At 35.0% G+C, this 69,841-nt stretch overlaps 11 protein-coding genes, 1 non-coding gene and 1 pseudogene across 15 annotated transcripts in view; 5 read left to right on the top strand and 8 right to left on the bottom strand.

Annotated features, from left to right (window-relative positions):
- Window positions 1–2,200: 2,200 nt before the first annotated feature.
- On the top strand, window positions 2,201–3,334 carry LOC127795747 (F-box/kelch-repeat protein SKIP11-like). Its single transcript, XM_052327617.1, has one exon. The coding sequence runs from the start codon at window positions 2,201–2,203 to the stop codon at window positions 3,332–3,334; it is 1,134 nt and encodes a 377-aa protein (XP_052183577.1).
- Window positions 3,335–15,318: 11,984 nt separating this feature from the next.
- Window positions 15,319–16,547, top strand: LOC127795569 (18.1 kDa class I heat shock protein-like). The gene is made up of 2 exons (XM_052327338.1): window positions 15,319–15,511; window positions 15,861–16,547. Exons 1-2 carry the CDS (start codon window positions 15,379–15,381, stop codon window positions 16,406–16,408), a joined length of 681 nt encoding a protein of 226 aa, XP_052183298.1. The 5' UTR covers window positions 15,319–15,378; the 3' UTR covers window positions 16,409–16,547.
- An 882-nt stretch (window positions 16,548–17,429) lies between these two features.
- On the top strand, window positions 17,430–17,738 carry LOC127794244 (nucleolar protein 58). The gene has a single exon (XM_052325189.1). The coding sequence runs from the start codon at window positions 17,430–17,432 to the stop codon at window positions 17,736–17,738; it is 309 nt and encodes a 102-aa protein (XP_052181149.1).
- A 532-nt stretch (window positions 17,739–18,270) lies between these two features.
- Window positions 18,271–19,883, top strand: LOC127795497 (mitochondrial outer membrane protein porin of 36 kDa-like). The gene is made up of 5 exons (XM_052327217.1): window positions 18,271–18,368; window positions 18,610–18,696; window positions 18,915–18,976; window positions 19,125–19,333; window positions 19,419–19,883. The coding sequence occupies exons 1-5, from the start codon at window positions 18,320–18,322 to the stop codon at window positions 19,741–19,743; spliced, it is 732 nt and encodes a 243-aa protein (XP_052183177.1). The 5' UTR covers window positions 18,271–18,319; the 3' UTR covers window positions 19,744–19,883.
- Window positions 19,884–21,900: 2,017 nt separating this feature from the next.
- Window positions 21,901–25,553, bottom strand: LOC127795496 (hypersensitive-induced response protein-like protein 1). The gene is made up of 6 exons (XM_052327216.1): window positions 25,385–25,553; window positions 23,772–23,963; window positions 23,317–23,437; window positions 23,088–23,179; window positions 22,897–22,993; window positions 21,901–22,525 (listed from the first exon to the last, which is right to left on the bottom strand). Exons 2-6 carry the CDS (start codon window positions 23,958–23,960, stop codon window positions 22,170–22,172), a joined length of 855 nt encoding a protein of 284 aa, XP_052183176.1. The 5' UTR covers window positions 23,961–23,963; window positions 25,385–25,553; the 3' UTR covers window positions 21,901–22,169.
- Window positions 25,554–29,903: 4,350 nt separating this feature from the next.
- TRNAA-AGC (transfer RNA alanine (anticodon AGC)) lies at window positions 29,904–29,976 on the bottom strand. Its single transcript has one exon. It is a non-coding gene; the product is annotated as a tRNA-Ala (tRNA).
- A 3,196-nt stretch (window positions 29,977–33,172) lies between these two features.
- LOC127794151 (protein NRT1/ PTR FAMILY 4.6-like) lies at window positions 33,173–36,034 on the bottom strand. Of its 4 annotated transcripts, none has more exons than XM_052325067.1 (5): window positions 35,943–36,034; window positions 35,718–35,823; window positions 35,382–35,599; window positions 34,297–34,737; window positions 33,173–34,211 (listed from the first exon to the last, which is right to left on the bottom strand). In XM_052325067.1, exons 1-5 carry the CDS (start codon window positions 35,943–35,945, stop codon window positions 33,222–33,224), a joined length of 1,758 nt encoding a protein of 585 aa, XP_052181027.1. In that variant the 5' UTR covers window positions 35,946–36,034; the 3' UTR covers window positions 33,173–33,221. The 4 variants fall into 4 exon arrangements, with proteins under 4 accessions (XP_052181027.1, XP_052181028.1, XP_052181030.1 ...); XM_052325068.1 differs by having other exon boundaries at window positions 35,718–35,830; window positions 35,943–35,975; XM_052325070.1 differs by lacking the exon at window positions 35,382–35,599.
- A 7,420-nt stretch (window positions 36,035–43,454) lies between these two features.
- LOC127795448 (homeobox-leucine zipper protein HAT5-like) lies at window positions 43,455–46,239 on the top strand. The gene is made up of 3 exons (XM_052327119.1): window positions 43,455–44,007; window positions 44,964–45,358; window positions 45,554–46,239. Exons 1-3 carry the CDS (start codon window positions 43,863–43,865, stop codon window positions 45,905–45,907), a joined length of 894 nt encoding a protein of 297 aa, XP_052183079.1. The 5' UTR covers window positions 43,455–43,862; the 3' UTR covers window positions 45,908–46,239.
- Window positions 46,240–49,994: 3,755 nt separating this feature from the next.
- LOC127793967 ((+)-cis,cis-nepetalactol synthase NEPS3-like) lies at window positions 49,995–53,131 on the bottom strand. The gene has a single exon (XM_052324802.1). The coding sequence runs from the start codon at window positions 50,917–50,919 to the stop codon at window positions 50,128–50,130; it is 792 nt and encodes a 263-aa protein (XP_052180762.1). The 5' UTR covers window positions 50,920–53,131; the 3' UTR covers window positions 49,995–50,127.
- Window positions 53,132–55,578: 2,447 nt separating this feature from the next.
- LOC127793966 ((-)-isopiperitenol/(-)-carveol dehydrogenase, mitochondrial-like) lies at window positions 55,579–56,845 on the bottom strand (annotated as a pseudogene).
- A 6,021-nt stretch (window positions 56,846–62,866) lies between these two features.
- LOC127795414 ((-)-isopiperitenol/(-)-carveol dehydrogenase, mitochondrial-like) lies at window positions 62,867–64,092 on the bottom strand. The gene has a single exon (XM_052327075.1). It carries the CDS (start codon window positions 63,755–63,757, stop codon window positions 62,963–62,965), a length of 795 nt encoding a protein of 264 aa, XP_052183035.1. The 5' UTR covers window positions 63,758–64,092; the 3' UTR covers window positions 62,867–62,962.
- Window positions 64,093–64,242: 150 nt separating this feature from the next.
- Window positions 64,243–65,228, bottom strand: LOC127795415 ((-)-isopiperitenol/(-)-carveol dehydrogenase, mitochondrial-like). Its single transcript, XM_052327076.1, has one exon. It carries the CDS (start codon window positions 65,150–65,152, stop codon window positions 64,358–64,360), a length of 795 nt encoding a protein of 264 aa, XP_052183036.1. The 5' UTR covers window positions 65,153–65,228; the 3' UTR covers window positions 64,243–64,357.
- Window positions 65,229–65,909: 681 nt separating this feature from the next.
- Window positions 65,910–69,841, bottom strand: part of LOC127795413 (LRR receptor-like serine/threonine-protein kinase FEI 1) — a 5,502-nt gene continuing 1,570 nt past the window's right edge. The window contains exons 8-13 of the mRNA XM_052327073.1: window positions 68,368–68,474; window positions 68,093–68,266; window positions 67,680–68,012; window positions 66,998–67,249; window positions 66,551–66,684; window positions 65,910–66,453 (exon numbers count right to left, since the gene is read on the bottom strand). Coding sequence (XP_052183033.1) covers window positions 66,229–66,453; window positions 66,551–66,684; window positions 66,998–67,249; window positions 67,680–68,012; window positions 68,093–68,266; window positions 68,368–68,474 — 1,225 coding nt within the window. The 3' untranslated portion in view covers window positions 65,910–66,228. The remainder of the gene's footprint in view (window positions 66,454–66,550; window positions 66,685–66,997; window positions 67,250–67,679; window positions 68,013–68,092; window positions 68,267–68,367; window positions 68,475–69,841) is intronic.

Below are 69,841 nucleotides of genomic sequence, written 5' to 3' on the forward strand. Positions count from 1 at the left end.
CAAGATCCACACTTCTCTTACGATTGATGTAGGGTGAGAGAGAGAGAGAGGGCGAGAGAGAACGGCGGCATTCAGAGGCGAAATCGCTTGTAGCGACTGTAACCTCTCTAGTCGTCGTAGAAATCGCTCACAGTGAGCGTAATCTTATTGCTCTAGTCGGAGAAGAGAGAGAGCCACCGAATATATAGTATACAGAAGCGAGGGAGCCGACGATCGAGTGTAATCGCTCGCTTGCTTCCTTATCAATTCAGAGGCGACGAGGGGAGAAGAGATCGGCAATTTTTTCTTCCGACTGATACTGATAAAGAGAGGAAACTACTTGCACTTCTGTAAGACAACTAAGACCCGCAAGAACAAGGGGGTTCTTCTCCACACTCCGGATCTGACATCGGTATTTGCTTGGTTTTTCTACTACTGTGTTCCGACTTGTGTTTTGTTTTGATTTAGGGATTTCTGATGATACTTTGCTAAAATGTTAATTTTAAGTTCTGGTACATTCTGAACTGGTTTCGTTTTGGTTATACTAATATGTGCTCCTGCTTTTAGGTTATGCCTGTTGAATTCAATCTGTGATCAATTCACCTTTCCTTTAATCCCAACTTTGTTTTGAAGGTTCTTGATTTTGTTGGTTTGCTGTCAGTGGTAGTTCGAATCTCGGGTGAAGAAGAGAGGGTAAGACCTGCTGTTACTTGTATCTGCCTATTTGATTGCAACAGGAATTCCATCCTTCATGTTCCGTTTTGCCTGTTTAGTTGAACACCAAAGCCTGCTATTGATTGAATTGTTGAGTTTGAGATGTAGAATCGCTACTGCCTGATAAATGATTACAATTAAATTCTAGTGTTCTCTTTTTGGTTTGGAATTAGAGATGTGATTTTGTGATTTTAGGGGTTTTAACAACTTTTTTATTGGTTTATGTGTCACAGTGCACAGACACGTGTGCACCCGTGCATATTTGCGTCTACTTACAGATTATTTTGATTTATGTACTGTGCTATTCTCTGTATTAATGAATTTGATTATTGAGTATTGGTTTATGGTCTCTTGTAAGATTAAGTGCCACATTATTGTCCTTTTTGGTTGCTTAAGTTCTTTCTTTTAATTGCTTACTTCAGATATTGATATAATACTCCCTAAATGCATTTTTCATTAAAAATAATAGACGCGCTTGTCAACGACGTTTATTATTTTATAAAAAATACGCACTTGTCAAAAGCGTTCTTAGATGGAAAAAATAAATACACTTAATAAGTGCGTTTGTTTGCCACACTTAAACGAAATTTTTAAGTACTTTGGTGATCAATATTAGATTAGTAAATATTTTTAACCCGATATTGTTTTAATAATTTTCTTAAAATAATATTGTTTTAAAAAACTCAGGCATGTGCCTTTGCATTAATGCTACTTTATCTGGTTCTGCTTTTTCTTGTGTTTTTTCTTTGAATAGTTACTTTATAGATAGAGATCAGTGCATTGGCCGCTAAAGTCACAAGATGTATAGCTCTCCAAAAATGCTTATCTCAGCCGATTCTTTAGGTTACCAGCCTTTTTTATACTTAAAATGGCTTTTCTGTAGACTGAATATAGGTTTTTCTGTCGGCTGAATATATGTTTTGGTGCTCAAGTAATGGAAATAAATGTTCTTTCCTGACAGATTTTTTGTAGGTTTGATTTTGAATGGAAGAGGTATGTATCTTTACATTCATTTGCATGGTATCTTTTTCATATAGACTGTTTGTTCTTTGAATTGTTACTTATGCATAGTGAGATAAGTGCATTTGGTAGGAAAACCGCTAGATTTATAGTTACATTATAGCTGGTTTTTAAGATTGGATATATTTTGTATGTTGGTAAAAATTTCATTAGTTGAATAGATGATTTTGGGTCCATAGTAAGGGACAAACACTATTCTTTGCTAAGGGAATTTTTCTCGTTTTAATTTTGTTCAGGACGAGGCTCACGCCTTTGCATTAATTGGTTTCTGCCCCTGCTCTTGCACAAATTTGGTGCAATGCCGAAGGATCAGATAGACCTTGCGTCCGGGGAACAGCCCAGTTCCTGTGAGCATAAGGGTAACTCGAGTGGCAACACATTCGATGTGATTGAACTTTCAAATTGTAAGCGCTGTTTGGAAGATGGGGAACTGATCAATCTGATGAAGTCGTCCAAATCAGGGAATGCCACTGAGACAGGGGAAATAATGCAGACTGCGAACGAATTTGCACTCTCTCCAGCTGATGCTTCAAATAGTAAGCAAGTGCACGGTGATTGCTCAAATTCAAGTTCTTCTCTCAACCCAGCACTTGACCAAGACGTCTCTAATAACTGTCTCCTCCACTGCTCAAGAGCAGATTATGGTTCAATTGCTTCCCTGAACAAAAGCTTTCGATCTTTGCTTCGGAGCGGTGAGCTATATAGGCTAAGGCGGGAAAGGGGCATTATTGAACACTGGGTTTACTTCTCCTGTGGCCCTGTTGAATGGCAGGCATTTGATCCTGTTCGCCGGCGATTCATGCATTTGCCAAAAATTCCAGAAATTGATTCAAATGTGTGCTTTGTGTGTTCGGACAAGGAATCGTTGGCTGTAGGTACTGAACTCCTCCTTTTTGGGAAGGATATTATGTCCTTTGTGATCTACAAATACAGCCTATTGACAAATTTGTGGTCGATCAGTCCCAATATGAATCAAGGTAGATGCTTGATTGGGTCTGCAAGTCTCGGGGAAACTGCAATTGTTGCAGGAGGCTGTGACCTAAAAGGAAATATCTTGCAATCGGCAGAGCTGTATGACTCGAATACTGGTAGCTGGACAACTCTTCCGGACATAAACACGCCGAGAAAAATGTGTTCAGGGTTTTTCATGGATGGCAAGTTTTATGTCATTGGTGGAATTGGGCGAGAGAATCGCACGCTGATATCAGGAGAGATGTATGATATGGAGACGAGAACGTGGACTGAGATTCCTAGTATGTTCCCTTCACACAATCCTGAAGCTGAGCCACCTGGCACAACCAAGGCGCCTCCTCTGGTTGCAGTTGTAAAGAACGAGCTCTATGCAGCTGATCCTGAAGAATCAGTATTGAGGAAATATGACAAGGAGAAGAATGTGTGGGATACAATTGGGCCATTGCCTGAAAGTTCACATTCCATGCAAGGTTGGGGGATAGCATTCAGGGCTTGCGGAGACCAACTTCTTGTCATTGGCGGAACCAGATATGGACAGGTCGTGGAGATTAATGGTTGGGTTCCGGATGCAGGTCCTCTTCGGTGGAACTTACTGGGTAGGAAGTATTTAGGAAACTTTGTCTATAATTGCACCGTCATGGGTTGCTGAAGTTGTTCATGAAAGGACGTAGGGTTCTGGCTGGTTGATATCGCTGCCTTTCTTTTGCGGGAAAATTCAAATTTTACTCAACTTCATGAACATTTCGTTGGAGGAGGTATTGAGGCTTATCTATCTTATGTCTGCTATGTGTCCTCTTCAGCTGCATCTGGCACCCTTTTTAGTCTGGACGGTTGCTTTTGCCCAATGTTGGTATCATAGATTATGGTTCTAGATTAATAATTATAAGTTACTAATAAGTTTTTTTTGGGTTTTATCAGTATCTGCAGAAGGTCTTCTGAGTAACCAGAAACTTTTATTGGTTTATGTTCTTGTTTTCTTTTTCCGTGGAACTTTGAAGAATGAAATTGCCTAGTTTCCTTACCTTTGTTTGTCCAAATGCTTATATATCTTTTACAGAATATTGTTGAATGCAGGCTCTTTTTATTCACTATACAGGGGTATACTATTGACATGAATGATGCTTAACATTGTCTATGATTAATTGCAAAATTGTGCATATCTATGTGTTATGAATTCATATGACAGTAACAATCTTGAGCTGCCACGGTTTTTTGTTGCATGCTATAGATTGTTTATACTATTTCTATACATCTACATTTTTCCGGGTCACTGATTAGTTTCTGTTTGCTATGTTATGCTTCTTGAACTATGATATCTTAGGCTGATTTGCCCCCAAAAAATGGCAACTCATCATGTGCTTGCAATGTTCTGTATGCAGCACCTGATACTTTTTAACCGACCACAATTTGCAATATCTGTGGACAACAATCTTTACCATGGTAAAAATAAAACCCAATCAGAAATTGGGTGTTCTAATCCATTGCTTGCTCCAGTGGAGTCCAAGCAACCGGAAGAAATGTCTTCCGTCCCATTGCTTCACAGAAGAAAGGAGAGGTCACTCTCTTCTTTGGTTAGCCCCACCCTAAGGATCAGACTAGATTGCTATGACAGGAAGAAGGAAATCAACAACAATAAAAGTCCCTGCTTCACACCACGCTCTCATCTCTAGATCATACATCTCTCCCTATGTATCACCATTGGTCACAACCTCCCAAGATTTTGCTTTATTGGTCACAACCTCCTGCCACAAATGCAATTTCCCAAGACTTGCATAGCCGAACAAACACCTACATTCCTTCATCTCTGTTCCCATCAGCCACAATTTTGTCAATAAGCTATATTTGAAGATCACAAGGGACATTCTTCTTCGCAAAAATGAGGAGTTCAATAGGAACAGCTGCTGAGTGTCTCGAAACACATGCATGCAACATTCATTTGAAACCATTTTTGACAAGTGCATGAATCCATGGCGAACGCTGCAGAATAGTTTGCTTTTACATTAGCACAACCTTGTGCTTATCATTCTAATGCTGCAGAATTTCTCTGCTGGTAACCACTTGTCTCATAAGCTAGCAGAGGACTCTGTCAAACCATTGGAAGTGATGACTGATTGTGGAAGCCGCAGCCGTGACAATGCCTAGCAAGTCTCCATTGCAGGGATCTGTGGGTGAATGATCAGCATCCCATTTCCTGAAGACGAAGCACAAGTGAACAAAACAAATCTAAAGAACAAGCTAACAAGTCGAAAATCCATGGCTACGAGGAACCATCTTGTTTAGCCAATAGAAATTACCTGGCGAGCAGATGTCAGTTTTAGAGGGTGAACTATCATCCAGATCTGCACCAAGCACAGGCAACAAGTTTACGCTTCAGAGACTCAGAGTTTGCCCATTTTCCCCTATTAAGTAAAGTCAAGAATCTTCTGTTAGCAAGAAGCTATTGGCAGAACAGCAGAAACAGTTGAGGACCAACTGAGGAGTTCACTGGAATGAGATTTCTTGCCTTGCGCCAATATTGCATACATATAGACACGCACAAATGTTGGACCAAAGAAGGAAGGAGACTGCGTCAGGCTGAAAAAACGTGTCTAGATTTTAGTTTTGAGTTTTAAATTTATTTTTAATTTTATATGTTGCGTACAGTTTTAAGATTTTTGAAAATGTATTTTTTTGTCATTTTAAAAAATTATTTCTTAAAATAGAAAACTAAAAAATGTGTTTATTTTAAAATTTTGAATTTTTTTATAATATTTTATTTAATAAAATTAACTTTTTAATATAATATTTTATATTAAATATTATTATACATAATATATATAATACACTTAATAATATATTATATGTTATTCTATATTTTTAATTATAATATAAATATACTAAATTTTTAAAATTTTAAATAAATATATAATTTTCTTTTCAAAATTTAAGAATAATTTTTTCTTTTTTTCCTTTTTTTATTTTTTTCTTTTTTTTTTCTTCTTTTATTTTCTTCAGCGCCTACATCTTCTTCGTTGTCGATGACCATCACTAGCTGGACATTCACATGATCAGAACCTACCATTAGAAACGTTAAGCCTCTCGAGTGCCTCCGCCATGTTCGACCGACCATGGCCTTATACATCACCATAGCCGTCGGTCTTTATTGCTTTACCATGGCTGTCGTTTCTTGCCCTCATCATGGAAATAGATGTTGCTTGGCCATCGACATCATCAAGCCATCATCGTCAATTTTATATGGCCATCAACGATAGAGGATGAAAAAGAAAATAGAAGTCGTCGATGACAGTGATGGGCGCGGTTGATGACAGCTTGAAAAAGAAGAGAAAGAAAAGAATATATGAGAGAGAGGGGGGGGGGGGATGAGAGATCTGTCGAGATTGGGGGTGGGGGAAAAGGGTGTTTTTCGCGTTTTGGTGTTTTCAGTATATTTTGACTGAAAACACCCACTGTTTTGAGACTATTTTACAAAAAAAATTCTTATTTTAAAAATAATAAAGTAAATGCATATTTAATATTTAAAAAAAAAGTAAAGAGAATGCAAATATGTTTCGAGGTAGAAGAAAGATAATTGGTTACGGAATTTATAGGAATAGCAATATAACAAGTACTAGACTACTTATTGCAATCATATTAGATTAGAAATGATGATGACTAGAGTAAGGTAAGATTTTTTGGTTACGGTAATTATAGGAATTTTATACATATTTTGTATATAATAAGTACTATAGTAAATTATACCAATCATTCCTACATTTGTTCTAATGATATAAGAATTTTTCCATATTTTAGAAACGATATTACTATTTCTCTCATCTCTCTTTCTTTATCCTTTTCTTTTGTCATTTTTTCTCCCTCCAAATTATATAAAAATAAAATATAAAAATTTTAATTCTAAAATATAATATAAAAATAAAATATATAATATATAATACCTACATGTAAACTAAAATTAAAAATAAGAAATTAACAAAATATCATCCATGATATGGCCATTGTCCCCAACTTCCATAATGATTGTTGAAAGTAGATGCATCATGAGAAAAAGTTTTTTCACGGATAAAAAAAATCATTAATAAAAGGTAAAGAAATTATTAAAAAAGATAACTCTTATTTTATTTAATTTTTTAAATTTATTATTGTTGTTGCACAGTTACAACAATAAATTTGTGAAATGGAAACGTTGTCTTCAAGTCGCCTGAACCTGCAAAAATAATAAAACAATCAGAGGGCGCAGAAAAGTCCCCACGCAAACATTTAGACACTTAAATTAGATACTGAATATATATGATAAAAGAAACTTATTGAAATTAATATCAAAGACCTTCCTTATTTTTCAAAAATAAATGTCTCTTTATTTATAGAGAAATAAAGAGTGATTCAAAATATAACAGAATTATGATTCTTGTAAATAACGCTTATTTTGATGGATAACGTTTATTTTTCCCTTTTTAGGGATAGAATTTCTTAGAAGTGATACTTATCCAAATATTTCATAACTATTTTAGAATTTAGAATTCACTATAAATAATTATCTATCTTTTTCTTAGAATATTCAAAAAGAATTTTTAAATATCGGACTTATCGTGTTTGCGCGCTTCGTGCGAGACCCTCACATGAAAAATTTATACCTTTTAGTCCAAAAAGATATTTTTAGCTTTTACCTATCACACAACAACTATAATTTAATAAATGTTATTCGATGCAAAAACTGCAAAGTTTTTGGCTCAAAACAAAAAATGACAACTCTTAAAATGAAGAAATAGTGTAATACAAAATATAAGACCTTTCAAATATAATTCTAAAATATAAAAAAATATATGCATATACGGTCAAACAACACGAGTATATAATGCGATTACCCTAAGAATTTAAGATAATTGCCAGCGTTAAAATATCAACTAATTTCGAGAAAACGAATCGTTTTGTTTCTATCGTATCCCTTGCGCTGCTCGCATCCGAACCCCCAAATTGTCTCCCGCGCGCCCTAGCTCTCTCGTCCCTCTCCTGCGCTCTGTTGCTTTCTCCAATTGCGGTATGTTTATGGCTTTATGTTCATACCTCTTATGTTTATTAATTGCATTTTCCGTTCACCTGATTGTGGTAACGATTTTTGGTAACTATGAGAAACACTGGAGCCAGCTATTTTGGCTGATTACAATCTGATTCGTTGACTGAATCTGTGACTGGTTGCAACTTTTTGTTATTTCATAAGCTCGGATCAAAAGGTTAAAATCAGGTTGATCGGCGTTGATGCTTGGAGTTGTTGATTGTGATTTACTGTTGAATGTGTTGAGAATGATGCTTACATGATTTTGCTTTGATGAATTTGTCATGACATCTGCTTGATTTAATGCCTAGAAACTGTCAAATGCAAGCTTATTTGTTGATTAAATCTTCAGGTTCAGTTCAACAGAATTGTAATGCTTTGTTCTAACTAAGCTCCCAAAACCTACAATTCTGTTTGATTCTTTGAAGTTTTTGATTCGTAGCTTTCATCTAAGCTCGTTGCGGAAGTATATATACATTATTTTAATTATAATTTTCAAACATGGTAGATATATACAAGCTATAATTTGGTAAAACTATGGAGTGCGAGGTGAGGTTTATTTAGTCTTTATCATATCATTATTTTTATTGTTTTTGTTAGAATTTTGAATCAATAACAAACACAATCAAACTATTAAAAACACAAACGAACACTTCATTTTAATGTGAAAAATTCAAATTGAAAAAAATCATAAAGAAAAATAACAAAATATTACTATTATAATATTAATATTACAAAAGTGATATTATTACAATAATTTCAAAATATTAGGCACTTATTTATAAACCTAACACTTATCTATATATGTAAACAAAAAATTATGTTTTGATCAGAAGATAAGTAAAAAAAATAAATTTTTAATTTAAAATAACATCCCAATCATAATCAAATTTAAAATCTTAATTATGATTAAATTAAGAATTTCAATGTCAGATGAATTTAACTTTTAAGTCATCATTATTATAGTTTTTAGGATTATTGTCACATGATCATATAATGTAACAAGGAGCTAAAGCTACCCAAGAAAAATATAAAAACATCTTTGTTCTCTATGTTTATGGTAATATCATATAACTAGTATTCTTGGTTTTGCTAGAAAAAGAGCGAAAATTCTTGCAAAATTAATAATACAATTTGCCATCAAACTATCATAGCATTCATATTTCTTTTTACGTTTACGTGGATATTGTTTAATCAAGAAAATATCAAATAAACATAATTTATAAATATTTCAAAATCATAATACGATCAAAATTTATACACATAAAATATTATTAGATAGTTGATATCATATAGCGACATAGCGGACATAAATGACTTGTTTTTAGCCACTGAATAATACAGTCATTATGATAAATATGAGAACACGGTAGTTTAGTTACTTCTACGCCATCTTCCAACTCTTCCAAACATATCGTACATTTTTCTTGTGTCACAGCGCCATCAACCACTGCCTTCTCCAAGGCTTCAATTGCTTGCTCACTTGCAGGAATGAATGTACTATTATACAGCGACTCCTCCAAAGCCGAGGATAATGCTAGATCACTCTCTCCGTGGACATCTATTGAATCAACACAAATAATTACTTTGATGACAGGTATTGCACGAAGGCCGCAATGTTTGCATCTTGTCATTGCATACATTCTTGTAGAATAAACACATATGGCATCGATAACTTGAGCTGCATGACCAGGTGGGATTCTTTCGTTTGGTAGAAGAGTGAACAATAATGGTGTTGCAGCTAGAGGGTCAGAGAGCATATTGGCTCTCCTAATTATGCATGAATTTGACGTTTCAGCGCCACTTTGGTCCAAAGAGAAAGTGCATACTTCTACCCAAATTGGATCATTATTAGGTAAGATTACCTCTTCGGATATAATAACATAATTGCCGGAGATGTCATAAAAATCGTTAACAATGGTCGCCATCGTGTAAGTATGATGAGCAGAAGAAACACCAAAAAGTAAGAATAGAGAGAGTTGATCTAGGGAGGTTTGTATTTATAGAGAAATTCAAGAGTAATCCCACTTTGAATAGAATGCCTAAATCTTAGTTTGAATGGGATTGGGTATAGAAAGTCTAATCCTAGTATGGATAAGATTCCCTTGCGCACTATAAACCCAATGAGGTGCTTAGATTTAGTAAAGTCAGGCGTGACTATTACTGAATATCTAAATGAAAGATTAGGACTGGCTCGGTTGATAAAGTGAAATAAAATCCTATTATTGATCCACTTATTTATTGATTTTTTTCCATAATATTTTAAATTTGTATCGGTGATAATTTTTTCACTCATTATTTATCGTGTAGAATAAAATGAAAACTTATTTTATCACTGTTATCTTTTCGAGATTTTTGTTATCTGTGAATAGGCCTTGTTTGGGGCACCTCAAGTTGGATGCAGTGAAGCAATTTCAAAATCATATATTTTAGATAGAACGCTAATACAAATAAATCCATACTTTGACAGGATTTTATTAGGAATTGAGTGTTATAAAACAATACCCAAGGCAATTCTGTCATCTATGTTCAATGCCATTTAGATTTAAGATCCGGCCTATATTTTCAATTCCACTCACGTTAGGATTAGGCTTCTTTTTCTGATCCCTATTCAGATCGGGATTAGGTTAGAATTTTGAGATATATATCTCCCAATTCAAACCTTATTACACAAAATCCCAATTTTCAATCTTTGTGCTTCCGTTCATTATTATTCACAATGGTGATGATAGAGTGAATACTACAAAAGATTAACTGTTTTGTCATGGTTCTTGACAATTAAATTTACTTAAGTGATAATTTAATTTATATAAAAATATGCATGCTTGATACATTATACTTGAATGTATCAATATACCCTCCCATATTGATACTATTGTTGAGCCAACTTGTTCATACTAATTAAGTTTTGATGATTAATAAAAAAAAAAATTTCAATATACAAAAGATAGTATTTTTAGTAATTAATAAAAAGGGTATTTTTATTAAGTATATTAATTATAGTATTGAATTATGTTTAATTAATTTATAAAATATTTTTAATAGCATGTGTATTATCAAAAATATTATTTTCTATTAAAATAATTTTTCATATAATTTTTAGATTAATTTATAAAATATTTTTCATAGTATATGTATTACCAAAAATATTATTTTCTATTAAAAATATATTTTTAATTTAATTCATTAAACATTTTTTTTCATAAGTGAATGTATTTTCAAAAATGTTATTTTTCATTAAATTATTTTTCAAAATATTTCTAAAATGTATAAAAAAATAATTTTACAAACTTTGGACAAAAAAATTAATTTTTTATTATTACTACAGTACCGCTATAGTGCCCCTCCAACGGTCAGAATTTTGATCGTTGCTACAGTAAATTTGACCGTTGCTACAGTGTTGCTACAGTAATTTCTAAAATACTTACAAATAGCTCCAAATTCATTTTGGAGAGCATTCTTTGCTCATATTGCTTATCCAAAGCACTCAAAAACTCTCAAAAGTTCTCAAACTAATTTTCAAGTATTCCAAAGCTCATAAAGATTTATTGCACATCCACCGAAGAGCCACAAGTCAAGAGGAGAAAAAAAGATTGCAAAATCGAATCCAATCTTCTCCATTTAAACTGAGGTCACAATTTATTTATTTATTTAATTATTATTGCCTTGTATATTTTGTGTTTAATTGTTTATTTGTGTCCAAGTGTGAACAATTATTTGTGAACAATTAAATTATCATTATAGATTAAATAAGTTTTCTAAAACTGTTAAAATTTAGGTGATTATAGTTTCCAAGGCAAGGTAGGGAGAAAATCTTGGTGTTGGTGGTTTTCCTAAAGCCCGTTGTAATCTAAGAGTGTATCTAGTTTTCAATGTGAGTTAGTGTGAAAATCTTGATGAAATTAGTAAAACCCCAATGGTGGTTGAGATCTTGTGAGAGTGAAGTAGGCGTGAAGACATCGAACCACTATAAATTGTCTTATGCTTTATTTATTTATTCTTACTATATCTTGTGGTTTGCAATTTATTTATTTCAAACTCACATATATATAGTTATAAAATCTTAATTTGTTTAAAATTAAATAACAAGAATTTAATTAAAAGAAAATAATTTATATATTCTTAGAGAAAATACATAATCAATAATATTTATTAAAATGGAGAAAAATTTTAAACACTCAATTCACCCCCTTGAGTGGCCATACCTTAAGGGACCAACAACTATATGGTCATCCCTATCTCCACTTTCCATAGTTATAATATTTGGTTGCAGTCAGGGTACAGATCAAATGGTCGAATCATGATAAGTTGGGATTCGTATTAATAGATCATAGATTCAATTTCTTATCATGTACAGTGAGGCAAAGTCTCCATTTACGATTTATTTTCTCTGTCGAATTCGAGGATACGAGCGATGGAGAACTGCACAAAAACGATGATCTCAAGAATCCATTTGATTCAAATAACTACAGTGATTGGCATGGTATGTGATTGTGTTGTAGATTTGGAAGCGACGGAAGATAGGATTGAATCATCACATTTTGCCTACATTCAAATAGAGATTTGTATTCAATTCAATGGAGATCAGTAGCAAATATGAGGCGAGAATTAACATTTACCTTAGATTATCATGCGATTTGTATTCAGTTCAATGCAAGCAAGTGATTTTGCGCTCTTGACTAAACGGACAATTAATGTGTTCGAGAAGAGAGTTGTTTCGATATATTTAAATGAATTGTTAGTTAGAATAAAAGTTATTAGATTATCATGCCTTAACAATTGCATTATTTGATAGTTGAATATAAGTCATACATGTTCTTTTTGTCGCTATGAGACATTGACTTACTAATTTTATGATTTCATGTTGTGAAATATTTGAATTTATCTTGCTAATTTCAATAACTACTAAATTCACGCATCAATAAATTCAATACATCTCAACACTAATTCCTTTTATTTTTTGTTTAAACTAATCAGGCTAAATAGTATAATTAGTTAATGAATTTTACACTAAAATACCAAAAAAAATTACTGAATTTTAATTTATAAACTTTAATTTAATATATAATTTCAAAATTACCGTCAATTATTGTTAAAAAATACTAGCGAGATGTTGAAGTGTCTAACAATGTGGACTGCTAAATAACACAAAATATCATTAAATTTTATACTAAAATATAAAAAACTTACTGAATTTTGTACTAAAATATAAAAAGATCAGCATTTCGTTAGTATTTTTTAACGACAATTGATGGTAATTATACAATTATATATTAAATTGAAATTCAATGACTTTTTAATATTTTAATGTAAAGTTTAATAATTATTTATGTTATTTAGTCAAACTAATCGTAACATTCTAACTATGTTTTTTTTTTTTTTTGTTTTAATTCACAAAATTGAACTATAATAGGTGTCTATAAAATTGACCTAAACTTGGGGGTTTCACTAAATTTACAGAATTAAAAGAAAAATCGGCGGCCATGATAGGAAGAGATTTACTTTTAAAGAATACTGAAAAGGTGAAAATACCAAATATGAGATGATAAATAAAAGAAGAGATTTTTTCCCAGAAAATAATTATAAAAGTTTAGACTATATACACTGTAATAGCTTGGTCAAAAACTCATAGTTATGATTTACCTTATAAACAAACTGTCAATATGATTAGATTACATATATCTAGATGGGAAATTATATTTGCTATGTTTCTTTATTTCGCTCAGTTATTTTTTTTATTTTAAGATAATGTTGTTTTGCTCAGCTATACATGAGTACTAGAATTATGTTTAGTGTAATTAACTAACAAAACAAGAAAATTGAGTACTAAAAGTATATATATTTATCCAAGTTGCAAAACATATATTATTTCATTGTAGTTTACCTAAAAGGTTACGTGTAATAATATACATTGTATTATATACATCAATCAAAAATAATATTATTTTTTTATTCACTTGAAATGTCCGAGTTTCACTTGACTAATTTCTAGAAATGGGTGACATTTTCATTTGATGCACTCTTTAAATAAATTTTGATGCAGACACAGTCAATATATACTCAAAATTAGACATTCAAGACAGTTCATACGAGACTTAAATCTTTTAATAAATTGCCGCACTAATTCAAATCCTGATATTTTATATGAAACTCCAAATATTTTATCACTGCACCATATTTATTTTATCACTGCACCATATTCGCGGCGGGGGGGGGGGGGGGGGGCGGCATAATAAGGCTTTTTGAATGTTATAAAATTAGGGTAATGCATAGAATAAAACAATTTCTTTTGTAAGATTATTTATTATAAGTCAATTATGTCATATTTGTATATATAACAATTTTGTTAATCATTATAATAGCATAAGGACATGGGAGGAGTTATTGTGCTCCAAGTTTTATATAATGAATCCACCTGGTGAAAAGACATTGTTTGCACGTATTATAATATTGAATATTTTCTCCCTTTCATGAGTATGAATTAGTAATTGGGTAATAGCTAGGCACTTGTATTTTTACTAAATCTATAAGTAACTGGCCGGATGAGTTTTGTGGAATCTCGTTCATTCTAAGAGGATACCAATTCCTTTGAAATTAATTTTTAAAAGCATTTTATTTCTAATTTTATTCAAATTGGTATTAGACTTGAAAAATTCTTGCAAAATTAATAATACAATTTGCCATCAAACTATCAAAGCATTCATATTTCTTTATATGATTATGTGGATATTGTTTTATCAGAAAATTATCAAATAAACATATTTGGGGATAGACATTATTAATTATTAGAATATCATGTTTACATCTTTATTATAAAGAATGCATTGTTCAATGGTTAAAAACAAATTATTTGTGTTCGTTTTGTTGTTAAAAGATCTTGATTACCTAATAATATTTGATGTGCATAAACTTGTAATCCATTCATGATTATTTTTGAATGTTTATAGGTTGTGCTTGTTTGGTGATTTCTTGTTTTTTGTAGCAATTTCTTAATAGAGCAATATATGAATGTGTTTGATGGCAAATAAATATAGAGAAATATGAAATTGTTTTGATGGCAAATTTTATTTTGATTTCATATTACCTCTTCTCAAGTTTAAGAGGTAGTACATGATTGTGTGTAGAATCTTTAGATACTTTCTTTTAATTGATACAAGTTCTTAATTAAATATACAGGTTGTTAATAATATATAGAACGATGAGGAGCAAATTAACCAGAGAAGGATAAGGATAGAAATCACAGAGACTGCAAGAATTGCTTGTGAATGGTCCTCTGCTTCTATCAAACTAATTTCAAGGCAAGGAAATAGTTCGGCTCGAGACGGGCTTTTCTAGGTGAGGTGAGGTGAGGAGAGGACTTTTAGGATCCAAGAAAAGAATCGTTATTTTCCTTCCTCGGGACGTACGGTTTCGGCCTTCCCAACATCAGCACAAGTTTGGAATAGCAATGAAGAGTTTGCAAGAAAAGTTACTTGAGATTTGGACATTAGAATATGCAAAAACAGGATCACCTTCATGAATTTTCTCAACTTATATATGCGCAGCGTGAAGATTTCATTGGTTATATATATATGTTCCAAGATATCATCACACAGATACACTATTAATATTATCCATCCATATACGTACGTTTGACAACCTCATCAATGGAAAACGTATGGGGAAGAAAAATTGCCGCTGATAGGAAAAGCTACCCCAATCCTACAGTTGAGGAGCTTATGCCGCCTTTTTCCTGGGCCGACGATCCTAGTGACAATTATTTGATTGTTGATCTTCCTGGTATTAGAGTTCTCTATCCGAATGATCATATATATGCTTCTACTTGATTCTTAGATTTTCATTCGAGTGTTTTGAGAATAAACATGCAATTCGGTGTATATCAGAACATATCTTTTGAAATGTCAAATTAATCTGCGTCGTATCAAAGAAATTTTCCAAATAATCATTATGTTTGATATATAAAAAAAAACAAAATCCCGTAATAGGAGTAAGTTGATTTTGATATGAACCCTAATTAAGCTGGCCATGCAAAAAAATAAAAACTGAAATAACTTGCAGAGCAGAGCATAGCAGCATTTAGAAATGAGATTATAGCTATGCAACTAATTACCTGATTGTTACCTTCCAGGTTTCAAGAAAGAAGAGTTGTCGGTTCAAGTTGATGAGCACGGTGATATACAGGTCAAAGGACGGAGAATAGCGAACGAGAACAAGACTGTCCAATTAGATCAGACCTTCAGAATGCCGCCGAACTCAAACACACACAATATCAGCGCGAGATTTGATAGCGGAATCCTGTACGTCATTGTACCCAAGGAAGTGAAAAAAGAGGATCAAGATCCACGCGACGAGGTAACCGCCAACGACGAGAAAAGGCCCGACGAACCGAAAGCGGATGCAATCACCCAAGACTTGACCGAAAAGCGCGAGAATGATGAGAATGCGACAGCAACTCGCGAAGAAGGGTTTCAGCCTCCGACGCCGGCGGGGATGAGACGGAGGCCGGAGGACGGCTTGCAGGCAAGCGTAGCGGAGATGTTAAGCGACGGAAAACGAATCGTCGTGGAGCTATTGATTAGGAAAAAGGAAATAGTAATCACTGCTGTGCTTGCGTTTTCGCTGGGCGTCTTCGTCTCTCAAAAGTTTCAATCAAACGTAGGGATTGGATGTGATTGAGCTCCGAATCTGAGGAGATGAATAATCATGTTCATGTATATCTTCAGAATATCTGCCTGTTTATGCACAACATTTCGATCATTTGATTATTATCCAATCAAACTCTTTAACTAAAGTAATATAAACCTCATTTCTATATATGTAATAATTTTATTCATAAAATAATTTTTAATGTAAATAATAGTACTTGTTGATTAGGATCAAACTTGTGGCTAAGCATGAAAGTATGATGATTGATGCATGGGTGATGAGATGTGCATGCCGATCGACTGCCGAGTCTTTGGGATTGAGATTTGTACATGTGGATAGTCTCATTTCTCGCTAAATTAACTCTGCCCCTGCCGCTGCCCCTCGTGTATATAAATAAATAAATAAATAAATTCCAGGCTTCAAGTTCTTGATTAATGACCTCTTAAAGAAGCCAAATCATATTCAGATCCCAGAAGGTTTGTGACCTAATTTCATCAAGTTTTCTCCTTCTTCATATTTTGATGATTGGAATATTTATTTTCTTCCTTTATTAATTAAACTCTTAGTATCACTGTGTTTCAAACATTAGCTATATATATATATATATATATATAGAAATTTTACATGAATATTTGATTTTTTTTTTCTAAGTAAAAGGGGCAAGTATAGAAATTGGGAACACCTATGTGCAGAAAATTAAGGTCACACATGAGGATAGGCTCAACAAAGTAGTTTGACAATAGATATATTGTTTGTACTACATATAGGAGCTATCCAAAGAACTGATTATATTCCTGTTAAATTTTAATATCGGCATTGTTAACTTAGTAGTGAAGTACCACACAGGACCCATATATGAAACAGTGTTGAGGCTCGCGAGACCCTAAATTTACTAGCACTAGCAACTCCACTGATCCTACGCCATGGTGGTGAATATTAGTTTTGGATCTAAAACATGCTTGCCTTGTGCTTACTCTCATTCTTATTTCACTACTTGGTGCGTCAGAGAAAACTAGCAGAGATCCATTCAGCCAACACATCAAGTTCAGCCATGGGAGAGACAGGAGAGCCGAAGAAGGATGAACATGAAAAGGAGGAGAAGCATGCTGACAGGGAAGACAAAGAAGAGAAAGACAAGAAGAAGAAGAAGAAGAAGAAGAAAGACAAGGAAGGCAAAGATAAGGAAGATGGTGGGAAGGAGAAGAACCCTGAAGACAAGAAAGATCCGGTAAAACTGCGGCAGAAGCTGGAAAAGCTCGACGCCAAGATGCAGGCGCTGGTGGCGAAGAGGGAGGACATTCTGAAACTGCTTAATGAAGCCGAGAAGAATGCCGCGAGTGGAGGAGCTGCTACCTCTTAAACGGTACATGTAATGTTCCAAAAGTGAAAGGAATAATAAGCAGTATCAATCACTGTAGTATAAGCAGTAGTAGGTAGCTAAAGCTCTTCTTGTTATATGATCAAACTACCTATGAACATGAATGAAATCTTCTTGTAAAGTTGTTTTCCTCAATGTCTCATTAAAATGGAAATAGTGAAAGGGGAAAATAAGAAGAAGAAACAAAAACACCTGTGGAAGTTACCGACAAACACAAGCCATTGAGGGACCTTCTTGGTAGGCTTACCATCATATTTTCCGGATTAAATGCTTGCATTGTGCATTCTCTCTGCTCTCCGTGCTCTTCACCATCTTTAAGTCCTTTCTAGGTAGGTGAATCTCTTGCTCGGTAGCACCACCATGTCACCTCAATGGGCCATGAAGTAAAAGTTGAATTGGTTCTTGGAAGCTTCCATTGTTGTCTGTTGGCAGACGAAGCACGAAGCTTCCTCTTTCGTTTCTTCCTTTGTCTTCCCACTACTTAAATTTTCCTTTTCCTTGCCATCTATTTAAGGAAAAGCAAAGCAGAGGTTCTACACCTCCATTAACTTCAAAATACAAAAATGAGCAATCGCCCGGGTATCTACCATGACATTGGCAAAGATGCTGAAGGTAATCTCATCTTTTGTTCTTCCACTCAATTTCCTTTCTTTTCTTTATTTCTTGATTCCATTTGGATGCTGAGGAAACATTGGAAAACAAAAGGAGACAAAACAGTGTTCCTTTTCAGTTGTGTAGATCACCTGTGTTATAGGCCCTAAAATGTTTGCTTATCGACAAATAGAATCTCACGAAAGTAAAAGGCTATATGGACCACTCGCTTATCTCTCTGACTATGCACTTCATTTTTCAGATCTTCTCTACAAGGATTATACTCAACAACCGCCATTTCGCTATAAGTATGGGTGTTTTGACTGCAATTTTGATGTGTCCTGTGGAAGTAATCTCTTCTTTATCTTTGTTAATTGCTTAATATTTCTTCCATTATTCTTCATTTCTTTCTATGGTAATGCATCTTCAAAGGTTCATTTCCAAATGAAAGTAGTTTCACTATCATAGTTACTATAGTTATGACTCTTGTTAGCTAATGAAGTTTCTTTTTAGAGCTTTTCTTGGTTTAAAGTTCAATCAAGTCCTGAACTTATCCTAATGCTGCAGTGGATGAGATTCTGCCTGGACTGAGGACGAAGTTCAGGTTTATCATACCTTATCAAAACAAGGTGAGAAAAGAGAGGACGAGGAAGGAAAAAAGGAGAAAAAAAAAAAAGACGGATAAGTTTATCATTTTGTTACAATACATCTGCTTGTTTTTGCATCATCTTTACATAAGATTTTCACTATAATGAGTCATTGTAACTGTAATAACAGGTGGATCTGCAATACTTGCATGACTATTTCGGCATCACCTCAGGCATCAGTCTGAAAGAAAACATCCTCCTAAATTTATCAGGCGCTATAGGAAATGGATTTTTCTCTATGGGTACTGACCTCTGTTTTGATGTCAACAGAAGGAAATTTGACAGATGCGATGCCGGTCTGAGCATCAACAGCAGCTTCCTCGTCGCCTCCTTAACGCTGTAGTACCTTTTACACCATACAATTAATCAAAGTTTACTAGTAAAATTGTAAGTTTTTATTAACTATGTGCAAAGATATTTGCAGGAATGATATGGCCAACACTTTGAGGGCTTCCCTGCACACCACAGTGTGTCCCCTAACCAACACAGCCGTTGCAGCAGAGCTTACTCATAAATTCTTGACCAACGAGAATGTCTTCACATTTGGCACCCAGCACGCGCTATTCCCCATCACGTTGCTGAAAGCTCGAGTAAGCAGCAATGGCAGGATAGGCGCCCTGATTCAGCAACAGTTGTTGCCATCATTCTTCTTCACCGTGGCTGGAGATGTGGATTTCAGGGCTTCAACTGGCTCATCTGAAACCACTAGGATTGCTAAGGTTGGGCTGTCTTTGGCTGTTAGGCCTTAGATCAAGAACAGATATAAAGATAGAAGTTCCTATGTCAAAATGATGGAAAATAATATACTTGGAAGAAATATAGAGCATTCAGCTTAGTTGTACCCGCTTTTGGTTGGCCTCAATACAATTTAAGTTATGAGCTACAGAAAGAGGAACTACCCCATCAAAATCCTGATTCTGGTTTCATACAAAAACTTATATTTTGTGTGTTATAGACTATGAAGATTACTGTTGATTATTTATGGTGTGATCACAAGGAGCTGGTTTCATGTGTTATATCCATAATTGATGGCTTACATATATTCTGAGAAGTGGCCTTTTTTCGGGGAAAATCCCTTGGAATGGTGCTGGTTTCCAAACAAAGATAATAGTGGAAAAACTAAAATGGAGAGTGCCAAATATCTATGAAATTTGCACATAAGTAAACTGGCAATTTGGCTTCCATTTATAATCTGTCATCCAAATCAAGATATAGTTATGAAGAAAGCGCCATTGGTATACTATTGATACTCCTTCAAATTACAATAGCTATAGTTGTCCATCCACAGAAATTTGGACTGACCATTCGCATTGATATGTAACTGATCAAAGCCTCCCCCTTTGTTCGGGGATTTTCTTGAGACAGTCCAAGAAAATACACTTAGCACCCTTGAGTTTTACTATAAATAGAGGGGCCACCCCTCATGTTTCAAAAATTATGGTTGATGCCCTATGGTTTAAAATGTTGCCGTTAAACAAATATTGTTAAACTTTTTAAAATGCCCTTAATATTGTTTCCTTATTATCTCTTTTTTGTTCTCTTACTCTTTCTTTAGCATTAGCACGACAATGGCATTTTTTTTCTTCTATTGCTCTCATATTACTCTAAAACCCAACCATCACTCGATTTAGCGATCTCTCTCTCTTCTTAACTCTGTCTTTGGCCTTATAGCGATTGATCACTAGTTTATTTTATTTTTTATGTTTAGACAAAGAAAAAGAAAAAAAAGATGAAAGAGAGAATTTTGCAAAAAGATAAAATGGTCAACTTAAATATACTTTTTAACAATAGAGTGTTCAATCTCAAGATAATAACAAAGTAAATCGAGTTAAATCAATAATTGATTTATTATTTAATGCCATAAATATGCACGTATACTTATTCACTCTCAATCATAAATGCATATTATATTACAATATTATCAACAATAATAATAATTATAATTTTAAATTTTATTAAGCGAAATGAGACAAACATGAGTTTTAGATCAACATCTTTTTTTATTTATGATTATATTCTTTATAAGATTATGATATTTTATATTATATTTAAGGTTTCTCACCAAGTTCTATTTAAAATATACATATTATTTATAAAATATAATATAATATTTTATATTATATTTAATTTTATATTATATAAGATTATGATATTTTATATGCCATAAATATTTTTTATTTATGATTTTACATTTCATTTTCTTCAATGACTTACATCTATCAAATTTTTTTCCGCGTACACAAAACTATCTAAATCATGTTTTCTATGTCTTACTTATAAGCCAATCTAACCTTTAGAATAGGGTAATTGAGCAAACTTTAAAGGAGATAAACTAGTATATCTAAAATTTAATTTAGTTTTATGGTACTAGGTAAATAGTGGAATTTATCTATTTACTAAGACATATAATGGAAAAGTCCAGGGATAAACAAATAGATGAATATCTAGTATTTAGAGTCCAAAAAATGCTGGGACAAAACTCGAAGAGAAGTCTTATAGAAGGTGTTATGGAAGAAAGGGGCTCAGATTACATACAAACAAATTATCAAAGAAATGCATCGTTAACCAATAATGTGTTTTTAAGGGTTGTGGAGGATATTACTCTTAAAATTTTAAGCAAAACAGATAGTTAAAGTGGAAAAGTGTGTCTTATCATTTATTCAATCACAAAATTTAATTAAAGCTAACATAAGAGTTTTATCAAACCATCGTTGCAAAATTCAACCACAACTGAAATAAGGATATTGTAGTGAATGCGTACCCAAGCAAGATTATACTTGAATAACCTCAACGTTCAGAACTCGCAAAGCATGGCAAATAATCCCTTCTTTCAAGGGCGAATTATTTAAGGCCAAAGACCTATAAGGTAAAAATTTGCACATTTGCAACGGTATCAGCCAACACTATAAAGTAAAAATTCTCTTTCTCCTGCAGACTTGAAACAGAGTTTTCCAAATAAAGATTAATGAAACAGTATGAAGATAGAACATATATCATCTGTCCAGGTTCATCCAGAGTTATTTACCATTCTATCCATGACCAACTTTTAAGCACTCTAGACAATGACAGTTATGGACATAGGATAACTAGCAGGCAATCAAACCAAAGCAAGCCCAACAAACTTGAAAGACAAACTCTTAATTTAGTGAAGGTCTTTAATATGGGACTGCTGTAATCAATGCTGTGAACCTTGAAGAAGTCCATCGCGAATCTGAGCAGCCACATCACGGACGGCACCTGGTCCATGGGGTATGAATACAGCAGAAGATTTGGAGGCGGCGCCGATTTCCTTCATGGTGTCAAAGTACTGGGTGACAAGGACCATATCCATAACATCCTTTGCTGTAGTTCCTGGTACATTGACGGAGAAGCCTAGCACACTATCTCTCAGACCATCTACAATTGCTTGACGTTGGCGGGCAATACCCAACCCTGACAGGTACTTTGACTCGGCTTCACCCTCAGCTCGCTTAATTTGTAGAATCTTCTCAGCCTCTGCCTTCTCATTAGCTGCCACCCTCATTCTTGCAGCTGGAGAATTCCAGATCACGAACATTAAAAACGGTTAAAAGTTGAAAAATACAGTTGCTCAAGAAATAACAAACATTAATGGATGCACAAAATTGAGTAGCCTGGCAAGCACGGACCAGTAGGGCAATTCAAGAATGGTTAGTTGATAGTTTTGCAGAGGAAATATTTACCTTCAGAATTTTAGTCATGAGTATTAGTGATTCAACAAGAGTTCTGTGGGATACTCCTCTTTCAAAAACAATAATTTTACGGGTTTAGCATATTACACTGCTGCATAATCTTCTCATTTTTAGCTGCAGAACATGCAGTAGCTATGTGGAACATTCTAGACATGGTAAGTGTCACTTGAAGAAGTTTACTGTATACTTTACCTGCATTGATTTCATTCATAGCTCGCTTCACATGTTCATCTGGTTCTATATCGATAATCAGTGTCTGTACAATCTCATACCCATAAGCAGACATTGCCTGCAAGTAATTTTAAGGGCAACATTATTATAAGCAATTTGGTACATATCCTTCAAAATATCAGATTATCAATTATCCAATTTAAATAAATTACCTTCTCAAGTTCATCTTCAACAGCTTTGGCGATGTCATTTTTTTGCTCAAAAGCATCATCCAAGTTGAGCTTGGGAACACTTGCTCTAATTACTAAATGGATGGAGAGAGAGTAAACAGAATACAGGTTATAAAGTTACCTAGAGTCTTTAACTTTTCAAATCAAGGTCTATTTATTTTCAAAACTAAATTATGCTTATCACCACAGTTTCAATAACTCAGATCCGCACCATCAAAAACATAGGCCTGGATTTGGGACCTTGTGTTGCTGAGTTTGTAGAAAGCATCACTTGCCTTGTCTGCAAGGGCGCGGTACTGTATAGATGCCACAACATTGACAAATACATTGTCCTGTAAAAAAATGACCATAAAGATTGATCATTCAAGTTGCACAAGCATACCAGAGAACTTAATATCTATTGATGACTGAAAACAACAAATAAATAAATAAATAAATCATCTCTTATGAAACGGCACCCATTTGAATTATAATTTACCAAAAGATGTTCAAGGCTCTAGACAGGCAACTAAAGACAAAAGGAAAACAGAGAAAAGATAGATGGCCTGAGCAGTGTTAGAAACATGTTTGCAGTCCACAAGAAAAAATGATGTTATAAATTTAAGACCTTCATCATATAAAGCAAAGAGATAGAATCATGTGATGAGTAGGGAGAACAAAATGGACCTTTGTCTTTGTCTCACAACGAACATCCAGCTGCTGGAGCCGAAGGGTGAGATGACCAGCCAGCTGACTTCCAAGGAACCAAGGTAGGCAATGGCATCCTGGCTCAAGTACATCCTCAAACTTCCCAAACCTCTCTTTGATCGCAACTGTGGATTGATCAACTTGTACGCAACATAATAGATTACCCATGTTCTATACAGAAGGTGTTGAAACAGCATATGGTTAAAAACATTTTGCTGGAGATGTCCAGAAATCTACGTCATTTAACATCATGATGCTGAAAAGAACTACTGTTTTAGATTTTAAGACTTTGAATCCTCTTCAAATAAAGTCAGAAATACTTCTACTACTATATGCAATAATCTCACTCCGTTTTAATTCTTCTCCAGTTCTACTGCAACACATAGTGAATAAATTCATAAACTGAGATAATAAGCACATGATCGAACATGCTTGGAAAAGTAAAAATTACAATAATTACAGAAGACTTTGAATTCTCCTTAAATAAGGTCAGAAATGGTTCTATATGCAGTAATCTGACACTGTTTTAAGTCTTCTACTGCAACATATAATGAACAAAGTGATGAAGGAGAGATTGTCCCCTGGGGTTGCCCCAGTGATCAGTAGGGAGTGGTGGGCGGTCTGGATTCCCAGGTTAGAATCCACTCCCTGCTGTGCGCTGATCAGATTCAGATTTACCTCTCCTGCCCAAAATCGTGGGACATATGCAGTAATCTGACACTGTTTTAAGTCTTCTACTGCAAAATATAATGAACAAAGTGATGAAGGAGAGATTGTCCCCTGGGGTTGCCCCAGTGGTCAGTAGGGAGTGGTGGGCGGTCTGGATTCCCAGGTTCAAATCCACTCCCTGCTGCGCACGGATCAGATTCAAATTTACCTCTACTGCCCAAAATCGTGGGACCGAGCGGCGGGCCCCCACAAGGGAGGGCATCCCAAAGTGATGAAGGAGAGAATAACCAAGTGACCAAATTGAACATACTGGGAAGAGTAAAATCATACTACTACAAAACAAACCATAAAAACTATATATATATATATATATAACTTCAAATATTTATCAAGAAAAACATTCCAAATAGTCTGTGGGAACAAAAGAAAAAGAAACCCTGAAAGTTAACCCAATTGACCCAGACCCAATTCATAAATGTGTTATCCAAAGGTCTAAAGAAAAAAGAAACCACCTCCATAAACAAGACGTACACAGAAAACAAATACATGTGGCAGAATAGCATAAATTACAGAAATCGCCGCTTCATCTCAATTTCGACAAGACTTGCTACCAGTACCCAAGAACCAGTTGAAAAGGAAGCAGAAAGATAATCAATCGAAAATTCCCCCAAAAACTTTAATCTCCAAGAGAGTGAAATCCCGAACAATCCTTGATAATTTTCAACCTAGAACTCACTTTTTGTTTTCCACAGCACAGTGAAACATGCACAAAAAAAGAAATCCACAAACCCTAACAGATTAAGGGGAAAAGAGAGCAAAAACAGCGGCAAACAGATAGGGATTGGCAGATTCAGAACAAGTTAGCATCGAATTTGTCGGGAACCAAACAAGAACACTAAAAGATCTTCAGAATGAGAACGTACCCGAGCCCACCGAAGATGAAACAGGGTGCTGTGGCACTGGAAACTGGAACAGAAGGCGGAGCGTCTTATAGAGGAAACAACTTGGGTGCTAAGGAATCATCGTCCGAAATTGATACAAATCAAGAGAGCATCACAAAGCCGGGATGGGCCGAACGGATAGAAATGGAAACCGATTGGAAAACTAGGGCTATGAGCTGGCCTGGAATTTTTAAAAATTTGAGGATACCATTACCGCTAGGTGATATTATAATTTTATTTTTTATAATTCAAAATATTTAAGAATGAAATTATAATTTTGAATTTTCTTTTTTTTTCAAATAACTATATTATTTTGAGTATTTTTTTCTTTTTTATTATTAAAATTTTAGTCTACTAATAGACAATAACATTTGTTACCTTGAGTTCGAGTTTCACTATTATTATGGAAGGCTCAAATTTAATTAAATATATAAGTTTTAAATTTGATTTTTAATCTTATTTAATAAATTACTTGAACTTGAGATTTGTTGTAGATATTCTAATAATTTGAACTCGTAAATAAACTTATTCGTGACTTATGACTTGTTTGTCTTATTATTTATATTACTTAAGATTTAAATATCTTTTTTAATATGTTAATTTTATGTGTTCTATAAAAAATTAAAAAAAAAATTATAATGGCCCTTAAATTTAAGATAAATTGATCATACATCCTCTCAACTTTGGTTATTTAAGTTGAACGTTATTTGAACTTTAAAATTTACCAAATTAGTCTCTAAATTAATATACACGATACACAATTAAAATAATAATAATTATATAAATGTGTGGAGAAACCCAATAAATAAATTCACTGACATCACAAGTGAATATAACGAAAAGAATTTGTAACAAAAGACAGAAGTGTGAATTAAATTAAAAAATATTGATGAAAAGGTTTTAGACATCACATAAAATTTAATTACTTACAAAATATATAATTATAAATAGAGATTATTAGAAAAATAAACATTAATTGATTATATGTAGTGCAATTGTTTTTATTTGTTATTTTATATCATAAACAATGATTGTTTTTGTTCTTGAATTCACCGGAGAATTAATTAGGGTAGTATTCATGTTTGTATTAAATAAGCAAGCTGGCTGGCACAATGAAATACGAAAATAACAAGGACTTGCAATTTGTAAGGAAGACAGTTAATGTCGTCTATAAGGGATTGGAAAATGAAGGATAATTGCCATTTGTTTGACTTTGATTAAATTAAGAAGCAATCAAGGGATTGTGATTGTGATTGTGATTGTGAGGAGCATTGGGTACATCGATCGTATTTGATTTTAACAAATCAAGGGCGTATAGTATAAAGCATATTCATCATCTCTATAATTTTTTATTATTATTATTTCTTATAAAAATCTAATCGGGTCCATAAGGTTAAATCCATAAACTTTTAATAATCTAAAAGTTGAAAAAATCATCGAATAAATTCGATTGTGATAGCATTCACCAAATTAGTACGCTATCATATTTAATTTGTCTATATCTTGTAATTCACATACATACATACATACATGATAATGAAAGAGATATTTTAATTTTTAAAATCTGTGAAAGTCATCTTCTCGTCTGAATATTCACTGCCACCACAAATAAATATGGGAAAGATTAATTTTAATTTCCAAGTCAAATCTCATTTTAATTAATTAATTAATTAATTTTGTCTTGGCGTTTACGCAGGGAAACGACTGACTTCTTGTCTTTACTTTCCTCTCATTTTCCGCGTGATTTCTCCCTTATCTACAACACTGAAATGAAATGAAAACTTCTCCATTTAAGCCCATGAAACGAAATGAAATGAAATGTGGTTAGCCAAAGTCTAAATAGGGATTTGAAAATAGTTTTTTTTTTCCTATTAATTAGTCCAAAACAGGAGGCAATGAAAATCATTAATTTTATATTTTAAATAAAATTAGCCAACTGTTTGAGTCAAGTTGATTTAAATTATTATAATTTTTTATTATTTATTTGTTTATTGCACAAAAAACTTTATGATTTTTTGGTTGAAAGAGATTTTTCTAACGAAATAACTTTTAAGGATGCCCAATATTTATTTATTTTTTCAAATATCTTTATGAATTTACTTTTTTGATAGAGAAATATACTTTTTTAAAATTGCTATTTTAGAATTAAGAGGTCGCTCTCATTATTCTGATTAGATGTGAAAGACATTTGTCGTTTAAAAGGAATTGTTCTTTAATATTTATTATTATTTATTTGTTTTTTTAATGACATTTCCTTCATAAAAAAGAAATATCAACATACTAAATATAGATATGTGAAAATTGAAATAAATATTATTTAAAAAATAAAAGATTACTTAAAAAAAATAGGACATGTGATTTTTTTTTGAATAATTGGTCAAGAATGAGGAAAGAATGGGCCTAATTAAAATTTTTCAATTTTAAAATAAAATTAGTAATTAATTTTAATTAAAATATAGATTGCTTGTTAAATGAGATTTTAGTAATTTATTTACTTAATTTTTTATTATTATTTTATAATTCCATTTAAGGAATTTTTTTGATAATGATTTATAATAATTCTATTAAGAGAGCTCTAAATAAGGAAAATATATATATTATATATATATAGAGAGAGAGAGAGAGAATATACATGTCTTTGTCTGAAAATGATTGTAATATTAGCGTGGAAGAGGGAGCGTAATTGGGGAAACAAATAAGTGAAATTACCAAAATACTCAAGTTAATTTTATTATCAAAATTATTAATCGTCTTAATACTATAAGTTTATAAACATGATTGGAACGATAGTAACAGTCTAACAGATAGGTACTCTATTGTCATGGCCGAGGCTTTACATGCTTGTTTTATTGTTGCATGGAACGACTTATTTTTAGATATATTAGTAAAATAATTAAAAATTATGATATTTAAACTCAAAATTTTAAGTTAATAGAGCTATCACCTAGTACTTAATTACGACTCTAACCTAATGTTTAAATTGTGAAAAAAAAAGTGGCATTCATGTAATTAGTATTGATTTTTGGTTAAATATATAAATACACATTTAAACTTTCATTTTCTTTTTATATATGGACACCCTTAAGTTTATTTAATTACATTTACACACCTAAACTAACCATTTACACACAAATATTAACCCTTGATCAATTTTGGAGGTGCATTTGTCATGCACGCGTGCTAATATGGACATTAGGTGGGAGATATGGCAAAACTGTCCAAATAACAATTCCAACATTTTTCGTTGACCCAAGATGTTGTGAGACTTGAGATCGCAGTGAACATAACTTTGCATGTAAAGGTAGTGCAAATCCTTCAAAGCAAACCGAGCATGCTTTTTGACATCATTTTTGGACAATCCTCTACCTAACCTCTTAATTCAATCGGCTAAACTACCACTTGAGGCATATTTTACCTAGAAATTGTACATTTGAATGTCATTTTTGTCAATGATATCATCTCCGAAACAACAAAAAATATGGAGGACAATACTAAAAGTGAGTCAAGAGTATTTTCTCCTTTAAAAAACGAGTCACTCTTAATTTTGGCAAATTTGATGCTCATGACATTAGAAAGAAAATCCTTCTTGATCAAGCATTGATCTTACAAGGCATGGGCCACATACACCATATCGGAAGCACCACTTTCAACTTTTTTTTCTTCATATTTGATGTGAATAAATTTTATATTAATTTTTTGTTCTCTAATGATTCTTTGAGTAAATCTAAAAACCAATTGTTAACAAGCGAATTAATATATAGGAAGGAAGAAGATGTCAGTAATAGCTTCACTGCATGCTGCTCACATTGATGAGCAAAAGCAAAGTTAGGCTCATTCTTCGTCTTTGTTTTTTTTTTTTTTTTTTTTTCTTTCCTTATTGGAACGTTAATTTATGATTCAGATAACAGCTACGCTAGCTGTGTGGCTGTGAGTTGAAAATACCAATTTGGATGGATATGACATTTAATTTTTGGATGGAGGCCAAATTGGGGCCTATCATTTTTAGGTAATTGAAAGCGCCAACTTACCTTTCTCATCAGTTGCTGCTTCCATTGCTTAAAATCATGGGAACTTAAAGGTGCAGTGTATAAGAAGAAAAATAATGCATAATAATAGTGTATATTATTTAATACCTGTACGATATCAATGTCCAAAAATATTGTTGATAGCAAATAAGTTTCACTTATGTGTTTGGTTATTTCATTTAGGTTTATCATTGATAATGTACGTTTGCCAAGAACATATAGTGAAATTGAGTTTTACTTTCATTTTTGGGTTAAAAATTTAAGTTTGATATTTTTTTATTGTTTGATACAATTTTTATTCTAATGGAACTAACAGCTCATGTTAAGATTGAAAGGGCACTTGAGGGTGGAAAAAAAGAAAAAAAAAATCCCTATTACCTAACAAATCTCAACAAACTTTGTGTCTTTTAGCAAATGGCATAAAAAGCGTAAGAGGGGTCGTCTGTCTCACAATAGGATGGTAGAGCTAAAAAAACTGGAGATGCGGGGTATCGATCCCCGTACTTCTCGCATGCTAAGCGAGCGCTCTACCATCTGAGCTACATCCCCTGCTGGCTAAGGAGACTTAAATGTATAATTTACAGATAGAAAAAGTCACCAGTTTACGTGGGTATTTTGTTCGTCTTCCCACCTCTCTCTCTCTCTCACTATTTCCCCATAATCATTCTTGTTTTCGTCTCTCAATATGGCAATGCGGGTAGGGCTGCCATATTTTAAACCCCGTCATTGCTGAAGTCAACGACATGCTCCGTCTGTGGATGGGCAATTACAGTTTACTTTGTTATTCACTTGCTGCATGTGCAAAATACTGAGGAAAGACGTATATAGCTAGCTAGGGTATTCCAATCTGATGATATATAGTATTCATCAACCTTGATGGCTAGGCTTATAATAAAACCTTTACGGCCACAGAAGTAGATGTAGATTTTTATTCATTTTCATCCTCTTACATATGTAACTTCTTGTGTCCTAGTACTAGCATCGATACGCAATGGACAACCATGAGCTGCAGCAGCTTTTTCTGCTGTATCATGAACACTCTGCAGGGATCGTTAGGAATACATAAGACAACTTCAGAGAAAATTATTACGGAACTAGTACCTGGCAGTATTGGATTATCTCAAACCTAGTGAACCATCACTCTCTCTCTCTCTCTCTCTCTCTCTCTCTCAATGTAGTATATGTAGAATTATTATCCAAATTTCAACAACATTCATGTCAAATCATTAAAAATGAGATAAACAACAAATGAAAGCATACCTGTATCCATTATGATAATTGATCAAAAACAAGTATTTTGATCTTCTAATTGATTTCTAGTTTCTTAAAATTTCTCTGTTGATGGGGATGCAGAGATATCAAAACTTCTTAATCAATTGGGAATCATAACCCCTTTATATAACAGTTAATAATAACTTTTAATATTTCTAAATTGGCCCTTCATCAATTTAGAAATATAACTTATGTCTCTACACATTAATTCCATGATAGTTTAATACCCAGTAGTCCAAAAATAAACTTTATAGATCACTTTTAATTGGCTAAACCTTAAGATAGCATTACACATTTAACAATACATTTGTAGCCCTATATATTGAATGATTTATTTTCAACAATCTCCCACTGGGCCACATATGTAATCTTACAAATGTGCACAACCTTATAAGCTCAAAAATTTTTACTATCACTACTAAGGGTATTTTCGAACAATCTCATCCATTAATTATATTGATATAGGATCAAAGTGATCTTCGTCACATTTAGCATGACTAAATTCATCAATGGTCACGTATACCAATATAACCAAATGACATAGATCAATCATGGATGTGTAGCATGGAAATTACATGTGATGTGATCCAAACATATCTATTTCCAACTGGTCCTACCTTGTTCCTTAGTGAGATCAATACTGAATATAATATATCAGAGTGAAATGAACCGAATACTTTATTTCTGTACAGAAAATATTCAAATACAAGAATGTCTTTATAAACAAACATAAAACAACAAGAATACAAACTCCCACTAAAACATGATATCTTCACACAATACAACACCCATATGAACAGTGTGCTCATAAAAGACCTTAGGTGGTAATCCTTTGGTAAGCGGATCCGCAATCATGGAGTTTTTCCTAATGTGTTCTATGCAAATCTGTTCACTCTGCACTATTTCCTTCACAACTAGGAACTTTATGTCAATATGCTTAGACTTAGATGAGCTCCTATTGTTATTGGAATACAGAACTGCTAATTTATTGTCACAATATAACTTAAGTGGTCTTTCTATACCATCCAAAATGCGCAGCCTAGTGACAAAATTTCGCAGCCATATTCCGTGGTTAGATGCCTCGTAACACGCCACGAATTCTGCTTCCATGGTGGAAGATGCTATGAGTGTCTGCTTGGCACTCCTCCAAGAAATGGCTTCTCCAGCTAGCAGATAAATGTAACCTGAAGTGGATCTTCTACTGTCTTGGCATCCAGTAAAATCAGAGTCGGAATACCTTATGATCTCCAATTGATCCGATCTCCTATATGTGAGCATGTAATCTTTTGTTCTCTACAAGTATCGCATAACCTGTTTTGTTGCTTTCCAATGATCCATGCCAGGGTTGTTTAAATATCTGCCTAACATGCCAACAATGAATGCTATATCCAGACGTGTACAAACTTGATCATATATTAGACTCCCGACAGCTGACGCATAGGGAATCTTCTGCATCTCCTTAACTTCAAGTTGATTCTTAGGGCATTAACTGAGACTAAATTTGTCTCTCTTAGCGACAGGGGTGTCACCTGGCCTACAATTCTGCATGCCAAATCTTTTAAGCACCTTATTGATATAGCTCTTTTGTGATAATCCAAGAATATACCGAGAACGATCTCGGTGTATCTGAATCCCTAACACAAAAGAGGCATCACCAAGATCTTTCATCTCAAAATTCTTTGATAGATATCTCTTGGTTTCATGCAACAAGCCTATATCATTAGTGGCAATCAATATGTCATCAACATACAAAACCAGGAAAATATGTGTACTCCCACTAAATTTTTGATACACACAATCATCCATAGCATTAACCTTAAAACCAAACGAGATAATGACTTGATGAAATTTGTGATACCATTGACGGGAAGCTTGTTTGAGCCCATAGATGGATTTCTTTAATTTGCAAACCATATTCTTTGGGTCTCCTGACACAAAGTTTTCTGGTTGCATCATATAGATCGTTTCATCAATGTCGCCATTGAGAAACGCTGTCTTAACATCCATCTGATGTAACTCAAGATCAAAATATGCAACAAGCGTCATAATAGTTCTAAAAGAGTCTTTCGTAGAAACAGGAGAGAAAGTCTTTTTGTAGTCGATGCTCACCTTTTGAGTAAAACCTTTAGCTACAAGACGAGCCTTATATCTTTCCACATTACCTTTCGAATCCCTCTTGGTTTTAAATATCCATTTACAACCAATAGGTTTCGCACCTACTAGTAATGGGACAAGATCCCAAACTTTATTTTCTTGCATTTCTAATATTTTCAAATTGACCCCTCATCAATTTAGAAATATAACTTATGTCTTTACACATTAATTCCATGATAGTTTAATACCCAGTAGCCCAAAAATAAACTTTATAGATCACTTTTAATTGGCTAAACCTTAAGATAGCATTACACATTTAACAATACATTTGTGGCCCTATATATTGAATGATTTATTTTCAACAATATATTTATATATTTATATCATGAATACCAATAAAATAGATTTTTTTCAGGATGGGGGGAGAACTAGACTTCTGAAGATCTGTTTGCTGTTTGAACTTCCAGATGATGGTTGCGAGGCCTTGTGTACCTGTACCTGTAGCGCCTTGCCCATAGCAGGTAATGCAAAAAATTCAGCACACTTAGCACGCACATCAGCCAGTAAAACCTCTCCAGGTGATAGTGATTCAAGTTGCTGCCAAAGAGCCATGGCGTGTGCCTGAATGTACTGGTGACATTGTTGATCATGGACACCAGCACCGAGCTGAGGTAGTATCCCATTGCCAATGAGGCCCAGGACAGAGCGGTGGCCAAAGATCTCATGCTGAAGGGCGCCTCTGTGAAGAAGAACTCCATCATCCCAGCCAAGCCGAAAAGATCGGCCGATCCCAAGAACAAGTACTGCAAAGCAATCCAGAGGAATGTGATGGGAAGTGGCTCGGTAGAGTTCACCAGCCCAGATTGCACGGCCACCTTCTTCCGCTTTGTTTCTACCAGAGCTGCAACAGCCATGGCCACAACAGAGAGAACTAGCCCTGTCCCTATCCTCTGTAAATGAGTGATACCCATTTCGGTTTTAGTCACTTTCCTGGCAATTGGGATGATGATGTGGTTGTAGACCGGTGTGAGGACCATCATGAAGAGGACGGGAAACACGGGTAGAGAAGCCGGTGGGACTGTTAAGGCGCCAATCTTGGTGTTCATAGTGGCTGCTTGCTGGACGGAGAAGGTGGAGAGCTGAGCAAGGCAGCAGTTTAGCATAATGGTGGACATGAAGATGGGGAAGATCCTAAGCACTATCCTTGCTTCTTCGACTTCATTCGCGGTGCAAGCTCGTGCCCAGTGGACCGGCCTTCTTACAGCCGCTATGTCATGGAATTTGAGGTCTTGTGATGCAGCCTGAATTTGTGTATTCTCTTTGTCATCAACGGAGTCGATCGTGTTTGTGTTAGCAGTCCCAACAACGTTTCGGTTGCTCCTAGGCATGAACTTGTCATAAACTGCTGCAGCCAAAACCTGTTGGAACAAAGAAGTAACACTAAACTGAAGTTCATAAAGATATAACATGTCTGTCTGTCTGTCCATATGATCCTATTCATACCTTGAATATGCTTGTAATAGGGCTTCCTGCAGGGATTTTGGTCCTGTAAGTAGGGGAGCCAAGGAGGAAGACTGGGATGGAGATCAGTATGGTCGCAGTAGCGATCCCAAAGCCCCATTGCCAGCCCTTGTTGTCCTCTATCCACACCACAAAAGTCACAGCAACTAAGGCACCACAGGAGAGGCAGAACACATAGTAATTGAAGAAGGATGATCTCTGTTTCCTCCCCGTTTGCGTGCTTTCATCAAACTGCTCGGCTCCATGTGGGGGAAGGGAACCTTTGATCCCACCAACACCCAGAGCCACAAGATAAAGACCTATAAACAGCATTGCTGCTTTCCCACCATCAGCTTGCTCAAGCCTGGTGTTCCTGTTTGTGGATGTGCTGACTGGGGGTTTAAGAGAGGTTATATGAGCTTGCAGAGTTAGAATTAGCAGCCCCTGTTTCAGCAGCTCAAATCAGTATATTTTAAACTAAGACATTAAATGGCTTTTATGACTTGCACCGAGGATCTAATCAGAACTTTGTAGTATATAACTAAGGACACTGGTAGCATATATGATGTGAGGAATGTATATTTAAGGCTTTATGTTGAACAAAATATTTTTCTTATTGGGCAAGATACGAGTGCTTTGAGTGTCATAATTTTTTTTTTTTTTTTCAAATAGAGAGAAAATGATATGGCATGTACCTCTCAGCCTGTCACTTCAACCAGGTGTTATAGGGCCCAACAGTGATTTATCTAATGTCATGTGAAAGATGGTCCAGCCCTTCAAGTTTTGCTGGACCATTAAGGATTTAAATCTTATACCTGAGTTATCTCCCTTTTGTCACACTATTTTGCTGTTTCCTTCATGCAATGCATGCTACTGTAGTAGATCATACAATATATTGTTTTTCCATGGACTGTGATTTTCCAAACAACCCTGAGCTTGGTCGCCATGGACTGTGATTTTCCAAATTGTAATCATACAGGGTAAATCAGATGATTACTCTTATTTACTTACTTTGCTGGGGAAGAATTAATGAATTATATTGAACCATTACTGCATGAGAGGCTTACAGACTAAAAAAAATTTGTTACCGCAAATTCTATTGCTGCGCTTATGAGATAGATGGAATAAGTTGTGAAGAAAGCATCAGCTAAGAAACCCCCAACAAGAGCCAGGACGAAGGCCGTGCCCATGAAGTTGGTTACTATGTTGGCAGAGCTGGATGGAGAGAAGTGCATGAATTTGGACAGATAGAGCACAAGATTGCTTGTGTTGGCCAGGTATGCTAGGTTCTCTAGCACCTCCACAACTACACCCACATGACCATTGAACAAATTACATTTTTGTCAACCAAAAATGCAATGCACGTGGATTGAGGGAAATTAATGTGCCTTAATTTGGTTCTAGAAATAATTAACTTTACTAACCCAGGACAATGGCGGCTGCAAGCATGCCGCCATGGCGGCCTTTCAGAGCCGGTCTGTTCTTCCAATCTACATAGCCTTCCCATGTGTTGAGTTGCTGTGACTCAGCCTACACACTAGCAAAAATTATTTTAGAAGCACAAGGCAGGCAAACTGCAGAGGAACACAGACAGACATACCCACACACACATATATAGCAATTGGAGAATATATTAGAATGAAACAAACCATTTCTTAGTTTAGATGATGCTCGATTCTATTGGACGTCTTTTGAGTTGAAGACCAGGTGTTGAGATGAAGAAGTCGTATTTATACACGCAGAGGATGGGACAATCAAAGAGGAATGGAAAGGTCTAGACAACAGAAAATGACTGCTCTTTCTCGCAGACCTTTTCACCAACTTGGATGAGTTTGGTGCTTGTCCATTTAAGACTGATCTATGGACGAAGGGCTACTGGCTTATGAAATTAATATAAATAATCACATCTTCATGTCACCTTGAGCTTTCGTGTGTTGTCGTTGCTAACTTAAGTTTCCTCTGTTTAGCTTGAGCAGGATTACTAGGAATATCAACACCAATTAACCAAGTCACTTATCAGAAACCTTGTCTAGGACTTTCTGAATCATACGTTATAGTTGCTTCATCTGATCTGACTAATTGCCTTTGAATCCTGTTTTTGTGCTTATCGTTTCAGTTTTCTTATCTGGGCAATAAGGAATATCCTTTTTCCTTCATCTTTATACAAGTGGATATAATTTTTCCGGGAAAAAGAAAAAGAAGAGAAGAAAAATTGGGGGTGCTTTATTATCTGAATGATCGCCAAATTGAGAGGCTAGGATTCCCCAAATGATGGGCCCTAAGACAGCAATTACTCCCATGTACTGCAACGCCCTCACGGGGAGGGCATCCCCCTTTTGGTGATTGAATTAAAAACATAACATATATTAAAACATGGTAGGCTGTGGGGTACTGCAGAAGAGATGACCACTAACCAATGCCCAACAGCCCAAGTAAGTTGGGGACAAGGGGCGACTAAACACGCCGTCTTCATCAGCTGGCAATTGATGCATCACTCAGAACCTGTTCCTCTCAACCGATTTATGGTGTCATCTCATTGCCATCCACATAGTTATCGGGTTCCTTCTTTCCTCTCAAACCGCAGTTCGGATTGCATGTATATATCATCTACAAGGACTTATGTGATCTATATGCCCAAGAATGAGGGTTTCAAGCTATGTTTCAACCAACTTAAAACGGTTTAAAATTTGGGGGAAAAAAACCTTAAAGTCATAATAGTTTTTAATGACAATTGTGAAAAAAAAAAAAAAAAAAGAATTGCCTACTTCTTTTTCTTATATTCTCTGTTACATTTTGAGTTATATTTAAACTTGACTACATTTGTGTAGTATTCTTCAATGCATAAGTTGAACCATCACCAAAAATATATAGGTGTTTCTAATAGCTATGTTGTGGAATAATGAGATGAAATTTGGTTATATACCGACACTCATGGTAGTGATAAAAACTAACACGGTTTTAGTATTTATATTTTTATTGAACAATTGTACCTCTTTTAAGAGAAGAGGACACCATAAGTTAAGTTTGTTAAGCTATCACGTCGTCATTATGAAATAAAATGACTTGGAGAGGTGTAGGAAGTGAAACATCACAACTTTTTAACGTTATTGTACTTACTCTTTGAATGAAGTGGTCAGCTGCCCCTCTTCTGGACCTGAGGCCTCTCTCAGTTGGCCAATATGGGCAGAAGATATTGTCATCTGGAGAGACTTTAATTAGTTTGGTATAGCACAGTTATGAGATTGATGCAAACACACTAAGTCATATGGCATAAAGTACTTTGTGTTCTAGACCATATTATATAATTGCTCCCCACTGTGGGACAATTTGCCTCATTCCAAATTTATGATAAATTTTTGTAAAAAATAAAAAAAAATCATGTGTAAATATGATTCTCTCTTTTAACTCTAATTAACAAAGCAAGAATCTCCCTATTAGAAATACCTTTTAATTAATTTTTTTAACTTATGGAGTTATTCTCATTTAATCTAATTATTATGAAATCATGACTATACTATGAGAAAGTGACTAATTGAGATGTTATCCATAGGAAGGAGACCTAATTAATCACACTTGATGAGTAAGAAAGAAGATTGGAGAAGGTTCAAAAACTGCAAGGACAAATGAAGGTCCTTTCGGTAATGGGATCATGAGAGGCTGTGGCCGGGGGATGATCAGTTGCTATGAATGTTGGGTCATGGGAAAGCTAGCTTTTGTCCTTTATAGCCAAAGGAAGGTGATTGATAGAGCCCTATGCCTACCCTACCATAGGAATAGTAGTGGTCCTTGGAGCTTCAGAAGCTTGTAGAAACACCATTGGTGACTTATATATTGGAAGCAGCTGGGAAGTACGCTTTTAATTTGTTGCTTTCATGGCTACAGTAAGCAGCAATAAAGAGAGCTTTATCCATTTCTGAGAACGGCCATGTGAATTTGCATTGGAGCAGCGGCAGAGAAGCGGCAGCTATTTCCGCATCACTGTCACTAATGGTGACCATGTTTTTTCAGGATTTTGTGGCCAATTAATAAGCACCCACACCTGAACTCGTTCTTCTTGCTCCCTTCGGGGCTTTGTAAAGGAACACTAATTAATGACTCGGTTGTGGTGGTATTTAAAAGTCATTTGATGAATCAATGTGGTGGTAATCTTTTTCTGATACCATAATACAACTTCTATAAGCGGGTTAATTACATTAATAATAACTCAACTTTGCATTCTATTACCGTTTGGTCACTAAATTTTAAAATATTACCTGTTAGTTACTGATATTTCAAAATTATTATTACTTAGTTACTGAACTTTAAAATGTTACATATTAGTCACTAATATTTTAAAACTGTTACTATTTAGTCACTAAACTTTAAAATATTACCTGTTAGTCGTTGATATTTCAAAATCATTTTTCACCCGTCACTCGATAGTCACTGAACTTTAAGTTCACGAGTGACGAATAAAGAAGAGTTTTGAAATATTAGTGACTAACAGGTAATATTTTAAAATTTAGTATAACAGTTTTAAAATATCAGTGATTAATAAGTAACATTTTAAAGTTCAATAACTAAGCAATAATAATTTTAAAATATCAGTGATTAATATGTAACATTTCAAAGTTCAGTGACTAAGCAGTAATCGTTTTGAAATATCAGTGACTAACAGGAAACATTTTAAAATTCAGTGACCAAATAATAATAGAATGCAAAGTTGAGTTATTATTGATGTAATTAACTCTCTATAAGTTCATGTTATATAATTTATTAGTTTAACAAAAATAAAAATCGTTTATCTTTTAAGTTTTTAAAGACAACAAGAAGTAATGAAATGTTATTTTTTATTTGTTTATTTTTAAAATTTTAAGAACAAAAACTGAAAAATGAAATAAAAAAGGCCTACTAAATGGTTTTTAAAAAAAATATTGTTTTTTCTGTAAATAAACATCATTTCATTTTATATAAAATTTTCTCATGTGAAAATAAAAGACAAAAGTTTAGTTCAACTAGGAATGTGAATGGACCAGGGCCCATTCTCCAACCTACCCCCACGGTGGCCCAACAATTGTCACGGTGGGCCGGTCCAGTCGTTCTAGCCCAATATGGCCCACTCCCTACTTTTTCTTTTTGGGTCTTTTCCAATTCTCCCCCCTCCCCTCAATCAAATTTCCTCGTCTCAAGGCATAATTAAAATTCATCTACACATCAAAAAATAAAAATAAAATTCATCACTTTTTCCATGGGATTGAACTTATCATATAGATGGCTTCTATCATACAAATTTTGTATGCATAATTGCACTTAATAGTAGTGGGTAAAAAAGGAAAAAAAAAACTAATTTTAGTTATGTAATTATATCATTTATTTCTTCAGTCCTATAAAGGGTATATGGCTATCAATTTTTTAAGTTTAGGCAGAAACTTTTAAGAGTAATTATAATTGATGTAACTCCAAAACCTCCCAAATTTTAAACAAATTCGAAGAATTTGACTCATTCCTTTTAAGTTATAGAAATGTTGTTTTCGTGAAAAAGTAAAAAAAAAAAGAAAGGCCCAGCATTTCTCTTGACCTCCATATATAATTGCCCACTTTTAATTGGCCTTATCCCTAGTTTTTGGCCTTTTTTAAAACTTGAAAAGGCCAATCAGAAATGAACACAACCCAACCCATAATAACACAAAAACTTTTAGAAAAGCTAATTCCAATCTTAATATGATTTTTTTTTTTTAAGTGTGCCACTAATCATTTTTGCTTGGAACCGATCACAATTTGTTTGGCCACAATGCATTGAGATTATATATATATATATATATATGAACGATGAGATTTACTGCAAACTACTATTAAAATGCTGGATGAAAACCACACATCAATAAGTTTCAGCAAAAGTTGACAATAGCAAATGCCAGCCACACAATTAATGGGTTCAATCCTACTACTTATAATAATAATAATAATAATATAGTATTATATATTAAGCTGTAAAAGAAAAGAGACTGCCACATTTGATGGTGTTGCTTCTACCACCAAAGGCCAAAGCAAGTGTGAAATGTCACCCAAAGGCAACCCAAATGTTGCACCATTTATCAGCATTCTAATTGGAAAAGCAAGTTAATAAAATCAGATAGAAAGACAAGACACCTGGTGTTGGTAAATTACATGCATGGTTAAGGTATTACTACTGGGAAATCTCATTAAAGCTATCTTATCATAATTGGCAGTGAAATTAAATATTATTCTAATATTTATATGTGATCATTAAATTTTATCTTATAATGTGTGAGATTTTTTATTATTATAAATCGATATAGAGTGTAATTTTATATTTATTTTAATTATTAATAAATAATTTTAAGTTTCAAAATGTGAAATTCCTCATTTTAAGGGTCTCGCAACTTAGTTCTAAAATTTCTTTAGAAAGAGTTAATTATGAAATGCAACAATAAAATTCAAATATGAGACCCCAATTGGTTATATAACGACTATAGTCCAAAAACCCATTAAGTTTCAATTCATGTTCGCCATCAAGTGCTAGACTATGCCTATGGAGCATTAATAAATAATTTTGAAGAATACTAAACTAGTGTCAGTAGGGGTGGGTTGTGCAATTTGTTTGGAGAGATAGCTGTCAAGTGAGATGCTCTCCAGTCTCGATTACAAAAAATATATATATATATATATATTTCAAATTTTAAAATAATGCCTTAGTGAGTCGAATAACAGGTGGAATCATGAACTGGGGGAAAAATAAAATAAGTTTAATTTGTAAAATTATTATTAGGGCGAATCTTAAAGTCAAGGTAACGTGTGTGTGTGAGAGAGAGAGAGAGATTAGAGCATTGATATTATTAAATAAACAAAAATTTTGAGCTACAAATACAATGGCATCAAATCAATTTGACTTTTAAAAATGAAAATGAAATGTTTGTAAGTTTATCACAAAAAATTAATTAATGATTAGTGGCTTTATTTTATATTAGGAAGGCTCTTAAACATAATCCTAAAATATTTGTCACAATTAGTCCTATTTATTTTAAGAATTTCTTCGTTTTATTTTTGCGATTCCATTTTTTATTAATTTAAAGCTGCAGGTGACTTTTTACATGGAAGCTCCTCAAAAACTTGGGAGGAACTGAAGCAGGAGCAGCCTTTCTTGGGGGTAATTCGGTCATTTCAGACGGGATGAGCTATACCCCCTTCCCCATCAGTGATCAGTGATCAGTGATCGGACAGCGACTGATGTGGATTGATTCTTTTATTTTTCTCTGTAGTGTACACCTGTCCTCGACCCTCTCTGCGCAATTACAACTCTGCCCTCTCGACTTTCAATAAGAAATTAAAGAAAATATACTTATTATAATTTAAAACCATAATAAATAATTATTGAAATTATCATTCTTGTGAAATCTCTCGTCGCTCGTATTCTCAATTTTAATAAATGACGTAAATTATAGATAGAGATTTTTATCTCATTGTGTGATGCAATGAGTCGAACTCATAATTTACTGATATAAGTCTCAATTTATCATCGCTTAATTATTCACCTATATTTTAAAAGTAGTAATAAACAATTACTTAAAGTATTGAGTTGAGATTTATGATTTTAAGATTAAATATTTATATTACATAATACATTATGGTTAAAAGATAATTGATGAATAGAAATAAATCCCTCTGTATATTGAAATTATTATAATATTTTTTAGTGTTTAAAACTATAATAATAAAATAAAATAAAAAATAAAAAACAATTTATCTGAATAACTTAAGGTGTGTTTGATAGAGTTGGAAAATGAGAGTGAAATTCCAATTCTCACCCCAATTTCTAGGAATTTCAATTCCTTAATTTCAAGAAAAATATTCATCTTTTGAACTAAAATGGAATTCGAATTTCATAGAATTGAAAAGCTGTTTAATAGAATTTTCTAAAATTTAAATGAAAAATGAATTTCACCCTATTTTTTATATCTATCAAACATATCCTTAAAGAATAGCACACTTAATGACATTGTTTTTTTTATTATAAATTGAATTTAATCCCTCTTTAATAAAAGCAAGAGAAAAATAAACAAACGGAAGACTTCTATTAATTAATCAGCTAGAATTAATAGAATTGGTCTAAGTATATAGTTTATTAAATGATTTAAAATATATACATTTACACCTCAATTGGAAAATATATAAATATCCGTAGAAGGAATCATTTTCTTTATTATTACGTAATTTTATTATCTGATTAGGAACTACACAATCAGAATTTTCTTATTAGCCCCACCCACCTATGAGTAAAAAAGTTTTTGAACAACTAAAAGATGAAATAATTTTATGTAATTTTCTTTTACGTATTTTTCGCATCACTCCTTATAGGCTAGACTCAGTCTAATGGACCGACCCAATTACTCGGAGCTTAAAAGGTCCAGGCAACTTCGTCAAAAGGAAGCTCATACATCATCGAAATCCAAAGCTCATAAAGCGAGCTCCTTGCGAGCTTCCAACAAAACTCCTAGCGAGCTCTCAGCAATCGACCTAACGAGCTCTCAATAAAACTCCCAGTTCGTCGGATCAATCAAGTCGCTGGCTAAAATACACCCAACTCACACAGATGACAAAGCTGCTAAATAGTCAGAAACAGGGCCTACCTATTTTATTTGAAATGGACCATACTTCTCGAAATGAGGATCTCACTCCCAATTTTATGCAGATAATAAGGACTGTTTGTCCCTCATTATATCATCTTTATATTTCTATATTTTATTCAAATTGTAAAGGTCTCTCATTATAAATAGGAGTCAAAGACATCATAAGGGGGCAAAAAAGAAAAATCAGACGCCGCCATTTTAAAGAATAATCAGAGTACGATCGTGGAGTAGACATCGTTCTGACTAAATCATATAAAAATTGCTTGTGTTTACTCATTTTTGGGATCTTTATTTTCTTCTTTTTGATATTTTGGACTCACTCATCACGACTCAAAATGAATCACGATCAAATGAAATTAAACGTCGATGATTATTAAGCTAAAATTCAGAACTTTAAATTTATGGAGCCACGGGTTATAAACAGGGAAAAAAAATTAAAAGGTAAATTAATCACTGCCTGGAGGGCAATATGGTAACAAGACGCTCAACTCATCCAGTAGACTAATCGATGCCTGTACTACTTAATCTCATCCCCTTTTCATCAAATTCCCCCCACATAGAAGAAAACAAAGCAACAAACAAAACTCTCTCTCTCTCTCTCCACCTCTCTTTCTGTCTATTTCTTCTTCATCATCGCTCTCAACTCGGCTCTCTCTCTGTCTTCTTCATCATCTTCTTCTTCGTCTTCCTCTTTTCTGTAATTTTCCGTTAAGTTGCTGGTGATGGGCGTGGGCAGCAGCCGGTGTTCCCACACTTCTCACATCACCGAGATTATCATCACCAGCTTCTTCCGCCATAAGCTCTGAATACATACCAATTCCAATAATAGGAATCAGAGCATCCTCGGGTAAGAATCAAGCCTGGCCATGCCTGCTTGAGAAATCAGCTCATCTCTTCCCCCCCCCCCCCCCCCCCCCAACTTTTGGAATTCCGGAGTTAATTATGGCGGGTCGGCGGATGCTCTACGGCGGCGCTGCTGCCGCTGGTGGCGCCAGTAGTTCTATTTTGTTTCAAGGCCAAAGCGTTCCTTGCTCTTCTGAACCTCTTGATTCTCTCTTCCTTTCTGGCTCCTCCCCTTCTTTCCATGGTAAGAAAAATTTAGAATTCAATTGCAATTATTAATGATTTATATCTCCAGTTGTGATTGGAAGGTTCTGATTTTGATGGCTAATTCTATTCATTTTTGGTAGCTTTGATACCTTATTCTATAACCTGGTTCTAATACCACGTATTAGGTAATCTAATTGATATCTTTTGGAGGGTACTCAGCTCTGATTCCCCGGGAACAACTACCTCAAGAGTTTGTAGTTGTTTCCTTGCAAAAAAAACTGTCCCGAGGGTTCGTAGTTTTCTCTATATCAAGCGAATTTATCAAAGCGGGATCATGGATGTAGGTATTCAGGCCTAACCACGATAAAAAAATTTATGTTTTATTTTATCTTAATTTCTGTCTGTGAGATGAGCGATCTAGACCTACCAAGTGTTATTAGAATTATTAAATTAACTTTCTAATAGATGTAGCCTTTTTGTTACAGGAATTCTTGCTGTTATTTTTCCTCCTTTTGCTGTTAATTATTCTTATTTTCCATGGTTGACTTTTTGTGGGTCTACTTGGAAAGTTCGTGTACCCTTTTAAAGGCAAATTTGATATCTTTTTCTTGTAATCGATGCACTGCAGCAGAACAAAACCAAATGAAGTAATTTCACAGTAATTTGTTCTTTTGGGTGGTTGATTCAATGAGTTTCATCTTTAATGGGGCTTCAATGGATCAGTTGGTCTCTCTCTGAGCTGAGAAGTCCTAATTTAAGTCATTAAAGGACGCTTAATTTTATTCCCAAATTCTCCAGTGGCATCCAATGTGGGTAACAAAATCAGCTTAATTAATTCAGTCTATGCAGACACCGGATTCTATGTCTTAACAACAATTTTATGCGACGAAAAGGCCATCTTGTTACACGAAGATTTTTTAATTTTTATTGATTTGCACATCAAGTTTTGGTGGTAAAATGACGTTGATGTGTTGGGGCTTGTCTCTATGTCAGGTTCAAGGTCCATGGTTAGCTTTGAAGATGTTAGTGGGGGCAAAAGATTGGAGAGGCCTTTCTTCCACTCATTTGATCAAGAAGACAATTTAGACGAAGAATTGGATGAGTACTTGCATCATCCTGAAAAGAAGAGGCGGCTGACGCCCGAACAGGTCCAATATCTTGAGAGGAGTTTCGAGGTTGAGAACAAACTCGAACCAGAAAGGAAAATTCAACTCGCAAAGGATCTTGGTTTGCAGCCTAGGCAGGTTGCCATATGGTTCCAAAACCGCAGGGCGAGGTGGAAGACGAAACAGCTCGAGAAGGACTATGATGCACTGCAGTCTAGCTACAAAAGCCTCAAGGCGGACTACGATGGCCTCCTTAAGGAGAAGGAGAAACTAAAAGCCGAGGTAATTACCGTGAAACTAAAATACATTGTGTTGAACAATTCGTGCTTGTTCAAACATGGTATCAGAGCTATTTATAATTAATTCATAGGGAAAGCTAGACAAAAAATAAGAGATAAAACTTGAATTTATAACTCAAAACTGATCTGATCCTAATTCAACTGTAACACTCGATTAAACGGTTTGATCTCCTTTCAGGTTCTTCATCTCACAGACAAGCTAATCCTCAAAGAGAAAGAGAGCGGGAACTTGAAATGGTCAGATACCACCCGGCAATCAGAAGCGCCACTGCAAGAACCAATTGCTGATTCAGTGTCCGAGTGTGACGTGTCCAAAAATTCAACCCTGGCTTGCAAGCAGGAAGATTTTAGCTCAGCCAAGAGCGACGTGCTGGATTCAGACAGCCCTTGCTATATCGATGAGATCACTCCTCTAGACAGCCCTTGCTATATGGATGAGATCACTCCTCTCTTCCAGAGCCCGAGCCCGGTGATTCATCCTACATTTTTGAACCTGACCAGTCAGATCTATCTTAAGAGGAGAATAACTTGAGCATGAACCTGTAGCATCCCTCATCCTACATATTCCCAAAGATCGAAGAAGCGGATTACCCCAACCCGCCTGCAAATCCTTGTTTCTTTGGGCTCCCGGTGGACGATCAATCCTTCGGGTTTTGGTCTTACTAAAGCGTCTTTCTTGAAGTGTTGTTTCTCCAAGCATGGTAGAGTAGTAGCTTTATAAATAAGCAATAAATTCAAGCTTGTCAAGGTTTGAGATGGTGGGTTTTGCCCCTTATTGTAATATGATACCTTAATGGGGCTGTTGTCACTGTAACTTGTTTGTTGTGAGGATTGTGAAGTAAAATTTGCAAGGTTTGGCTGGAAGCATGTTCTTGATGATCCAGCGATGGATTCTGGCATTTTGAAGATGAAATGGACTTGACACCCTGTTGAATTTTAGTTGAAAAAAAACCACGTGGGGGAACCAGCTGGATTGAAAGCTCTTCTTAGCATTAGCTGGATTGAAGAGTACTAGTGGGCAACCCTGTTCTCTTGGCATTTTCTGAGCCATCAAACTCTGCTTAGGCATAAACTGAAAATTCTGATAGGAAAGTGTGAAGGAGAAGCAAGCTTGTGCTCTCTGTGTAGATGGATCTTGGATCATTTTGGGGGAAAGGAACAGTAAAGGAAGGAAGAAAACAGGAAACACTTAAATCTTCTGTGGTGTTGGGCTAGAAAAATAACATGAAACGTGGATGTTTACTTGAAGTGGGCCAAAATTGGATTGTTTTCCTTATTCCTTTTTTTTTTTTTTTCTTGGTAAAGGGTAAATCTCAGACACAAAAAAGCACTTGGTGTCTAGAAAGAGCGTGATCTAGCCCCTCGTCCCAGCCGCTGCACGCAGGTGTTGAACTTTAATGACGATATTATGAGATCCTTTAAGCTTAAACCTATTTTAAGCATGACCAGTTAACTACTCGTCAAACACCAAGGATGAAGCTAAGTTGTTCAGAGAAATTGAGCACACAAATCTCCCAAACGTGCCGGCACAAGCATCACCGCCAAACCAACTATACCCTGACGAACATAGGATTCAGTTCAGACATCATCTTGCAGCCATGGCAAGATCTGTCTATAGGGTAATTGGCTGCTGCAAGATCTGAAGATGTCAACGTCTAGTTGAATAAATTCAAGCAACCTTGAGAGCAGGCAAAGGCAATGGCAATGGCTTTTGTGGAAGCAGAGTGTGAAGGAAGCTTTAATGGCATAGCAGGTGGTGGTGGTGGTGGCCAAAAGCTTTGGCTTAAATGCAAGGGAAGTGTCACCATTATCACATCAGTATTACTTAATAGGGGGTATCTTCTGTTAGCAGAAAGTGAAAGCCAACACCATGCAAATGGATGCTCCTGTTCTTACAGGGATTTCACTATATATATATATATATGTATATATGTCTTTTTTTTATTTATTCTTTATTGAACTTATCTTTTCTCGCACTCCATTTTATATCTTAAAAAAAAATTGAAGCACAAATAATTTTTATTTGGAATAAGTATAGAAGATTTGTGATAATATTCGTTTTTTTTTTTTTTTACTAAATTCAGTGCCACCTTATAAAAATATATTTATGTCGTATTTAACTTAATAAAAGACCTTATTTCAAGCATTAATAACTCTAAAATAATATTTGAGACTTATATGCTACTTTTTACATTTATTTCAAACATTTAACACTAATTTTGCTTTGTGACATATTTCAATACACAAAGATTAGTACTTAAAATTCTTCAAACTACATACACACACACACACAAAATTAAGGATACGAACGAAAAAACTTCGAGTCAATTATTTCAAGTATTAGCTATCCTAAGCACTAAATGTAGATTGAAATAACTAATAATAAGATCAGTACACATTTAGAAGTCATTAGCCCAATCCTATATTCCTATCCTTCCAATCAAGGAGAGCCAAATGGAGAACGGTTTTTTAAAAATTAAAAAAAAAAAAAGAAAAAAGACAAAATGACGAATCGCAGAACTCCCTCTGTCATATGCATATGTGTATGTGCATATGCATATGCATATGCATACGCTTCAAGTATATTACACTATTTTTTGCTTTCCCCAGTTCCATTGACTATTTCCAATCCGTGTCACTTTCTTTCACTTCGCCACACAGTCAGCTCCTCTATTTTATTTAATCCGTATTTTTGGAATAGACTAAGATTGTTTAATGGTGTCCATTTTGGACGGCCCAAATAACGTAATTTTCTTTTTATATTTCTTCAAATAATTTAGAGTTACTTAAAATTATAAAAGCTTGTACATATCATATCAAACAAATGTGAAAACACTTGTAAGCTATTCAACTTATTCCACAAATAAATAGAAGCTTAAAAAATTGGATATTTGTAAAACTTGAGGTCGCCGTTGCATCGGCCTTCGCATTCACGGCGGTGTCTGCGTCACTGTGACACGAAAGACGCCAGCTGGGTAGTTCGCCGTCGGAGTAGCCACCGAAGAAGAAGAAGAAGAAGAAGAACTTGATGATGATCTCGAACCGACCACAGATCCACCGCCGGATGGGCGCCACTTGTCTGTCAGTGACCGGACCAACTGGTACACTTAGCAGGTGCCAGTAGTCTTCGTCAAACGCACGTCACCATCAATGCAAATGGACAACGACCCAGCCGATCGAATTCCCGGGCTAGCTGGGTCCCACCCCACCCCACCCCACCCCACTTGCCCCCGATTTTGACGTGCCAGCTCGCCATTGGATCCATCACTGAGGTCAAGGACTGTGGGGTCCACCACTCAGTTTGCTGCGTTAGTTTACATCGCCCCCCATCAAAAGCTGGAAATGCAGAAACGAGGCCCTCATGTTCTAAAACATTACGCTAATTCCCCATTTGAAATGTTTTATCATATAATTAGATAATATCTAATTTTTTTTAGTCATTGACATATTGATTTATAATTCGAATTAATTTCACTGGAGCTTTCCCCTCCCCTGGTTTTAATTTTCATACAACATTTTAGTTCATTATTCATTGTTAAATTTTATTAAAAGGAAAAAGTTTTTAATATAATCTCATATAACATGTCCAAACAATCCAAACTAATTAATATAATTATTTTTTTACAAAAATAATAAAAAGAGATGGTCACTATTAAAATATTTTGGATACATGGGAAAAAACTGAAAAAATATACTATTATAGCTCTAATAAAATAGAGAATTTTTTACCCAAAAAACCCAAGAGAGAGAGAGAGAGTTACCGAATTAGGGAATTCCGTGGAAAGGGTAATGAGTAATATTGAGAAGTTGAAGGGCAGGGGATGATAAATAGGGACCAGACTGTGATTGCACAGGAATGCTTAAGTAGCGTGGAACTAGGGACGTTTGGAGACAGCGACAGCTGGGTTCTGTGCTTTGTGTCCTTTTCTCACTGGCCCACCCACCATGAACTCACAAGTTCCCTTCGTTCTTTTTGGGCCCAATCTTTGAATATTTTACAGTTCCGCCACCCTTTGTCTTGTCTTTTAAGAAGGGTTGCCAAAAGCTTGGAAAACAGGACTCTTTCTTCTCATCTTCTTATCTCAATTCATTTCGTCGTATTCAAAGCTCCTTCTGTTCAATCCCTCAATTATAACTGGGGGAATTGAATTTTCATCAGAAGTGATTTGTACTATATTTTGATAGATATTTTATATTGCTTATTTTTATTATTTTTTTTTGCTATTTATAACTTATTTTTAGTAAATTACACTCAAACTTATATATAAAGATTTTTTATAGTTCAAAAATATTTTTGAATTTACTTTTTTTTATACAGTTCTTTCATTAGTATAAAAAAATATTGTCGAATGAGACCTCAAAACTAAAATATTAAGTCTATAGAAATTTAAAAATATCTATGGGTGAACCATTTACTAAAAATAAGAATTTATAAAGACCTCCAAAGATATTTTTAAACAATATAAAATCTATTTTAAGATAATCCAAATCACATAAATTTCCCCTTTTAGTGGATAGTTATTTTGCGTATGTGAGAAATTATGAAAATTTATTTATATTTTTAATTGTATATGAGAAGTTAAGCAAATAACTTTTCTATGAATGTCAGAACAAATAAATAGCTGGTCTTTTATATTAGAATAATATAATATATATTAGAGTATTTTCAAAGGAGCGACATAAGCTGAGGTTGTAGATTTCTTGTTATTGGGTCAGGCCCAATTACTAGACAACTCTTATAGGCTGGGCCGATCATTTGGGCCTAAAACCGCCATTGACAGCCAAGTTATGCCCAGTGATAAACTCGGATTCATCACAAGCCAGAAACAGTACAGCGTCCGCAACGTGTTTAAGCCTCAACGGTCCACTCTTCTTCAGGCAAATAGACGGTTCGAAGGCCTTCTCCAGCTCCTCCGCGCTCTTCCTGAAGGCACCGCGCACCAGCGGCGTCGCCACCATTCCTGGCGACACGCAGTTCACCCGCACGCCGTGCTCCCCGAGCCCTAGGCTCGCCGACCGGACGAGCCCTAGCACCGCATGCTTCGACATAATGTAATCGATCTGCACCGCCGCACCGATGGTCGCCACCACGCTCGCCGTGCACACGATGCTCCCCCGGACGCCGGCCTCCACCATCGCTCGCCCCGCGTGCTTCACGCAAGCCGCCATACCCCGCACGTTCGTCTTCATTAGATGGTCGTACGCGTCCAGATCGAAATCCAGTATGTTCTGCTCGCACGAGCTCAGGATTCCGACGTTGCTGAACATGACGTCCAGCCGGCCGAAGATTTGGACCGTCGAATCCACCAGAGACTTCACCTGCTGCTCGTCGGTGACATCGCATTTCAAAAAAATGCAGCGGTGAGAGCCGATCGACGCCGCTACTTCGCGGCCTCTCTCCTCCTGGATGTCGGCGATCACCACTGCCCGTGCGCCGTGATCGGCGAAGTGGCGAGCTGTTGCCTCCCCGATTCCGCTTCCGCCGCCGGTGATGATCGCCACTTTGCCTTCCAATCTCTTCTTGCACAACGCGGAGTCGGCCATTGTGCTAAACCTAGCGACCTTCTGCAGTACCGGTATGCTCTCAAAACTTTACATTGAATCCTTAATTATATACACTCCACATTGGTGCAATCGACTGATAGCACTTGTCACCTGTGAATGTATCATTGCAGATGCAAAGATGCCATCTCTGCATCATTTTCTTGACATTAATTAACATCTTGTCACACACACATATATATATATATATATATATGAATTTCCACTCTCACTTTGTCAGCGTCTGCTAATTATCAGATACTATTATCCGGCCTCTCTCATTTTGATGCAAGTTTCCCACCTGATCAATGCTTATGAAATCGTTTTCTTAATTAATCAGGCATGCTTATATTTTGATAATCAATAAAATAAAAACAAAGGGAGAATACATATATGAGTGTCTGTATAGCTTATCCATATAAATGAAAAAAAAAAACTTTTTCTCTCTTTTATTTTTCCCGATTTTGAAATCAATGCCCCAAGTTGACAAAACATAAAAAAAAAAAAAAAGGATAAATTACGAAAATGGTCACTCAACAAAGGATGAGGGCACAAAGGGGCCATTTACATTTAATTTATTGTAATTCGGTATTTTGATTTTGTACTCGTTAAATTTAAAATTTTACTAAATTAATGTTTGTTAACTAAAATATAGACCAAAAAATATGAAAAATGAAAAATATTTCGAATAAAAGTAATTTTCATTATATTTGGTAAAGTTGTTGGAGACCTAATTTTTACTATTAAAATCAGGTTTGTTTCTCCCTTTTTTTCTCTCACCCCCCTCTCATCTTTTCTGAATCCTCTTATCTCTTCTAAATACCTAAGGAGCTTATCTATGTGAGATGCTTCGATGATTATCAAGATATATATCGTGTTTAGGGGGGGGATTTTTTGAATATAGAAAAAGAAAATAAAGAGTGAGTGAGTGTGAAAGATTGCCGAAAAGGAGACGTGAGTGTCTGTTGGTATTCATACGAGTTGGGGTTATTTTTCTTTTAGATATAAGCAGATTTTGGGTTCAATCTAAGGGTTGGTTTTGGATTTTCCTCAGGTCTAGTTCTTGGCAAATTTTTAGTGGGTTTTGGATTGATCGATATGAGACTTGAAGCACCACCTTCAATTCCTTTATCACCAGCGACAACTAAGAGTTCTTTTGTTTTTGTGCTTTTGGTTTCTCATTTGATTTTTTAGCTTACTATTTTTGCATTTTCTTCCTAATATGTGATTTGTGAATTTTGCGAGAAATTTTCTTCACAGTGTGAAATATTTACGTTTTTGTACTCTCATTCTAAGTTTAGTGACCACTTTTCACTAATAAAATATTAATGTGATAGAATATTCTTAGAATATTTCTCATGTCAGAAGCATATTCAACAAAAAATGATTTTTTTTCACCTCAGCCCTCGACACAATCCAAACTCAACCCACTCATTAATAGTACTTTTTTACTTCAACAAAACTACTGTTTAACATTTTGCCTCTGATCCCTCGTTAATCCTAAAATTGAAACTAGGTTTGCCCAATCAACATTTATTTGTTCAACCCCTACGTTTGCCCAATAAATATTTAATACCAGAGTATATGCCCAATAAATGTTTGAAGATGAAACATAGAGAAATGGTTTTGCAATGGAATGTCTTTCTGTCTACCAATATGGTCACATAAATCACGTGTCATTTACAGAAGATGTACAGTTATATTTATGATGATGTTATAGTTAGCATTTTTAGTGTCTAAGTTTCTTTTTCTTAAATTTAAAGATAAATAGGTCCTAGCTACCATTAGTAATAGGTGACATTTTTCATTTATCAGGTTGGTTTTTAAGTTGATAGCTTTATATGTCGAAGATAACACGACAGTATGTCATAATAAATAAATAAAATAAAGCCATATTTATAAATAAAATTGGAGATTATTGCATGAGTAAAAATTAATAAATAAACAGTATATAAAAAGTTTTATAATAATAAACATGTTTTATATATCATCACTGGATCTGTGGTGGGGTAACGAAATTCCACTACAATCAAAGGAACCACCTCCTGCTTAAATATAATATAATGTGTGTATAATATTATCACCAGGTCCTGAGGCGAACAAAAATAAATTAGAAATGATTTTAGCTAAGTCGTTTCGTTTTAATATACTTTATTGATTGTGACTTGTGAGCATATATGATCTGAGAGCAAAGACAACCGGTACAGCGAAGAAGATGTTGGAAGCAATTGAATAAACAATCCAAGTAAAAACGACAAAATGAACATGTTAGGCCACCTCTAACTCAAAACTTTAAAATAGTGTAATTTTTGCACTAAAATAATGTAATTTTCACATTATTCTATCAAGTCATCAATAACCCATTACACTAATATTTACATCAAATAAATAGTATTATTTCTATTTTCTTATTTTTTTAATTCATAATAATTAATTTATTTCAATTTACACTAAATAAATAGTGTTATTGTTATGTTGTTCTTAACTTTTGAAGTTTTATGAAATAATTTATTTTATGTTGTTAAATAATTATTTTTTTTACTTAATTTTAATTTATAATATTGTTAAAAATAATAGTCAAATTAAATACATAAATTAAAATCAAAATCAATAATTATACATATTAAAACAAAATTAAGAGAGGATATAATATGAATAATATTTTTTTACACAAAAATGAGAGAGGCAATTTGGCCATATTTTCTCACGGCATTTATGCTGTGGGTGAACAGTGAGACAACATATATATAGCGTCCCATTGTTCGTCACATCAAAATTATGTGTTGTTTTACCGTCCCATTAAAGATGATAAGATTTTGCCGTCTCCATCGGAGATGGCCTCAGTATATACAAGGCGGATAAATGCGTGTAAATATATATATGAAAAAGACCACTTCTTCATATGTCAAATGAAGCTACATAATCAATGGGTCAAATCATAAATTTTACAAGGCAACCAAAATATGAACAAAGAGATAGGTGACCTCATTTGAGGTTGGTTTCGGTGGGCACCATATGATATCTCAGCCCCTTTGAAGGACCCACTTAAACTAACATATGGTTGGCTTAGCTCAATAAGAGGTTGGTTATTTTTTTTTTATATATTAATAGTGATTTATAGTTTTTATAAAACTTATTGGACATGAAATTAACTTTTATGTACTTCCAACCATGCTTTATCTTTTTAAGTATTGTTGACACATATTTTTGTAATACCTCGCATTGAGCGATAGGAAAGTCCGGGATAACTTATCTTGATGGGTCTACGTGAACTTTCCAAGGAGGTCACACATCCTTAGATTACCCTAGATCAAGCACGCTTAACTTGGGAGTTCTTTGCCTACATTCAATCCAAAAAATATCCAGCTGGTGTTATTTTCTTTCTTACTTATTCTCGATATATACTACTCTTTTCTAGGCTCTTGGGGTATTATACACATCATGTTAGCCTCATGGGGCCCACAGCTATGGGGTTAGCTCTCAGCTATCGCTCTTCAACGATCAGGAGGCTCACTGCACTTATGAGCCCCTCAGTGGTTGCCATATGGGCAACCAATGTGAGATTCATGCCTAGGGGCCGTAGGCCCTCATTCTAGCGCCAAAATGTCGACGTTCAAAATTGGTCAACGATGATTTGTTGGTCCGCACTAGTATGGTAAATCCAAAATGGAAAAAAGAAGGTATCTGGTCTGGTTTTCTAAGCCACCGGCCCGCCCCTGCAAGGTATTCCGAAGCCTAAGTCAGTGAGCGAGCAAACAAGGATTTCTGGTGTTTGTAAGTTGGTAGAAAAGAATACCTACCTTGGCCCTGAAGAGGGCTGGTCGATATATATATAAGAAGAAGCCATTCTGCATGCGTCGTACTTATGCAGGTGATGGGATAGAATAGTTGGCGGGGACGTCCCTACCGCAGCAAGGTGTTGACGGGACCTTCATTAATGTGGATTGGATCCCCCATTAATGAGGATGGGATCTGAGATGGACGCTCGGAAATCCAGGCGCGGCTGTAATGATGTTGTTGTGAAAGGGCCAAGATGGCACTGGCATGGGTCGGCCAAATGGGCCGAGAAAATAGGCCCGATCAGTCCAATTGGGGCGGCCTCCGACCTAATAACATACCGTAGCTTACATCCTTTCTGTTATACGAGCTGATCGGCTGAGCCAACGGACCACGAGGATCGCTGGGAGCTCGCTCGAATACGTTGACAAGTTAGAGGCATTACCGGGAGCTCGCTTGGTCCTACTGTACGAGCCTGGGCTTTAGCAACGCATGAGCTTTCTTTGATGGACTTAGCTCGAGGTCTCTTGAATCTCAAGTGGTTGGGCTGGCCCACCGAATTAGGTCCAGCCCACGTAAGGTAGAGCAGAAAATACCCATAAAAGCATATACTCTAGTATTAAATATTTTATTCTAATTAAAATTTGTCTCTTTCATTTTTTTACAAAATTATTAAAATTTGTCTTGACCTTAGATATATATGAAAAGAGTATCGATAGTCAGTATAAAACAAATGATAATTATTCAATCAATGTCACCAAAATTAATTCTTATTTTAATGTTTCCCCTTCTGTCAGCGGCGTTCCTCTCATTCCGGCGAACCAATGCCGGAGATGGCGAAGAACAAGAAAGACGGATGATGAAGAAGAATATGCCGGATACAAATGCAGAGTAACCAGATGTCAATTTTATTTTGAAAAACAGTTCCGGTAACAAACGTCCCTAAACAGATCGATTTCCATCTCTCTAGTGTTCATCTCCACCAAACCAACTTATTATCCATCTTAGAATGTTTACCGATCACCAAGTCTCGAACCCGCCGTCCACCTTGAGGTCGTGGCCAGACACGAATCTCGACTCGTCCGAAGCCAGAAAGAGCACCGCATCGGCGACATCTCCGGGCCTCAATGGCGTCCCTCTCAATGAAGTATACGGCGCCAACATCTCCTCCAGCTCCTCCGCCTTCATCCCAAAGAGATCACACATCAGCGGCGTTGCCACCACGAACGGAGAAACACAGTTCACCCGAATCCCATGCTCGCCAAGCTGCTGGCTCGCCGCCCAGACCAGCTCCAGAACTGCGTGCATCGACATGATGTAGTCCGTGTGCTTCCATCCGCCCTTGCTGGCCACCACGCTTGCCGTAACGCTATACTACCCCTCACGCGCTGCTCCACCATGGCACGCGCCGCGTGCTTCACGCACGCCGCCACGCCGCAAGCGTTCACCGCCATGAGCCGGTCGAACTCGGCGAAGTCGAGCTCCAGCAAAGCCTGGCTGGAGGGGCTCACGATGCCGGCGTTGCAGAATATGACGTCAAGCTGGCCGTAGGCCGTGACCATCCACTCCACGGCGGCTTTGACCTGGTCCTCATCGGTGACGTCGCAGCAGCGGTAAGTGTAGTGGCTTTGGCTTGAGCCGATGCCTTCGGCAAGCTGCTGGCCCTTGTCGTCCATGATGTCAGCGATGACCACAGCGCGAGCGCCGTGTTTGGCAAAGAGGCGGACGGTGGCCTCATCGATGCCGCTGGCTCCGCCAGTGACGATGGCGACTTTCCCTTGGAGCTTTCCGACGGGCGGAATTGATTGAGCCATGCAATGTGGATCTGGTCCAGATAGACGTCAAGGACGAAGAAGAAGATGGGATCAGCGATTCGGTGGATAGCCATATAAAATACTACATATATAGAAACATTGGCCCTTTCCAGTGGGTGAGGTGACCACGCCGCGTCGCTGCTTCCCTATTCTTTGTCTATACTACTAAGAGGTAAGCGCCGCAGCGATGAGCCGGAGCCATGCTCATAGTTTGTGGAATCCATTCGTCCCCAGAACCAAGACTTTGACTTCCCATCTATGCAGAACTCATTTCTTGCTTTCTAAAAATGATCACTATGGGGGTGTTTGTCTTATCGTTTTAAGATACAAGGACGAAGAAGTAGATGGGATCAGCGATTCGGTGGACAGCCATATATAATCTTTATATCTTTGTATATATAAAAATAAGATAGTTTGCAAAAAAATTTCTCCCCCAAAATTTATATTAATTACTAAAAGTAGCAGTAATTAAATACTTATGTTTTTCAATAAATTAAAGATAGTAATTAAATTAAAAAATTAAGAGTGAATTTTGAATACTATTTATAATATTTATTTATAACTTAATTTTAAATTCAATTAATCTTCTCATCAATTAATTCCTCAATTAATTAAAAATAAGTATTATTTTTTATCAATATTATTAATTAAAAATATTTATAATATTATTTTTGATTAATTCCTCAATTAATCTATCAATCAATCAAAAATAAATATTATTTTTGAAGAATATAAATAGACAACTTAAACTATTAATCAAGTCATAGAAAATTGTTCATTTGTATAAAATAAAAATAATTTGCATTTAGTACTTATTATTCCAAAGCAATGGGAGATCTCCTCGGTTCTTCTACAAGGCCAGACAGATTGATAGATAGGCTTACAAAATAGAGACTAAAATACTAAAATTCCTTCACCCATATTGCATTGGAAAAAGTGCAATGCAATATGAGCAATGATATTTTAGTCTTTTAGCCTTCATTCTGTAAGCATGTCTGTAAATCTGTCTGTTTCTCAAAAAAATTCTCTTATAAAGTATCTTGGAATTTTTTATTATCAATTAAATAAATATTATTAATAGGAAATTTGAATAGACAATTTAAATTATTAATTAAGTCATGTATAGATATATAATTTTTCAATGAATTAAAAATAAATATTTTTTTATAAATATTATTAATCAAAAATATTTATAATATTATTTTTTATTAATTCCTCAATTATTAAAAAATAAATATTAATGTATGAGTTTTTAAATGTTAATTAAGATTTAACATATCACATTTGCAAGACTATGCAAGAAAATTAATACATAGTAAAAGAAAAATAAGTCAAAATTCATATTTTCAAAGTTTTGTTATCACTGCAAAAATTAAATTTCAGGATCAGAATTTAAAATTTTCAAATAAATTTTTAATTAATATTGAAAAATCCATGTTTCCTTATTTAAAAGTTTTAATTTATATTTATATTTTTTAATATTAATTAAAATTTAATTTTTAAATTTATTGTAATTACACCTGTCCATCGCAAGGATGAACACTAATACTACATATATAGAAAGGTTAAAAAATTGGCCATTTCCGGTGGGGGAGGTGACCACGCCGCGCCGCTGCTTCCTTTTCTTTGTCTATACTATTAAGAGGTAAGCGCCCCAGCGGTGAGCCGCAGTCATGCTCATCGCTTGTGTAATTCATTTGTCCCAGAACTCGAGGCTCAACCAACGGGAGTGTCAGAGGTGCTAATTTCATAATTGCAAAATTGCGGATCGAATTAAAAATTCTCCAAAAATGGATATAGCAAATGGGGTTACAAAATGACAACAATCTTTTTGCGGTGACATTTTTTCGACCTCTGAAAAAAATTCAATGACTATATTTCAACTTTTATAAATACATATATTACTTGAAACATGAATTTTCAAGTGAGGTTAGGCGAGGCGAGGTGAGCGATGGAGCAAGAGTGAGCTAGAGAGACAACGATCAACTAATGAGTGATGGAGGGTCAGAGGGGCGAGTTGGTGAGGGCAAGGCCGAGGCCGAGGTGGCAATGCCGATGAGTGACGAAGAGAAAAAGTCGAGAGAGGCAAATTAATTGATTATTTAAATTATCTTTATTTTATATATAGTTTAATTATTTTATTTTTTTATAATTTTAAATGTTATAGTTTTATATAATTTTATAGTTTAATTAATTTAATTTATTTTCTTAATTTTAAATGTTATAATTTTAATATATAACTTAATAGATTATTATAATTTATTTAATTAGTTTAACCGTGTTTTTGGTTTTCAACCAATTAATTTTAATTATGTTTCTGGTTTGTTAATGTGAACAAGTTTTGTGTAACAATTTAATGTTTTGAAAGTCGTCATAGTATTAAGTTTTCCAATTAATAGTTATTTTTTAACTTTATTTTTGTTATTACATTCAAAAAATTTTGACCTATCTTAAATGTGGAGAAGATGTGAAATCACATATAGATAATCAATTTTGAAATTTTGATTATTATAATTTATATAATTAATTATTTATTTAAATTATCTTAATTTTATATATGTTAGTTAATTAATTTAAATTTAGTTTTTTAAATAAGTCGTTTAAATTATTTTGACAAAATTAATATTTTGTATAGGTTATTTATATTTATCATAAGTTCTCATATTTCTTTTTAAAAATTTATTATGTTTTATATTTTTATTATCATAAGGAGAAATATGTAAAGTCATATATGGATAATTAATTTTAAAAATTTGATTATTATCATTTATATAATTAATTAATTATTTAAATTATGTTTATTTTTTATATATATTGTTTAATTAATTTAAATTTATTTTTTATAATTTTAAATAAAAAATATTTTATATAGGCTATTTATATTTATCATATGTTGTCATATTTCTTTTAAAAAATTTATTATATTTTATATTTTTATTATTGGCAGGAGGAATATGTGAAGTCACATATGGATAATTAATTTTAAAATTTTGATTATTATCATTTATATAATTAATTGATTATTTAAATTATTTTTATTTTTTTTATATATAGTTTAATTAATTTAAATATATTTTTTTATAATTTTAAATATTATAATTTTATATATAGCTTAAATATTATAATTTTATTTTTTAACTTTTTTTTTTGTTGTTTTCTTAAAAATTTTACTCAAGTATGGATAATCAATATGTAAAGTTATATCAATGTGAACAGATTTTATATAACAGCTTAATTTTTTTGAATTAATTTTTAGTTTTTGTTTTGATAGTCTATTTTTAGAAAATTAAAAACATGTTCTTTTTGTCATTTTAAAAAATTATTTCTTAAAATAGAAAATTAAAAAACGGGTTCTTTTTAAAATTTTGAAAATAATTTTTTAATAATATTTTATTCAATAAATTTGATTATTCAGTAAATTGAAAATATTTAATATTAATATATTATTAAAAATATATATATTTTTTAAAGTTAATGAATTTTGTAATATTTTTCTAATTATAATAATAACATATGAATAAATAAATAAATATATTTTGAATTTACAGTTTATTTTGGATGAACTCAAAATAACTTTTTGTTCTTTTGAGTTTTTTTTATAATTTTTTTTTATTTTCAAAAATAGATTTTTAAAAATAATAAAAAGAACACGTTTTTATTATTGTAGAAAATAAAAAATAAAAAATGACTTGAAAACAGTAAAAAAAACGCAACCTAAGTTTTTTAATTAATAGTTTTTTTTTTGTTACTTTCTAAAAATTTTGACTTAAATGTGGTAATTAATTATCAGGAAGAAGATGTGAAATCATATATAGATAATCAATTTTGAAAATTTGATTATTTTAATTTTTATAATTAATTGATTATTTAAATTATTTTTATTTTATATATATAATTTTATTAATTTAAATTTATTTTTTTATAATTTTAAATGTTATAATTTTATATATAACTTAAATGTTATAATTTTATTTTTTAACATTATTTTTTTTTCTTAAAAATGTGACGTGTCTTAAATGTGGTAATTGATTTATAGGAGGAATATGTGAAGTCATATATGGATAATCAAATTTAAAAATTTGATTATTATCATTTATATAATTAATTGATTATTTAAATTATCTTTATTTTATATATAGCTTAATTAATTTAAATTTATTTTTTATAATTTTAAATGTTATAATTTTATATATAACTTAAATGTTATAATTTTATTTTTTAACTTTATTTACAAACGTAGTGAAGTTTTTAGTGTGATGAAGTTGGTAATTAACCTTAATTTGATCTCTAAGTACACGTGTATGCTAAAAGCAAGTCAAGTTAGTATAGTGTTTAAGGTTTGTAATGTGTTTGGAATGATTACGTGCTAAAACATGTTCTAATGTTTTATACTCATATTTCTTAACAGTAAGAGTCTGATCTTTATTGAAATATTGAAAAGATCGAAATTGAGAAGAAAAATATGCTTAATCAATTTTTAGAATTTAATATTTATATTTGTAAAATAAGTTTGGGGGTTTCTAATATGTATCACGTAAGTACTAATTAATGACATTATATTCTAGATTTCTTAATCTAATGATGAGGTTACTACGTCGCTGAAGTCAGGTCGTGAGTTATAGATACATTAAAAAATTATGAAGGGTGTTTTGTCAAAAAGGCTCTCTTTGGCGATTTATTGACTAATGCAACTAAGAAGATTCGATCGATGATCAAGAACGAGAATAATTGAAAAAAATTTATCTGATTGGTTTCATTTTGGTTGTTGTTGGATTTATATCTAGGCAATTTTTTTTATCTACATGTTTTTTGTTTTCTTTTATTATTTAGGTTTTTTTCTTTTTTTTTTTTTTTTTACTGATTCACACTTATGTATTTGCTCATTTTTTATGTTCTTTCACTTCTATTTATTTATATTTTTTTTTAGTCTACTAATTTATAGTGGGTGTTTAACGTTCATAAATACATTCTTACCTGTATTCTTTTTTTTTTCACTGCACAAATTATTCTTTTCAGCGTATTGCACAAGAATTTATCATAATTGAGCTATAGTTTAATAACATACACAATATTGAAATTATAACGAACGAGAAACATCTTCAATCAAATAATTAATAAAACGGATCGAGAAATCACCATTTATACTAAGTAATCAACTATTTTGCTACTGAAAGTTTAGAATAAGACATGTCACATTTTTAGTGTTTCGTGCATCAAAGTGAAAATAGTGTATTAAAAATGGTAGACGTTAACCTCACTCTAACAAGTCACGAATACTATAGATGTTGGATATAATATTTTGTTAAAGACATACATATGTGTTAATAGAAAAACTATAATAAAAGTATAAAAAAATATCAAAAAATAAAAAAAGGTCAAACAAAAATAGGCATACATATTCTAGAATAATTGAATAACTAATTTTGTTGTATGTTTGTTCATTTCTCATGATTGCAATATGATTATTTTATTTATTTTCTAGTTCTTTATTTTGATATTCATTTTTTATAACTACTAAATTATGTAACTTACACTTTAATAATTATTTTTTTTCTTACAATATCGTGCATCGCACAGTGATACACTAGTTTAATACTAAATTGAAGTAATGCATGCCATGCACATTTTGAGGTATCTAATAGCTCCCAAATTGAAGTAATGTATATTTTGAGGTATTTAATGGCTCCCAAATTGAAACTTGAGGGGTCAATAGGTCCCCTCAAATTCAGGGACAATCCATTTGAGGGGGGCAATCGATTAAACGGAGAAAGCTGAAGGGTTGCATGTGTCTTTAGCCTATGTCAAATGAAGCTACATAATCAATGGGTCAAATCATAAATTTTACAAGGCAACCAAAATATGAACAAAGAGATAGGTGGCCTCATTTGAGGTTGGTTTCGGTGGGCACCATATGAAGTCTGACCCTCCTTGAAGGACACTTAAACTAACATATGGTTGGCTTAGCCTCATAAGAGGTTGGTTATTTTTTATATATATTAATTAATAGTGATTTATAATTTTTATAAAATTTATTGGACATCAAATTATCTTTTACGTACTTGCAGCCATGCTTCATCTCCTTTAAGCATATACTCTGGTATTAAAAGTTTTATTCTAATTAAAGTTTGTCTCTTTTTTTTTTTTAACAAAATTATTAAAATTTGTCTTGACGTTGGATATATATGAGAAGAGTATCGATAGTCAGTATAAAATAAAAGATAATTATTTAATCAATGTTACCAAAATTAATTCTTATTTTCATGTTTCCCCTTCTGTCAGCGGCGTTCCTCTCATCCCGGCGAGCCAATGCCGGAGATGGCGAAGAACAAGAAAGACGGATGATGAAGAAGAATATGCCGGATACAAAGGCAGAGGAACCAGAGGCCAATTTTATTTTGAAAAACAGTATTCATTTCCACCAAACTAACCTATCATCAATCTTAAATATTTACCGATCACCAAGTCTCGAACCCGCCGTCCACCTTGAGGTCGTGGCCAGACACGAATCGCGACTCGTCCGAAGCCAGAAAGAGCACCGCATCGGCGATATCTCCGGGCCTCAATGGCGTCCCTCTCAATGAAGTATACGGCGCGTACATCTCCTCCAGCTCCTCCGCCTTCATCCCCATGAAATCACACATCAGCGGCGTTGCCACCACGAACGGAGAAACACAGTTCACCCGAATCCCATGCACGCCAAGCTGCTGGCTCGCCGCCCGGACCAGCGCCAGAACTGCGTGCTTCGACATGATGTAGTCCGTGTGCTTCCATCCGCCCTTGCTGGCCACCACGCTCGCCGTACACACTATACTACCCCTCACGCGCCGCTCCACCATGGCACGGGCCGCGTGCTTCACGCACGCCGCCACGCCGCGAGCGTTCACCGCCATGAGCCGGTCGAACTCGGGGAAGTCGAGCTCCAGCAAAGTCTGGCCGGAGGGGCTCACGATGCCGGCGTTGCAGAATATGACGTCAAGCTGGCCGTAGGTCGTGAGCGTCCACACCACGGCGGCTTTGACCTGGTCCTCGTCGGTGACGTCGCAGCGGCGGTAGGCGCAGGGGCTTTGGCTTGAGCCGATGGCTTCGGCGAGCTTCTGGCCCTTGTCGTCCATGATGTCGGCGATGACGACCGCACGAGCGCCGTGTTTGGCGAAGAGGCGGACGGTGGCCTCGCCGATGCCGCTGGCTCCGCCAGTGACGATGGCGACTTTCCCTTGGAGCTTTCCGACGGGCGGAATTGATAGAGCCATTTAATGTGGATCTGGTCCAGAACGACGACAAATACAAAGAAGTAGATGGGTCGGTGTTATACAGTCGGTGGGAGGTTCGTGTAGGATCCTTGGGCACTTGATTCCGTGACTAACCTCTGTGGGGCGGCGGGGAGGGACAGGAATTCACCTTTTTGAAGTAGATGGGTCAGTGCTATATAGTTGGTGGGAGGTTCCGTGTAGGATTTTGGCCGCTGAGTTTCGTGACTAACTTTCTCTCCCCATGTGTGAGCTGGAGGGGAGGAGCCCTTAAAAGATGAGGAATTTATCTTTTGAAGTAGATACACCCCTACCCTGCAACATATCATTTCTAAATATCCATATATAATATTATATAATTAATTTAATACTTTTTTAAGTGTTACAAGTTTCAAAATATAAAAATTTTTAGAATTGAATTTAATTTGAGTTGGATTGACTGAATTTTTCACTATGACTAACTTCTTGAATTTAGAAAATCCAGAAAGTAATGAAAATGCATTTTTTTTTTTTTAGTTTTGACAACAAAAGATAATTTTGAAAAGGTTAACAAATTTTGAAAACACGAAAATATGAACTCAAAACATTTCCATCTTATTTCGTTCAAGCTAACAAGCCTCCGTCGATGACGATGTCCTGGCCAGTGATGAGCGCAGAGTCGTCGGAAGCCAGGAACAGCACCGCATCCGCCACATTCTTCGCTTTCAGGGCCGCTCCTTTCAGCGGAATCAACGGCTCGTAAGTCCTCTCTACCTCCTCCTCGTAAGTCCTCTTCCCGTGCAATTCGCACATCAACGGAGTCGCCACTACGAACGGCGACACCGCGTTCACTCTTATGCCATGCTGCCCTAGCTGCTTCCCCGCCGCCCGCACCAGCCCCAGCACCGCGTGCTTCGACATCACGTAGTCCGTCGCCAGCGCCCCCTTCCTAGCGTTCACGCTCGCCGTGCACACAATGCTCCCCTTCACGCGCCGCTCCACCATTGCACGGGCCGCCTCCTTCACGCACGCCGCCACGCCCCGAGCGTTGACGGCGAACAAGCGATCGAATTCTGAGAAGTCGAGATCCAAGATCGACTGTTCCAACCTGCTCGCGATCCCGGCGTTGCTGAACATGATGTCCAGCTGGCCGTAGGTGGCGACAGTCCAGTCCACCAATGATTTGACCTGCTCCTCGTCGGTGACGTCGCAGTGGAAGTAGGCGGAGATCTCCGATCCGATAGCGGCGGCCACGCTTTGGCCTTTCTTGTCCTGGATGTCGGCGATCACTACCGCGCGTGCGCCGTGCTCGGCGAAGAGATGAGCGGTAGTCTCGCCGATGCCGCTAGCGCCGCCAGTGACTATGGCGACTTTGCCTTGCAGCTTCTTCATGGACGGAGCAGCGCTGGATTCTGCCATTCTTGATGATCGATCTCCACGGTGAAAGCTAATATGCAGAACTTTCCAAGATTTGATATAGTGAGCGACCGAGTACTTACGGCGAGTGATTTATTTTTCTACGGGTTGCGAATATCCTTTTTTATTTTTGAAAAAAAAATAATAAATTTATTTTTAACCACCCTTTTTTAAGTAATTAAGTAATATCCCATCACGAACGCCTCACTTGTTGGCCCGAAAGCTAATTTGTTTTTGTTTGACCTCTTTTATCAGTTAGCACGCCAAAAACATTGTTGGTGGGGGCACTCCATCGTATGTTGATGTCACGTCGACTCGGACAAGAGAAGAGAATCCGGGGACCATAGATAGATAGAGCCACCACTTGCGTACCTAACGTAATTTGCCTAACATTCAATTGTCAGTCACATGAAATTAGATCCTCAGAATTGTATCACTTGCGTTCTACCTCCCAAAGCCTAAGCCGCCATCACCAATAGAACGAACACAAACAAAGGGCTACCAATGGCAATAACAAAGCTGTCCACAAAGTCAACAGAAAAAGAAGTACCTCTTCAATTGTTGTTTACAAGTTCCTAATTTTTTTTTATCTTCGTCCTCCCATCCATGCGGGCATTGCAATGGGTTTGACTCATGTTTAATTTTGAGATATGATTAAATTAATTTTAATTTACATAGTTTATGACAATACCTTAACAATAATAATAAAAACAAAATACAAGGAAATTTTTGGGTTAACTCTAAGAGAGCACACAGCGAATGGTGAGGGAGAAAATACAAGAAAATAATGCTATTTCCCATTGATAACAACATCAACATGAACAGCAACAAAGATAACATTTTTATCTCAGTTGGCAAACAATCAATGTTCCACTTCTGCATGCCAACAGATCCAAATGAAGGCAGGCAGGCAGACAGACAGACAGATTCCTCATTCCTCCACACCAGAAGACCTCTAGAGAAAGAAAGGAAGTGCAAGGCAACATGCACATCATATATTTCGCAGGAGAATACCAATTTACAGGCCCCCCAAAGAAAAGGGGCTCGAGAAGCCACCAAAAAACCAAACCAGACCAAGATCAACAATAGTCGGAATGGGACTCGTAGAACTCGCTCGGGCAAGGCGACATGACTTCTTGCTCCAACAACTGCAGCACCTGCTGCATCGTTGGCCTGTCATCCGGGTTTGCATCCGTGCACCTCGCCGCTATCTCTATCACTGCTTCTACGGTGTCTGCATCTGCGTCGGTGCACCTCCTGTCCACCACATCCTCCATTCTGTTCTCTCTTAGCAGGGTGTTCATCTGTGAATCAAACGGTTTGTGTTTGTGAGTGTGTTGAATGAATGCTTCTTGTCACATTATATATTGATGTGTAATGATGGTAAATAAGGCGGCGTACCCAACCAACCACATTGAGGCCGTGTTTTACAAAACAAGGATCGGTTGGTCTCTTCCCAGTTACAATTTCTAGCAAGAGAACTCCAAAGCTGTACACATCTGACTTCTCGGTGGCTCTTCCACTTTGCAGATATTCTGTTTCCAAGATGCAAGTGAAGTAACAACATGTATCATTTCAGTTCGAGCAAGCAAACAAAGTAATAAAATAGAAAAGCTCTAGCTGTTGAATCAAACTACGAAGGCTGATCCAGGACAGGAGAAATGAACCGTGTCTCACAAAACAGAAAACAAATCTGTATATATCCACACATCAATTAGCACACGTGTCTCATTAAGAGAAACTGGCGCGACACATGACTAAATTCGCCAATGCATCCAACAGAGAACCCAGATGATGAACCAATGAAGACGCGCTTTATATTATGAGAGCCTAGAGCGTAAAACATACCTGGAGCTAAATAACCGAAAGTACCAGCAACCACAGTTGTAACATGAGCATCCTCATCTACTAAAAGTTTGGCAAGGCCAAAGTCTGACACGCAAGGTTCTAGGTTTTCATCAAGCAAAATATTGCTGGACTTTATATCACGATGAACTATCCTTGGAGAACAGTCATGGTGCAAGTATGCCAAACCCCTTGCAGAACCGAGTGCAATCTTTAGCCGAGTGTTCCAGTTCAAGGGTTGTTTTTCTTCATGCTCTAATAATAATAAAAAGGGAGAATGGCATCAGCAAAATGACATGTCATCAAGGGCCAAAGCCAATGACAAAACTAATTATTCATGAATTCTTTCATAATCACTTGCGTGACCCACAAAGCTTACTAAAGTAGCTGATAATGACTCGAATAAATCTTATGTTCTCATCAACAGATGACAGAACCAAGTGAGAGAATTTACATTTCTTGTATGAATGAGTTTCTTTCCAATGCAAGTCTACAGCAAAAATAACATTGAGTTTTGTTTCAGAAATTGGATCATTCTAGAACCTAAATCTTTTTCCTCTTTTATTAACCAGTTCTTGAACTTGCAGCTATTTGAGAGCCTAACCTACTCAAAAGGCTAGAAGACATAGGGAAATTGATATCAAACATTTTTTAAACCAGAGAGAACTTCTACGGGTTAACATACCATGCAAGTGATCGTCCAAGCTCCCCATGGCAACATAATCATATATAAGAAGCTTCGCAGAAGGGAGCCTGCAGTACCCTCTCAAATTGACAAGATTTATGTGCTTGATGCTACCTAAGATCTCTAACTCTCTCTCAAAAACTTGATCTGATCCTTCACGGCTCCGATCAATCTTTTTAACTGCAAAAGTACCACAATCATTCATGACCATCCGGTAGACAGTACCAAATCCGCCAGATCCCACAACATCCTCCTCATCGAGTGTTTCAAGCTTTTCTATGATCTCGCATGATGGATAGGGAAGATCTCCATGGAAAGTGATGAGTTTTGCACCTAGAAAAATATCACAAGGTTGGGAACTTGGCTAAAAATAAAAACAATGGAACATAAACTTTTAGAAGCATCTGCCTGACTTGTTTCTCGATGAACTTGTTTCTTGACTTCTGTATATCTCTTAGCAGCCCTTTCCTTCTTTGATAGCAACCAAATCCATAGGAATACAAGGAGCAAGATGAGCAGAAGACCCATTATAGACATTAAACCAATTAGCAATCCTTTTATATAGTGAGATGAGTGCTTCTTAGGTACTGTGGAAATAACACCAAACCACAATCCATCATTAATAGTTAAAAAATACAATGAGAGCTCTCTAATAATAACTGTCAAAAAGATTGGACCAACAAATTACCAGCAGCTTCATCACTTTCTGCATGTGGTAGCACTGCAGGGAATCCTAGTGATGTTCTACATGGTTTGTTTACTTGTCGACCGCAAAGGTCTAAATTGCCAGTAAATCTACACATGAGCAAAACGTCTAAGAACAGGTGAGGAATGTAATGAGAAAATGTGATACTGATTAGAAGTCACCAAAATGAACAGTAAGGAACAAAATATAGTTTACTGGTTTTTCTAAAACATACTTCAACACATTTATCAAACTGAAACAAATTAATTTAAAAATTAGCAACAATGTGACAAAGATCCCCTACAAAATAACTCTTCTCACATGGCACACATATATCTTTCTACCTTTTATTTATCAACCTTTCTCGACAGTTCGTAATGCCCTTTGCAAACAGGAAGAGAATTGGGCACAACCCCCCAAGAGAAGTGGAATGGCAATAAAATCAAACAGGCCCTTACATTCACATCAGGATATAACAGCTGAAAGAGAAGTGGCCACACCTTCAAGTCTAGATCATAACTACTACTATTATAGGTCAATGCTATCACTATACTTTAAATACTCTCCCATTTTAACCATTCTCATGTGGAACGCAATGACAGCTACTCAACAAAGAAACACACACAACCAAGTTCAAGATGACCCCAAATGATATTTTTACCTTATCACCCAGTACAAAGAATTTTCTGGGAACTATATGAATAATGCTTGAAGTCAAAATTTTGCTCATTTTAGGGCCAGTGTTTGTAACCATTACCCAAGGTGTGGCATATCTTCAATAGTTTGCCCGCACAAAGGCAAGTTCAAAATCATTGAAAAGACCTAAGTCTTGCTTCTGCTCATTTCATTTCATGACTTGTGTGTTTAATAAAGGGGTGTTAAAAGGGAGTTTAGCCGCAAACATAATTCCTTCTACAACAGAAATGGTAGGCTTGATTTCAGAAATTTGTGCCTAAATGTAACAGTCCCATGATCCTCACTCCTCACCACCCATACACCCAAAAAACACACAAAGAAAAAAACAATATCTGGTAGATTTGGGGAAATTTAGCATGGATCACGCCCAAGACCTTTTAGCCATGAGCAACATATTCACTAGGCAGGGTGCCATTAATGAAACTATTGATCAATCATGCATTTTAACTGTTTAAATTCATAAAGGTGCTCAATAATTCAGTAAAGCAGCAATTCAAGGGTTATATCATGTTTTACACAAGTCGACAGACATAGAAAGATCTATAAGTGTTCAATTGCAAGTTCTTCACAAGTGCCCCATAGTTATTCCTCAATGGCTTAAACGCTCCTATCATGTTTGAGTTTGACACAGATGCCAATTCAAGGCTCATATTCGATTGCAAGTGCCTGACAAGAGCACAATAGTTCTTGCTCAACAAGTTAAATGTCAAAATTCAGTTCAGATTTCTTATATGAAGTCCAAACCAGAGAAATTAAACCAAAAACATCTAATTTTGTTTCT

This window comes from Diospyros lotus, chromosome 2, assembly GCF_014633365.1.
Source record: "Diospyros lotus cultivar Yz01 chromosome 2, ASM1463336v1, whole genome shotgun sequence".
NCBI classification, from domain to species: Eukaryota; Viridiplantae; Streptophyta; class Magnoliopsida; order Ericales; family Ebenaceae; genus Diospyros; species Diospyros lotus.

Bases quoted from the DNA above. Each gene is read 5' to 3' on its own strand.
- LOC127793967 (XM_052324802.1), bottom strand. From the start codon at position 50,919: ATGGCCGACTCCGCGTTGTGCAAGAAGAGATTGGAAGGCAAAGTGGCG.
- LOC127795569 (XM_052327338.1), top strand. From the start codon at position 15,379: ATGGAAAACGTATGGGGAAGAAAAATTGCCGCTGATAGGAAAAGCTAC. The intron at 15,512-15,860 runs GTATTAGAGTTC...GTTACCTTCCAG, and splicing joins TTTGATTGTTGATCTTCCTG to GTTTCAAGAAAGAAGAGTTG.
- LOC127794244 (XM_052325189.1), top strand. From the start codon at position 17,430: ATGGGAGAGACAGGAGAGCCGAAGAAGGATGAACATGAAAAGGAGGAG.
- LOC127795497 (XM_052327217.1), top strand. From the start codon at position 18,320: ATGAGCAATCGCCCGGGTATCTACCATGACATTGGCAAAGATGCTGAA. The intron at 18,369-18,609 runs GTAATCTCATCT...TTCATTTTTCAG, and splicing joins CATTGGCAAAGATGCTGAAG to ATCTTCTCTACAAGGATTAT. The intron at 18,697-18,914 runs GTAATCTCTTCT...CTAATGCTGCAG, and splicing joins TTTTGATGTGTCCTGTGGAA to TGGATGAGATTCTGCCTGGA.
- LOC127795414 (XM_052327075.1), bottom strand. From the start codon at position 63,757: ATGGCTCTATCAATTCCGCCCGTCGGAAAGCTCCAAGGGAAAGTCGCC.
- LOC127795415 (XM_052327076.1), bottom strand. From the start codon at position 65,152: ATGGCAGAATCCAGCGCTGCTCCGTCCATGAAGAAGCTGCAAGGCAAA.
- LOC127794151 (XM_052325067.1), bottom strand. The intron at 35,600-35,717 runs GTTAGTAAAGTT...ATGTGGGTGTAG, and splicing joins TGCAGCCGCCATTGTCCTGG to TTGTGGAGGTGCTAGAGAAC. The intron at 34,212-34,296 runs GTATGAATAGGA...TTGTTCCAACAG, and splicing joins CTATTACAAGCATATTCAAG to GTTTTGGCTGCAGCAGTTTA.
- LOC127795448 (XM_052327119.1), top strand. From the start codon at position 43,863: ATGGCGGGTCGGCGGATGCTCTACGGCGGCGCTGCTGCCGCTGGTGGC. The intron at 44,008-44,963 runs GTAAGAAAAATT...TCTCTATGTCAG, and splicing joins CTCCTCCCCTTCTTTCCATG to GTTCAAGGTCCATGGTTAGC. The intron at 45,359-45,553 runs GTAATTACCGTG...ATCTCCTTTCAG, and splicing joins AGGAGAAACTAAAAGCCGAG to GTTCTTCATCTCACAGACAA.
- LOC127795496 (XM_052327216.1), bottom strand. From the start codon at position 23,960: ATGGGTAATCTATTATGTTGCGTACAAGTTGATCAATCCACAGTTGCG. The intron at 23,438-23,771 runs GTCCATTTTGTT...ATTTTTTTACAG, and splicing joins GTTGTGAGACAAAGACAAAG to GACAATGTATTTGTCAATGT. The intron at 22,994-23,087 runs GTAATTTATTTA...AATTACTTGCAG, and splicing joins TTGAAGATGAACTTGAGAAG to GCAATGTCTGCTTATGGGTA.
- LOC127795747 (XM_052327617.1), top strand. From the start codon at position 2,201: ATGCAGACTGCGAACGAATTTGCACTCTCTCCAGCTGATGCTTCAAAT.